The following is a 72,089-nucleotide window of genomic DNA, read 5'->3' as shown; positions in this document are numbered from 1 at the left end:
GGGGCGGTTAGTAATGGAAAGAAGTAATGGTGTAAACGTATCCTTCATTATGGAAACATAAATTCCAGGCGTTACCCGTTACTCCATTCTTCCACCACTCAATCGTTTCCACTTCCCATGAGACTAGGGTACGTTTTGTTGCGAGTTGTATAAATAGGTCTCACCTATTTTCCACTAAAGAACAAGTTTTGGTCAGGAGAACAATACCACATCCAGAAATTATCTGATGGCTTTCATTCATCTAGCCAGTTCAACTTTATGATACAAGTCACAAAACACCCGCACTTCCGGAATCAACTATTCTGGCCTCAACACTTTTTTCGCTTCCCTCCCTAAGACCCACCCTTCTCCTTCACTTTGTGACCGAAGCAAGCCTGGAACGGCCATTTCTTGTTTTAGGCCAGGATTGTACATATTGATCGCTCGAATCAAAAGTACTCCCATGCAGTACATTGTTTAGGGTTTAGACTCGTTTCTCACCCACACAGACAAAATTACCGAAAACAGCAGAAACTGTTTTCACCCACAAACACCCATAAAATAATCATACCACCGGAATATACCCATTGACTGCTGAAATGTCCATCGAAAGTTTGCATTGCCACAAATTTGATGGATGTCATAATCATTGCATTGCATCATTTTTGTTTCCTAAAGAATTATGATAGGTGTTTGCAGTAGGAAAATCATTTTCTTAACAATCAGCCTCATATCAAGAGAACATAACCCTCTGACATTTTATGAAAGAATCTTGAGACTCATTTATCACATGAAGATCCCACTTTCGTAGATATTCTCTTAGGTTTGACACCAGAGATATTAGCTTCTTTCACATTGATGTCCAGTCTTTTACATTCTGAAATATACCTTTTTGAGTAGATTTCTTGCATCATCAAAATTATCTTCTACAGGTTCAAATCCAGGTGGATAGTAGGAGTGGATGATGGTGAAGTTACAAAAGTTCCTTCATCTTCTAGCAACATAATAAAAGTGTTTTCTAGACCTTTTAAAGGTAATGCCTTATCCTTGGGTTTATGCAAAGAGACTGTTTGAGTTCCATCAAGTGCAACTATTGATTGGAATGCAAAATCCTCTTCTATAATGGGGGTGTTAGGGCATAAGGAGTTGTAGACTTAAGAACTGGACCGTGAGAGGTTATTTTTGTGAGCAAGAAACGTTTTAAGTGATTAGGCATGTTTTTAAAGGTAATACCCATGTGGATTCCTAACTCAAATAATCTTTGAACTTATGTAATAATCCAAGTTGGAACTTGCAGATTATTATAGGATTTTCGGGTTGTTGTGTGGCTAGCCACAACTGATGGAAAAATAATAGGGGATGTTTTAGGATGGGGATGCAATAACTGTCTAAATGGGTTTTTATGATGGGTGTATTAAGGTTGCAGGGTTTTGAAACTGGTTTGACAATTGGCAGAGAGATGATGGTGGGAACATGTCTTAGGATTGGATCAATGAAAAAAATAATTTTATGGTTTTTTTGGTGGGAATGTGAAATTCATATGGAGGTTTAGGGGAGCACCTGGTAGATGAAGATGAAGTATCACAATCTTTATATGATACGTCCATATTCAATTTGAACGCCAGAGTGAAATCATTATCCATGTCTACTGCTTCATCGAATTTAACTGAAGTATCGTGAGAAAGTAAAGATAAATTTTTACCCTTTTCCAAATTTTATCGGGCTTGCTCTTCTTTTCCTGGGCTTTCAATTTTTCTTCTATCTTCTACAGGATCCTTTATTAGGTCAGTTATCTGGCGTAGAAAATTTTCTTGTTACAGAAGTCTTGAAATTAGTCGTATAGTTTGGTTGTAAATCTTATTCATTAAAGGATACCATTGACCTGCGTGGATTTTGAGCTGAATTCCTTGTTTCATGCTGAAAATCCACTAAATTAGGTGATTTCCGTTGATTCTTTGACAAGTCTGGTGACTTAAAATTCAAATTTTCTAGTGACAAAAACTTTGAAACTTGACTCGATGATATTGGACTTCCATCAATGAAGATATGGCAATGAATATTCCAAAGTCTAAGATTATAGTCACACTTCTGGGAATGGAGTTCAAACCTTTGGTATTTCGAATCTTGAGTCTGATTGCACTACGATCTTCCTATTTGGGAGATGCAGGATCAATCAACAACACTTCACCACATAACTTTCCAATTTGATGCATGAGTGTAGATGACCAAAACTGGTAACGTACCCCATAGATTTCAACATGAAACACTGATGTTGATAAACATGATGATTTCCATAATTGTGCGTCCCATCAAACACTGAAAAATTTATACCCGTAACTGTAAATAAGAACTCAAAATTAGCCTTTGATAACTTTTTCTGCATGGAATATAGCTTGATGGGAGTTCATGGGATATAGTGCAACATGAGATTGCATTGTAATCAAGTCCCATAGCGAAACTAATATCAAAATAATTCAGAATTGGGAACAGAGATGAAACTACAAAGGCATCAGACCACAAACCTAGAAGATTTGATCTATCATGATGTGTAATGTGGATGCTACCCTTATTTTGTTTGGTAATGATCATAGGAGGAACAAAACTATCACAAGTAGACGGTAAAGGTCCTTTATGAGGTTTAGGGTTTGGTTTAGGAGCAACGTTGGATTTAAGGACCTCAGCATATGAAGGATTATGATTAGGTTTTGGCGCTGAGTGATAAGAGTTATGTTTTCCTATTGAAGTAGAGTGTGTGATGATATCTTCTAAGTTAGACGCCATCGTGAACCATCCTGTGAAACAATCATCGGAAGGAAAAAAAAGTTATTAGATCAACTTTAGGATTAGGTTGGCAGAGGGTTATGTTTAGGAAGAATCCATGATTGTTTGAATGCTTGCTGGCTACAAACCATGTTTGATTATCTTCATGCTTCCAAATCCTTCTATCATAATCATCATTTCTACCAATCTCGAAAAGGATGTTTTGAAGGTGTTTTGCAAGAGGTACTGGGAATGAAGCTATAGTAGATCCAGAGGTATAGAATTCAGAAAGGGTGATCGGAGATGATGGACTAAGTTTACTACAGGAAAATCTAATAATTTTTTATCAATTTGAACAAATATGTGCTCAGAAGACATGGCGAAGGAGTTGAGTAAGTGGACTAAATGATTCTAGGAAGATAACAATGAAGAATGGAAAATAAATCTAAGGATTCTAATGGAAAAGGTTGTTAATGATTCTAAGGATCTAGATCTAACAGGGATGAAGAACAATGGAGAAACTGAGGTTTTCTTTAGGAAAGAGAAACATTTTTTCGGTCCTTGCACTCCAATTGAATAGAAGGAAACACTTTTTGCATCATAAGGGTTATTGGTGTGGGATTTTGTTGATAAAATACTTTCTCTTTAGTTTACACCTGGAGAGATTTTAAATTGCATAAATGAAATAACGCATCGTAGTACAAGACTAGCTATGAGGTTAAGACTTATGGATGAAAATTTGAAGACAAAAATAATGGTGCCACATCAACAGAAAAGAATGCACGAGTCTTGTGCCCAAGTCTTTGCCTAAAAGAATTTTACTTATACTAAATATAAAAAAATGAAGCCAACACCTTATAAATGTATACTCGTTTCGTCTCTAAATAGATGGCCTATTTATTTTTAAATTGTATCCCAAAAATAGATGCCGTATGTCATTGTATAAGGGGATTGATATTTCTAAAACTACCCTTTTAATTGATTATTGTTAGTATGAGAAACATGTATAGTTTGATAGCCACGTTATATTCGTCATGTAGGTATTTTAAAATGCTTTCAGTGGTATAAAATTTACGAATATCCGTGGTATAGTTTGAGAGATAAATTATTTATAAATTTTACTAATTATTATCTATAAAGGTATAATTGTAAAAAAATACTTCAAATTACTCTATCTCCTCCTTGCCTGAAGTACTGTGCAAACTTGAACTAGGTCTTATTTAGGGACGGAATGAGTATTTTGTTAATACTCCTTATAATATATCATATTTTGTTTTAGTGAAAAGTGGGGCAGTTCCTCACTAAAAAAACGCGAGATAATTCGCTTTAGTGGATTTTTGGGCGAGACATCTCGCACAATTTTACTTCCCTTTCTCATCTGTCGCAAATGGTGAAAAAACTGGAAACAGAACTTTTAAACCACCGGTTTTCGTCAAATTATTCCATACAATTCATCCATAAGACTTGGTCTAAGTAGATTATATTTTCATACTATTTTCACAATCGGCTTTTTGTCCTAATTCAATTTGAATTGGATTATTTTTCTTCAACTTCAGGTGCTACCTCCAAGTTCCAGTTACATCCCCAATAGCTTGTACCATGCATCATGCTGCAGATATAATATCACCTGCACCCGTGACCGGATGAGCTCTTCAACCCTTGATTAATTGTAATAGAAATGTAACGATAAAAATAAAAATAAAACAGATACCCATCATTTTTTGGATACTTAACAATATTATATTAGGTTATTGTAGGGTATAATTTTTGGCACATCTAATATTATATTAAGTGAATTCAACCTCCAATGGAGGTTGGGATGACGTTTTCACGCGTCAATTTTATTATCCAGAAAAATAATCGGAAAATGGGTCATTTGTCCAAATATTTTTAAATTACGGTTCAAATGGACGAGTAAAAAATAGTTTGGGTGAAATGGCCAAAAAAAAAAAATAATAAGCATGAAACTGGTTTGGGTAAATATTTGTCCAAATATTTACTAAGATGGTAATCTCATTATTGCCTACTCTAGCAAAACCACCCCTCACGAGTACGCTCACCCACTCCGCCAAATACAGATACGCATCCATGAGCTTTGGCGATGTTGTTGATCAATTCCATGATAAGGATTGTTTTACCCACTCCAGCTCCCCCGAATAGTCCTATTTTCCCCCCACGTCGATAAGGAGCTAAAAGATCAACTACTTTGATCCTTGTTTCAAAAATAGATAATTTTGTATCTAATTGTATAAAGACAGGCGCGGATCTATGAATAGGAGATGTTGTGTGAGTATCTACAGGACCTAAATTATCAACAGGCTCTCCAAGAACGTTGAAAATTCGTCCGAGAGTATCCCCACCAACCGAAACACTTAGAGCAGCTCCCGTGTCAATAACCCATTCCTTCCTCTCTTCAGACCATCTGTAGCACTCATAGCTACAGATCTCACTCGATTATTTCCTAATAATTGTTGTACCTCACAAGTGACATTAAGTAGCTCGCCGTCAGTATTTCGGCCCTTAACTACCAAAGCGTTGTAAATATTAGGCATCTTACCCGAGGGAAAGGATACATCTAGCACCGGACCAATGATTTGAGCGACACGCCCCAGGTTTTTTTCTTCAAGTGCGGAAACCCCAAGACCCGAAGGGGTAGGATTTGTTTTCATAATAATGATAAAGTGAAATATGTAGAAATTCTTTGCATTTTGTAAACCGAAGAAAAAATGTCCGATAGCAAGCAGGTTGATCGGTTAATTCAATACAATAATAAATAGGAGTTAGTACTTGATTTCGTTGGTACCATTCAAGCGACTCCAATTCGATTGTTTACTCGTTCAATGAATGAATTTTCAAGTTTCACAACCTAAAAAATGAGGTAGATGGATAAAAACCATGAGGGAGCGTTTCAGTTCTCTAGCATTATAGACAATCCCACCCATATTTTCTCTGGAATTCGAACCTGAACTCTATTTATGATTCTTTTTTTTTCACATTGGTCATTATTTCTTATTTCAGCATATATTTTTCCGCCTCTTCTCTACCTTTTTAGGGACGAATTCCTGATAGTTTTACATCTAGGATTTACACATACAACATATAGCACTGTCAAGAGTGAATTTCCTTTTTTTGATAAATTTAGATTAAAAAAAGTACGGGATTCGAAACTTGAAAAACAGGGATTGGGTTGCGCCATGCATATGAAAGAGTATACAATAATGATGTTGATGTATTTGGCGAATCAAATACCGTGGTCTAACAACCAACCATTCTGATTAGTTGATAATATTTGTTGAGAGTTTTGTGAAAGATTCCTGTTAAAGGTTTCATTAACGGCTAATTTATGTCGAGTAGACCTTGTCGTTGTGAGAATTCTTAATTCATGCGTTGTAGGGAGGGACTTATGTCACCACAAACAGAGACGAAAGCAGGTGTTGGATTCAAAGCAGGTGTTAAAGATTACAAATTGACTTATTATACTCCTGACTATGAAACCAAGGATACTATCTGGCAGCATTCCGAGTTACTCCTCAACCTGGAGTTCCACCTGAGGAAGCAGGGGCCGCAGTAGCTGCCGAATCTTCTACTGGTACATGGACAACTGTGTGGACCGATGGACTTACCAGCCTTGATCGTTACAAAGGAAGATGCTACGACATCGAGCCCGTTGCTGGAGAAGACAATCAATATATTTGTTATGTAGCTTATCCTTTAGACCTTTTTGAAGAAGGTTCTGTTACTAACATGTTTACTTCCATCGTGGGTAATGTATTTGGGTTCAAAGCGCTTCGTGTTCTACGTCTGGAGGATCTGCGAATTCCAATGGTTAAAAATCGCTTGCCACAGCTGTAGATATAGGTATTTTGAGACTACGCCTTAATGACCAATGGTTAAAAATCGCTCTGATGGGTGGTTTTGCTAGAGTAGGCAATAATGATATTACCATCTTAGTAAATGATGCGGAGAAGGGTAGTGACATTGATCCACAAGAAGCTCAGAAATCTCTTGAAATAGCTGAAGCTAACTTAAGTCGGGCTGAGGGAAAGAGACAAACAATTGAAGCGAATTTAGCCGTCAGACGAGCTAGGACGCGAGTAGAGGCTATGAATGAAATTTCATAAAAAATAGGTGCGCCCCAATAAAAAAGGAAATTCTGTTTATACACCATATTTTGGTTCTGTGGATTGAGTCGAATCAACTGTAATGGCATTTCTTATGCAACTAAAATAAAAGGGAGGGTGGGTAGAAAAACTTATTAGATACTAATTACTCCGGTATCTAATAAGTTATACCTACTATTGGATTTGAACCAATGAATCCCGTCGTATGAAAGCAATACTCTAACCACTGGGTTAAGTAGGTCATTTATCATCACAAAGAGAAAGAAAGGGGCATGTCATATCGATGAATTGTAGATGCAATCTTATTTCTAAGCAATACCAATTCTTGGCAGGAAACAGATCAGAAGCTATCATGTTGGATCATAGAAGATTCATCTTGACAAGAAATTATTTTCATGATAAACTATCTATCACAAGGGATATAGCTCAGTTGGTAGAGCAAATCGTTTACACGCGCGCCAATGTTTTTCAGGGGAGTCCATCATGCAATCAACAAAATTGATCTTAATCAACAAAATTGATCTTATTGATAAATCGGTGTCTTACTCTATATATTCGAGGGAACAATAGCCTGACAAATATTTGGTTCGGTCCGCTTTGGGTGCCAATTTAGGCTCCAAAAAGAACCCATCATTGATTCGATAATTGATAAGGTGAATACACATCCCATTCAATGCTAGGCATAATGAGTATAAGGACCTCAAAAAAATATCTTTTCGTACTATGAACTTTAAGGTGTATGAAGTTTCATATTTGACTCTTTGAGCAGAGCGATAGAGACTCCATTTAACTTAGGTTAATCTAGGCCAGAGGCAGACCTAAGTCAAGGTAACTCTTCTTTGAAACACTTTGGTATTGCTCCTGGATCATAATCTAAATAATGAATCAGAGCATGTGGAGCCATCTCGTTATCTTTCTGTTAAGAAAAAGTATGGCGGACTATCTGATATTTATATCAGTTGATGAAAGATCCCAATGCAAAAAAAATGCATGTTGGGTCTTTGGAACAGTTCGAATCATTTCGATAATAAAAAGTTGGATCTGTTTTACCGAGAAGGTCTACAGTTCGAGTCCGTATAGCCCTAAAAATTTGTATAGTTTTCATTTCCTCAATCTTGTTTGTTGGTTGTAGTCGGACGGTCGTTTGGCCCATCGAAATAGAATAATTATCACATGCTCCGAGCAACCCCCGTGGGTGAGCATGAAGCGGAAAAAATTCATTTCAGTGGGCCCAATCGGTATTTTTTTGATCTCGGATAAAAAAACCCGTCATTTCTTCTTTGTGGATGAATTACACATAAATTTTTCTTGTTTTCCTATCCAGGATCAAAAGGTTTGTGATATTCCTTTTCTTTTTGTACAAAATATCTTTTTATAGATCTCAATATACCCCAACCCAATTGCTCACCATTCCAATTCTACCGATGCTGACTTTATGCAAGAAGGTTGAGGTCTCCTTTTTGCACTTGGACGAGTTAAGAAGCCCCCAACTCATCGTTTTTTCGGGAGCAGAACTCAATTCGTTGTTTCAGAGATAATGAATGTTTCCTAACTCTATTAGTGTTTGCATCCCTGTCTATTTCCATGAGTTGTTTGGGGGATTTGGTCTGTCGAATCATTAGATTTGATAAAGCGCGATTCGATTAGAAGAAGTTTATTCTGTAAATTATTTAGGATTCGGCTTACTTTCCCGTTGTGATATACTTCGTTGTGTAGGGTTCTCGTTCAAAATAAAATTTTTTTGCATGAAGGCTAACCCAGCGGTTGGTCTTACTTTAAAAACTAATTTTTATTACATTAATAAGTATTCCCGCCTTTTCGGACTCATTTCAAGTCAAGTACTAAAGACCGATATTCTAGATTCTTCTTTTAAGACTTCGAGCTTTAATTTCATAACCCGATTCTTTTTTGGGGAGACGGGTTGCAGGTCGAGGTAGTACAGACTAAAAATGGTAAATTGCGGATAGAACCCTAGGATTGTTATATGTAAGGGTTTCTCTCAATTCAAGGCATTGAATAAAATCCATTAAGTCTAGAACAAGGAAAAAATAGAATAGGGTGATGCATTCAGTTTCCGTATCTAACCAATAGAAACAACAATCCTCTAACTGGATTGGATCTTAATGAAAAAAATAAACCAATACCCTTCGGCTTTATTATATGAATATTCATAAAATATATAAAATCCATATAGAATTCTTAATATTCTTAATAGTATCTTAATTTAATCTTAATAAAAATTTTCTATAAATTATAACTAAAAAAATATGTAATTCTTTTTTCTCTTTTTTTTAGAGAAAATCTGAGACAAGATAAAAAACGATAAGTTTGTAATAAGAGCATAATATGTCTCTAGCATATCGAAATGGAATTGAAATAAGTGAAAATAGGACTCCACTCGATGAACCTTGAAACAAGAATGACCCACAGCAAAAAAACTGGGTCATTCCGCTGAGTAGAAGAACTACTATGTCACTTTCGAAATCAACAAAAGAAAAAGTAAGTGGATCTGACCCATTGAATCATTACTATATGAGCTATTCTGATATTAAAATTCAATACTATAGAGAAAATTGTAGCAGCGTACCCCCTTTATTTCTTTTTTATTTACTTGGGATACGGAAGAATTTGTCGATATTTCTGATTTAATGTTCTTGTTCCTGAATGCTTCATAGGAATAAATGGCTATTCTGTTCCTATACAGAAAAACATTTCTTCCGAGTCACAAAAACCGTCTATTTTGGAATATCTTTCTGTGATTCCAATATTTCTATTATAAATCTACAATTACAATCTACATCAGATCGTGGTTTCATGTACCAAATATTTCCATATCAAGGCATCCGATCTTTTTGGTTCGACAATGGATAGAGAACGGATGTGAGAAAGAAAGAGACTTTCATTTCGAGTTTACTATTGTATTTCATTCATTTAGGGACAGGGACAAAAAAAAGGGGATTTTCCCTTTTTTCGGGCAGATAAAGGGAAAAAAGGCAATGTCTTTTTCTTTTTTGTTCGACCTATAAAAAGATATACTCTGGAGCTTTAGATTCAGTTGAAGTACAGATAAATCTAACTAGCGAAGACAAAACAAGAGTCATATATAGAATTATATGATAGTACTGTAATAGTTTAATATAGGAGAATTCATATAGAATTTTATGGTCTTTTCGCAATATCACGAACCAGATCCAAGAAAAGAATAAGAATAGTTGCTGGGGTGGGGGTAGGTCTGAGGAGAAACTGGTGAGAGAGAGAGGAGATAACTTGTTCCTTGAACAGCCCAAAAACACCTCTGATTCCTAAGTCATAAGAAAATTCAGGGTATAGGCAGGAATCGTTGAATCGAGCTCATGGATTTATCTAGGCCATTTATGGTCCAATCTAAGGAAAGGTTTTTTCTCTTCGAAACCCATTGCAAGGGGCGATGGACGAGGAATCATACGTAAATGATAGAACCCTCGTACATCCTAAGAATGCTATGAGGTGCTCGGAAATGGTTGAAGTAGTTGAATATGAGGATCACTATGACTATAGCCCTTGGTAGATTTACCAAAGATGAAAAAGATTTATTTGATACTATGGATGACTGGTTACGGAGGGACTGTTTCGTTTTTGTAGGTTGGTCCGGTCTATTGCTCTTTCCTTGTGCTTATTTCGCTGTAGGAGATTGGTTCACAGGTACAACCTTTGTTACTTCATGGTATACCCATGGGTTGGCCAATTCCTATTTGGAAGGCTGCAATTTCTTAACCGCCACAGTTTCTACTCCTGCTAATAGTTTAGCACATTCTTTGTTGCTACTATGGGGTCCTCAAGCACAAGGGAATTTTACTCGTTGGTGTCAATTAGGTGGTCTATGGGCTTTTGTTGCTCTCCATGGCGCTTTCGTACTAATAGGTTTCATGTTACGTCAATTCGAACTTGCTCGATCTGTTCAATTGCGACCGTATAATGCAATTGCATTTTCTGGTCCAATTGCTGTTTTTGTTTCTGTATTTATGATTTATCCACTAGGACAATCTGGTTGGTTCTTTGCACCTAGTTTTGGTGTAGCAGCTATATTTCGATTCAACCTGTTCTTCCAAGGATTTCATAATTGGACGTTGAACCCATTTCATATGATGGGAGTTGCCGGCGTATTGGGTGCTGCTCTCTTATGCGCTATTCATGGTGCTACCGTGGAAAATACTTTATTTGAAGATGGTGACGGTGCAAATACATTCCGTGCTTTTAACCCAACTCAATCCGAAGAGACTTATTCAATGGTCACCGCTAACCGCTTTTGGTCCCAAATCTTTGGGGTTGCTTTTTCGAATAAACGTTGGTTACATTTCTTTATGTTATTTGTACCAGTAACCGGTTTATGGATGAGTGCTCTTGGAGTAGTCGGCCTGGCTCTGAACCTGCGTGCCTATGACTTCGTTTCCCAGGAAATACGCGCAGCGGAAGATCCTGAATTTGAGACTTTCTACACTAAAAATATTCTTTTAAACGAGGGTATTCGTGCTTGGATGGCGGCTCAGGATCAGCCTCATGAAAACCTTATATTCCCTGAGGAGGTTCTACCCCGTGGAAACGCTCTTTAATGGAACTTTAGCTTTAGCTGGTCGTGACCAAGAAACCACCGGTTTCGCTTGGTGGGCCGGGAATGCCCGAAGATATGAAACTGGTTTCATCCTAGCTTAAATTTTAAAAATAGCAAGGATGAAACTGGATACATCCTGTGTAAATTAAAAATAAGAAAAAATATTTGAAAATGGGCACGATGAAACTGGTTACATCCTGCCTATTTTTACATTTTTGTCCATTTAAACAGTATCAAAATCTAACTGTCCATTTCACCCAGGAATTGTCGATTTTGGTCTTTTTAACCAATTTTGTGAAAAATAATAGTGTGCACGTAAAATATATCCTTAGGGGTGTTTTTAAAAATAAAGGAAAAATAAGAGGTACTAGATTTTGTGCCCGTGCTACGCACCGAGCATATTTTTTCTTAACCCTATATTACGGGGTGTGATGTGGCTTCGCCTCGCCCCGTCCCTTTGGATTTTTGATTGGGCATGGCTCGGCTTTGCCTCGCCCCGCCGTGTATTTTTGATTTGGTGTTGAATTTTTAATTAAGTGTGGCTCGGCTTCGCCTCGCCACGTCCCTTAGGATTTTTAATTTGGTGGTGTGGCGTGACTTCGTCTGTTCCTGCAACAACATCGGATTTAGAGAAATATAATTACTGCTTAGAAAATGTGTTTCTACCAGATCAACCCAAAAATTTTAAATTCGAAGAAGCTCAAAAGATCAACCCGGTGATCTGAAAATTTCAAAAGTTTCATAAAATTGAAAAGTGCAATACTATTAATTTTGTTGGCTACCTTTCATTATTATCAGTTGTTATTGGGTCATAACCAAGAACTTAAATCGTGCAGCTAAATACAAATTTACAGTATACAAATTTACAGTATTGAAGTTGACATCTAAATCCAATTTTCAATCTTTTGGTTGTCTAAAATCTTAATAATTTCACAAAACACACCTTTCTGTACAGATTAAAATTAATACCATACCAAGCCCCTAATGCAGTATTATTCCACATGGTAAAACTAAATATCTCCCCCTGTCGGAATGCTCCAGCATATGAAAGTTTATATAAACTGCAACATAATCCGTTTCTCCTTCCTCTCTCATCGTCCTCATGATGATCCTCCGTCCCTTGTATATCAAGACTTGCTTCATGACTAATAAGAAATGGACGTACCCAATTGGTATTCCTTCCATAAATGTAAATGCTCAAGCAGAAGCATGCAAACAACAAATAGAGAAGGATATTTAAAAAGCAACAAACAGAGAAGGATATATTACGTGGACAAACAAACATTCCAGTACCTCAATTAATTAAGACAGTCAAGGTTACATCCATTTCTTTCTCTCATGCAGCCAATTCAACGCAAACTATCATGCCATGGATGAAGCAAACATCTCAAGCAATTTATGAATGTATATATATGCTCAAACGGTTAACATGCAACTTCCGTGGATGTTGTGGCATACGGTTAACATACCGGAGAAGTACAACCATCCATGAACAGAAGTGGTATACGGTATACTGTATACATATCAAAGAGAGGGAAGTAAATGTATCCAGTTGGTTCCATGTTTATAAATACCAATCCATTTCACATTAACAATAAAATAAAAGCTATTGTTTCAAGATTTAACCTTCACTGTCAAATACGGAAAGGCACAACTCGGTCTTCCTTTGCTTACTTGCTGGACGACAACAACAACAAACTCGGTCACTTCAGCTGCAAAAGTTCGCCTTTTAGTTGCGAAATGAGATGTTTTTCAATTATTTCTAAAAAGAGAAGTTCAACCAATTCATTTCCGTTACCTCAAGTCTTCTCCTTTCAAGATGGCTTTGCATCATGGCCTTTTATTGAGTACGTATGTCCTGCAACCCAACAGAAATGGCCAAACACAATCAGAAATACTTTTTTGATGCAAGTACATACAAAGCACTGAAGATCCCTTAAACATTTTAGAATAATAGATAGAACTATATAAGTTGTCCTATCTAAAGTCCGACCACGATAAGATACCCAGAACCCGAAGTTCCAAGGCATCGGTAGCATTCTCCTAAAGTTCAGCATAACCAATTGCTTTGCCTTGACCATCAGTTCCATAAAGAAAAAAAAAATATCACCTATCTATGAAATAAATCATCTTTTAAGTACATCAGAAGAACAAATTATTTCAATCTTACTCGTACATACCATCATTTTATCTAAGAAACAGATCAAAGACATTACCTTGGGTCACAGTAGTATTAGGTGAACAGATTATTTTGCCGAAAAACAAACAAATCCGACAACATTTTAAAAGGCATCAGATCAAAATCCTAAACATCTACAGTTTGTGTGTTATATATAAGCACCTGATGAAATCAATTCTGAAACAGGCTTTTCGTGTGGCATTTTCATTGACAGAAAATTCATGATAAACTCTAATTTTCTCTTTCTGGCACATTGGTTGCATTAAGTTATTTATAGAGGACAAAAATACTTCAAGTCTATATAACCTTCCCATGATGCTCCAGAATCATGGATTCCCATATTATGATTCCATTGTCATTGATGTGTCACTCTAATAAAAATTAAAGATTCTTAAACCATCACTATTATGATCTCTAGCCTAGTAGTGGTATTTGGATCAGCAAAATAGCTTCCATTCAACATAAACTGACGCTTTAAATTTAGTAATACTAAACTCCAATAGCTGAAAATTGGATATCACACATTACGTTCTCATTATAACTTATTACCACCAAAGAATTTGATGCCACAATAAGTAATAAACTATTATTGTAAATGCTTAAATTCAAGAAGGAAAATGAGACGTTCTGATTCATAGCTAGTTATACATAAATCATAATAAGGCTCATGGAGACAAACCTGATAAGTACTGTATACGGCTTGCACGGGAACCTCTTCTAACTTGCAAATGGTGTCACACATGACACAACAACTTGGGTTAGTCACCGTGGGTCCATGCCTCAAATGAACAACAGTATAGTCTATGGAAAGAAACCTGGTACGTACTCTATGGCTTGCATGGCTATCAAAACCTGCTAACAAATAGTATTGCTTGAAGGAACCAAACCTGATAAGTACTCTAAAAATAATTGCTTTAGATATGCTCCGGGAGAAAGTCTCCAACCATTTGTCTCCTAAAATTTTCAACATATACGGCATTTCGTTGTTTATCGAGAGCAAAGAAAATACCTGCAAAATAGAATAAAAGGGTTAGGGTTTATTCATTCGGATAAACAAAGAGACAGAAGAAAAGGTTTTAGGTTTACCAATAGTAAAAATCGTTCCTGCGAAATCAAACCAAAAAAAAAAAGATTAGAACAAAGCCAATAAAGTACAGTTTAAATCAAACGAAATCTTAACAAAAATCTTAAACCCTTTTTTATTCCTTAAACCCTAAAAGGAATATCGTTTTTACCCGGTATTCAAAATTAGGGTTTACACTATCGGCTGCTATCGAAACAGGAAACTTGTAAATTAATGAAACAATTTCTAAAAAGAAACAATGAAGAGATAAACGAAAGAAGAAGCTGCAGAAAAATAAGAATAAAGGGGAAGAAGAATTGGTAGGGTTTTTGTTTTCTGCAGGTCAAGCATATCATCTCCTGTTTGAAGTCTGAAAGATCTCAACTCCACAAAGAATCTCTTGTATAACATCTTCAAAAGAGATTAAACTCTCACGGAATCTCTTGCCTCGCGGAATATTTGATAGAATCTCTTGTATAGCAAAAGAGTTAATATTTGATAGAAATCGTACCTGCAAAATAAGAAAAACAGTGAACAATCAAAAAAATCTTAATCATTAATCACTAAATCTAAACGAAATTAAACAGTGAATGAAAGAAAGAGAGCAAGATAGTAGAGATGCAGCAGGAGAAAAAAAGGAGGGAACAACAATACCTAAACCTCAAATTGAATCTCATCTTCAAACTTTCCTTCAATCGACGAAACCCTAAACCTAATAGTATCTCATCTTCAAAAACTGTATCTGCAAAATAAAAAACAAATTACCATTCACCAAAATAATATGGTGTCACTAAATAGAGCTTGATTATACTCGCAGTGACTTAAAAGCAGGGAAGAGGTTTACCAAAGAATATAATTAATCCTTGGATATATCTTTAGTTCAGGCACGATATGTAATTCAAAGAAACGGGATACTGAGACTCGGCTAAAACCCAGTGCCAAATGTAGACATCAAATTATCCTGTTGCTGATGTGTTTGACATGGTAACATGGTATTAAAATATGTGAAAAAATCTTAGCTATTTCTAATGAGTCTGAAAAAACTTGGGAAGCCACGCAGTTTTTCAAAATAATTAACAAACAATTATTCCCTCATCCTTCTAGCTCGAAAAATTAGGATAGAACAGTCTGATAAAAACAAAAAATGCACAAAAATGTATAAAACAACGATTACCTTAGCATAGTTAGTGTCTTGCTTGTTTGTTATTGATCTTGGGTTCAACATCATTACCCATTACCTGGTAAACTGGGATGCTACCGTATACAAACTTCACAACTTGTACAGTGTATAGAATGACCGAAAGAGTGTCGGCTCCTAAGTTAATAACCCAAAACAAATGAAGAACTACTACAATTATTTATTGATCAAGCTAACCGAAAGAAACTAAATAAAGTTAAGATCATACCTAGGTTCTCTCATATAGTCCCAAAGCTGGCAATGAACAAAATTATCAACAATTTTTTTCCTCTTAGTACTGCTAAGTACAATTCGTGAATTAAGGTTGATGTTAACAGTCTACCGTTACATCAGACTCGGAGTAGATTAGCGCCATTTGATCATTAAGGTTAGAGAAGCTACATTCTGACATACCGATGACTTATACAGTTAACCTACACTAAATCTAAGAAACACAAATAAAGCAATCTTTCACCTGGTAAATCTACAAACCCCCATTACTTCCAAAATGCATATACAGTTAACCTACATTAACAAAATAATCTACGTTTCTAATTAGATTACCACCAGAACCACAAACAAACCCACGTACATTGTTTTTTGCATTCATCCATCAGGACCATCACCACCCATTGCCAACACATTTCCATAATATAACGTACTTCACATCTTACTACTAGCAAATTAATTAGAGTATGTACTCCAAAAAAAAATACAACATCTCCACAAAAATAATTGGAAGAAAATGTCTAATGAGTCAAAACATGATTTACAAACCCTGTACCTTCCTTCCACATATTTCATGAGCCTTGCGACCAACTTGTCACGTAGATTTGGGCCGAAATGGCGAGGATGCAGTTAACAAAGAACCAACCAAACGATCAATCAGCAATGAAACCCAAGCTTATAGATTCGTGCACAGAACTCAGCACATCCTCAGTCGTTTGACGCACTTTGAACGGAATTGAAATTTGATGGATTTATAATCAGAGAAACACAAAGAATAAGCTTAGGGTTTACCGAAATTTGATGGGATTTTATTGTTTATAGATTCGTGCACAGAACTCAGCACATCCTCAGTCGTTTGACGCACTTTGAACGGAATTGAAATTTGATGGATTTATAATCAGAGAAACACCGAATAAGCTTAGGGTTTACCGAAATTTGATGGGATTTTATTGTTTATCAGGAGCAAAACCTTTAGTATAGCGTTTATTGTCTTGGTGACCTACAAAACGAAACCCTAATAGTATCTCATCTTCAAAAACTGTATCTGCAAAATAAAAACAAACAAACTATAATTACAACAAAAATCTAAGAAGAACATATACGATGAACAAAGAAGAACAGAAAAACGGAGAAGGACAACAGAAAGACGGAGAACAGAGTTTCATAAGAGAAACTTTTTTTTTTTGTTTTTATTTTTGTTCAGGGAAGGACTGTTTTTTTGTTTCTTTTTCTTTTTGCTGCGTGAAACTGTTTTTTCAATATAAAACCCGTATTCAGTGTTACATTCATATAATTTGAGGAAAAGTGGAATGGAGAATTTTTAAGAGGGCGGGGACGCTCATCCAAGGGTGGGTATTCTCACCGTGCGACGCATGGCCTCGCATGGCTTAGGAATTTAAAGGGTTTGATTTAAATAATCTGACGTTTTTAGGGGTGATCCCGAAAGAATTTGAGGCGACTAATTTTATGTTCATCCAGTGAAGGTGGCTATGGGGTGTCTTAAAAATAAAATTTGTCTATGTTGTCCTTCGTCTTTTTACATATCTAAACCCATATCTTTTATTTTCATAATCATAACATTCCTCTTCTCATTCTCTATTTTATCAATTGAATTTTTTTCATCGTTTTAATTTTGATTGAAACCGAAGATCGTTGATCCAAAAAATTATAGGACTAATTTTTTAAAATTAAAATCCAAAATTCACTAACCTTAAAGTTGGAACTTAGGACACCAAAAAACAATTGAGGTAAAAAAAGGGATAAATAATAGTAGTTGCGATCCAAAATTAGGATTAAATTGTTTGAAATAAAAAAATTGATCGGAAATCTTTCTAGGATTTACAGTTGCAGAAACATATATTCTCCATCTGATTCTGCAATTTTGAAAAATTCTGAAACTGAAAATTTAGTAATTAGGGCTTCTTTGATGGATAATTTTGGTTTTTTGATTGGTAAGAAAGGGAATGATCCGAAGTTATATATTCCTGATGGATGATTGTTTAGAGAATGGAAATTTAGCCTAATTGGGAGATTAGATTTTGTGAAACTGAAATTGGAAGTTGCTGAGACAGCTATGAGAAGTCAATGTAAGCTTACAGGTAACTGTAAACTGATTCCTCTTGGAAAAGTTTTTTTTTATTATTCTTGATAGTGAGATAGATCAAAAACATGTTTATAATGGATATTGGACTGTGGGAGCTCAGGTGCTAAAACTTAGATACTGGGAAAAGAATTTTAAACCTGAAGAACAAAAATCGTCTACTGCATTTGTTTGGGTTCAATTACCTGGTTTGAGTTTAGAATATTGGAAGGAACCAATTGTGATGTTGATTGGGAGAGCTATTGGTAGACCATTATATGTTGATGAAACCACTCTTAAGAAAGAGATTGGTTATTATGAAAGTGTTTTAGTTGAAATTGATTTAGCAAAATCTATTCCAGACAAAGTTTGGGTTGAATCTAAATATGGTGGTCTTTCACAGAGAATTCAAAGTCCTAATATTCGAAAGTTTTGTAGTCACTATAACGTAGTGGGTCATTATGTGACAGAATGTAGAACAAAAGGAGGTGTAACTTCACAGACTGATCTTGAAATTGGGGTGCAGATACCACAAAGAAAAACTTGGAAATATGTACCCAAAGAAATTAAAAATACAGTTCAAGCAGGTTTTGATATTTGTCTTACTCCAAAGGAGAAAGAGTCATTAATTCATGAGGATTTGTTGAGTGATAATGAGGAAAATGATGCAGTTATACCTCCTTCAAGTAACAGTGGTAAAGTTTCTTCAAGTCAATCTTGTGGTTTTTCTGGAGCCATTGATTCTCCAAAGGAATTTTATGCTTTATCCGTTGAGAAATTACTTCATGAAGCAAATAGCATTCCTCCTAATTTGGAGATTGCTAGTACTTCTAAAAGTGGCACAAAGGGTGATAATTTAGTGACACAGAATAATGTTGGTGGAGCTGAGGTCCAATTTGGTAATTTTACTGCACTTGGTTCTCCAAGTAAATTTCATGTGTTGGTTGATGTGGTTGAAGAGAAGTTTGGTGTGAGTAAGGATAAATTTGATAAAGCTACAACAGATTTGAGCAAAGCAGTAAAAGGTAAATTCTTGTGGTATTTCTCTTATACCTACTAGGAAACAACCTGCAAGAAATTTAGTTAAAACTAATAAAGGAGGGAGAAGTCCTGGAACTTCTCAAACCAATTTACTTCAATGAGAGTCATGTTCTGGAATGTCAGAGGATTGAAAAGAATTAGAGCCAAAGACAAACTTAGAAGTTTAGTGAATCAATTTAATCCTTCTTTACTTTGGATAGTTGAACCTAAAGTTAGAGTTTCTGGTAATTATGTTAAAAATTTGAGGTTGCCCGGTAAGAATCAAATGGTAATTCAAAATGCTTGTGATGGTAATAAGGCTAATATTTGGTTATTATGGCACTCTTCTCTTACTGTTCCTACTGTTATATCATCTACAAAACAAGCAATAACTGTCAAGGTTGGAGAAGTTCTTGTCATTGGAATTCATGCAGCTTGCTTAACTTTGGATAAAAGAGAATTATGGGAAGAGTTGGAGAAGATACATGAAATGAATTGTCCTTGGCTTGCCATTGGTGATTTCAATGCAGTTTTGAGTAGTGATGAAAAAGTTGGTGGTAGAAGACCTTTAAAAATAGCTAAGCAGGAGTTTAGAGATTGTTTAAATGTTTGTGATCTAATACAAGCTCCTAAATCTGGTATCCAGTATTCATGGTGCAATAATAGAGTTGGGAAAAAGAGAATTTTGTGTGATTTGGATAAGGTTTTTTTTAATGTCAATTAGTTGGAAATATTTGATGGTTGACATTATAAGGTGGGTTTTAGAGAGACTTATGATCATGGTCCCATAATGGGGAATACATTGGGTGTACCTAAACCAACTAATATTCCTTTTAGATACCATATGTGTGGACTTCTCATCCTGGTTTTCTAAAAGTGCTTCAAAGCTCTTGGGAAGAAGATGTTATTGGTAATCCTGCTTTTGTGTTTATGGCTAAACTAAAAAGATTCAAAGACTTTGTAAAAAAAGTGGAATTGTGAGGTTTTCAGGGACTTGAGAGTAAAAATGACACAAACTGAAGAAGTGGTGAAAACTGTAGTCTTGATATCTGATGCAAATCCAGAGAATGTTGAGTTACCAAATCATCTAATAACTGCTAGAGGTGAACATGAATTAGTTTCACATCAATTTAATGAACTTATGATAGCTAAGGCTAGAATCAAATGGGTTAAGGAGGGAGGAGAAAATACTTATTTTTTTCATACTTCTATGAAGATTAGAAAAGATCACAACTGCATAACTGAACTGAAGGATGAAGCTGGGAATCTGGTGACTAATCAATCTCAAATAGCTGATACTCTGGTTAATCATTTCCAAAAAAAAAATGAATATCAACCTGTTATCTTTGATGGGGGTATTTTTGATGTAATTCCTAAGGTAATATCCGAGGAAGATAATATTTTTCTAGACTCAATTCCTTCTTCTTCAGAAATCAAAGAAGCTGTCTTTGGAATGCCGATTAGATTTTCTTTTATTGCTGATTAATTCTTTCAAACTCTACCTAGTAGTTTAGTTTGTTGTTTAAATGACATATTAGGTTGGAAAAATCAATTTTTTTGAATTGCAGCTGTATGATCGTCATGATATCTCTTCGTTTACCTTGACGACTAGTATTAGTCAATTTTTTGAGCTATTTAAGTGATGCAAATAGTTCACCATGTCCAGATGGATTTCCAGGAAGTTTTTATAGATTTGCCTGGGATATAGTTGGCCAAGACTTAATTGCTGCTCTTCAATATTGTTGGAGGTGTAGGTTTATACCAAGAGGTATGAATTCAAACTTTCTATTTCTACTTCCTAAAGTCCAAGGTGCAAAAAAAGCTGAGCAATTTAGACCTATTGGACTAGCTAATTTCAGTTTCAAGATTATTAGAAGAATTATCACATCAAGACTTAGATCTTTGATTGAGAAAATAGTATCTTGTCAGCAACAAGCATTCATTAAAGGCAAAGATATTCATGAAAAAATTGTTTTAGCTTCTGAGATGGTGAATGAATCAGATATTAAGAGGAGAGGAGGAAATATTGGTTTAAAGCTAGATATTACACAAGCATATGATTCATTGAGCTGGGACTTCCTCTTTGAAACTTTAAAACATTTTGGCTTCTCTGAAGTTGGAATTAGATGGTTAAGAACTTTATTTGAGTCTGCTAAAATCTCAGTATTAGTAAATGGTGGACCTTGTGGGGTTTTTTAATGTGGGAAGAGGGCTTAGGCAATGTGATCCCTTGTCACCAGTTTTATTTATGATAGCTGAAGAAGTGTTGAGTAGGAGTATTTATAATCTAGTACATGAAGGAAAGATTGTGCCAATTGTTAACAGGAATGGTTGTCAACCTTCTCACCTGCTATTTGCAGATGATATTTTTGTGTTCTGTAATGGTCAAAAAAAATCATTGGAGAATTTGATGAAGCTTTTATTGAAATATCAAAGAGCATCAGGTCAGGTTGTGAATAAACTGAAAAGTAAGTGCTTTGTTGGTGGAGTAACTGAAAGAAGGAAAACGTTTATAGCTGAAAGCTTACAAATAGAACTTTCTAAATTCCCTGACAAGTACTTTGTTGTGAGTGTATTGTGTCCTGTTAGAGTAAAGCCTTATCAAGTATGGGGAATGGTGGAGACAATGCATAAAATCCTAGATGGCTGGATGGGTAAATTGTTGTCTTTATCTGATAGGTTAACTTTGTTGAAGTTTGTGTTATGTAGTATACCAGTATACAACATGTTTGTGTATAAATGGCCTAAAGCTGTCATAAAAGAATGTGAAAAAATTGTGAGAAACTTCTTATGGTCTGGAGATCCTGCTGTTAAAAAACTCATTACAGTGAAGTTTGATGAAATTTGTGCTCCAGTAGTAGAAGGATGACTTGGAATTAGAAGATTTGAGATTGGGAACAAAGTACTCCTCATGAAACTGCTATGGAAAATGGAAACATAGGATGTAGAATGGACAAACTTTATGAATGCAAAGTTAAGGATAAAAATGGTGCATAGATAAGATATCATAAAAAATCCTCAATATGGCCAGGCTTAATATGGGTGATGAATGATGTGCAAGAAGGGAGAAGATGGCTGGTAGGGGATGGAAATGAAATCTCATTTTGGAGGGACAAATGGATCAAGGACTATGCTCTAAGTGATGTGCATACTGCTAATGATTTTGTTATACAAAACAAGAATTTGAAAGTCGGGGATTTGATAGTGAATGGTGAATGGAATGTACCTGCAGAAATGTTCAACTTCTTTAATGAGGAAGACGTACCAATTATTGGTAATGGGAAGGACAAAAAGATCTGGACTACTGACCTATCTGGTGAATTTACAGTAGGTAATGCAGTGCAGCTCATCAGGAAAAAAGTATCCTTGTGTTCCTTGGGAAAAACAGGTATGGAATTCCACTATACATCCTTGTATTTCAATTAATTTGTGGAAAATACTTAGAGGAGCATGTGCAACAGAGGAAAATTATATAAAGAAATGCTTCCACACTGTTTCCAAATGTTATCTATGTGGGAATTGATAGGATACAATGGATCACATACTGTGGTATTGTGATTTTAGTGGAAAAAATTGGCATTGGCTATGTGGAATATTTAAATTCTTGAATCCTTCTAATTTCATGGAAATACTGAAGTGTGTCCAAGGGAGAAGTTCGGTAGTGAGAGAAATTTGGTATATAAGTGCTTTTACTGTAATGGTGGAACTCTGGTTTGCTAGAAATAAAGCTGCTATGATGAAGAAAAACCAAATCTGGTGAAGTTCAAACAGAGAGTAATGCAATTTACAAAAGAAAGCAGTGTAAGGATGAAGGGTAAAATCAGATGTTTTGTATATATGAACATTATGATAACATATGGTATCAACGGAGTGAAAGTTGGTACATCTGAAGTTAAAGAATGCATCTTTAGGTTCCCCGCATTCAATCAAGTGCTCATATGCTGTGGTGGAACTTCTAAAGGAAACCCTGGGATTTCTGGTTATGGATTTGTTGGTAGGAGCAGTATTGGTGGTTATCTTGGTGCAATGGCTGGGGGATTGGGGTTGACCACTAATTATATTGCAGAGGTGATGGCTCTAGTTGGTGCAGGTGAATGGGCTATTATAATACAATTTATGGATGTTTGTTTTAGCTTTGATTCAAAGGCAGTACTGATTGCTTTCGGTTCAGGGAAAATTCCTTGGATGGTAATAAATAGATGAAGAAGAATAGTATCAAGTCTGCATAGAATTTCCTTAAACATTCTTTTAGGGAAATAAACTTCTCAGCGCATAAAATGGCTAAGAGAGGTGCGCTGCTCAGGAGAGGTGAAGTAGAGATATATTAAGAGAAACCAAGTTTTATGGGAGCTTTGGAGTGTGAATCTCAATCATATTTTCGTTTCTGCTCATAATTCTTTTAAGAAAAAACAATAATGTAAAAAGATGTGTAAACTACTAGTTTTCTTACTTTTTGTTTGGTTTTTGTTTCTTAAAGTTTAATATTTGTTTCTTTTGTAATGATTGATTTTTTATTTGGTAACAAAATTCATGATTTAACAACAAAAAAAAATGTTGTAAAAACATAAGAACGCGTAATTGGGGATACTAAAACTAATCGGGGATATAAGAAAAAGACAAAAACGGGATTTAAATAGTAAATCAAGGTGACCCCTATCCGGATAATTTATATAATTCCTAATCTACCCCTCAATAATCATGTTTAGTGGTTAAATATAATTAGTTAAGTTAATAGATTAATTTGACAATCATTAGAATAAATCATTACCATTGAATTTGTTGATAAAACAACATTAAATCAAGATATTTATGATCTGAAAATTTCAAAAGTTACATAAAATTGAAAAGTGCAATACTATTAATTTTGTTGGCTACCTTTCATTATTATCAGTTGTTATTGGGTCATAACCAAGAACTTAAATCGTGCAGCTAAATACAAATTTACAGTATACAAATTTACAGTATTGAAGTTGACATCTAAATCCAATTTTCAATCTTTTGGTTGTCTAAAATCTTAATAATTTCACAAAACACACCTTTCTTGTACAGATTAAAATTAATACCATACCAAGCCCCTAATGCAGTATTATTCCACATGGTAAACTAAATATCTCCCCCTGTCGGAATGCTCCAGCATATGAAAGTTTTATAAACTGCAACATAATCCGTTTCTCCTTCCTCTCTCATTGTCCTCATGATGATCCTCCGTCCCTTGTATATCAAGACTTGCTTCATGACTAATAAGAAATGGACGTACCAATTGGTATTCCTTCCATAAATGTAAATGCTCAAGCAGAAGCATGCAAACAACAAATAGAGAAGGATATTTAAAAAGCAACAAACAGAGAAGGATATATTACGTGGACAAACAAACATTCCAGTACCTCAATTAATTAAGACAGTCAAGGTTACATCCATTTCTTTCTCTCATGCAGCCAATTCAACGCAAACTATCATGCCATGGATGAAGCAAACATCTCAAGCAATTTATGAATGTATATATATGCTCAAACGGTTAACATGCAACTTCCGTGGATGTTGTGGCATACGGTTAACATACCGGAGAAGTACAACCATCCATGAACAGAAGTGGTATACGGTATACTGTATACATATCAAAGAGAGGGAAGTAAATGTATCCAGTTAGTTCCATGTTTATAAATACCAATCCATTTCACATTAACAATAAAATAAAAGCTATTGTTTCAAGATTTAACCTTCACTGTCAAATACGGAAAGGCACAACTCGGTTTTTGCTTACTTGCTGGACGACAACAACAAACTCGGTCACTTCAGCTGCAAAAGTTCGCCTTTTAGTTGCGAAATGAGATGTTTTTCAATTATTTCTAAAAAAGAGAAGTTCAACCAATTCATTTCCGTTACCTCAAGTCTTCTCCTTTCAAGATGGCTTTGCATCATGGCCTTTTATTGAGTACGTATGTCCTGCAACCCAACAGAAATGGCCAAACACAATCAGAAATACTTTTTTGATGCAAGTACATACAAAGCACTGAAGATCCCTTAAACATTTTAGAATAATAGATAGAACTATATAAGTTGTCCTATCTAAAGTCCGACCACGATAAGATACCCAGAACCCGAAGTTCCAAGGCATCGGTAGCATTCTCCTAAAGTTCAGCATAACCAATTGCTTTGCCTCGACCATCAGTTCCATAAAGAAAAAAAAAATATCACCTATCTATGAAATAAATCATCTTTTAAGTACATCAGAAGAACAAATTATTTCAATCTTACTCGTACATACCATCATTTTATCTAAGAAACAGATCAAAGACATTACCTTGGGTCACAGTAGTATTAGGTGAACATATTATTTTGCAGAAAAACAAACAAATCCGACAACATTTTAAAAGGCATCAGATCAAAATCCTAAACATCTACAGTTTGTGTGTTATTATTATAAGCACCTGATGAAATCAATTCTGAAACAGGCTTTTCGTGTGGCATTTTCATTGACAGAAAATTCATGATAAACTCTAATTTTCTCTTTCTGGCACATTGGTTGCATTAAGTTATTTATAGAGGACAAAAATACTTCAAGTCTATATAACCTTCCCATGATGCTCCAGAATCATGGATTCCCATATTATGATTCCATTGTCATTGATGTGTCACTCTAATAAAAATTAAAGATTCTTAAACCATCACTATTATGATCTCTAGCCTAGTAGTGGTATTTGGATCAGCAAAATAGCTTCCATTCAACATAAACTGACGCTTTAAATTTAATAATACTAAACTCCAATAGCTGAAAATTGGATATCACACATTACGTTCTCATTATAACTTATTACCACCAAAGAATATGATGCCACAATAAGTAATAAACTATTATTGTAATGCTTAAATTCAAGAAGGAAAATGAGACGTTCTGATTCATAGCTAGTTATACATAAATCATAATAAGGCTCATGGAGACAAACCTGATAAGTACGTATACGGCTTGCACGGGAACCTCTTTAACTTGCAAATGGTGTCACACATGACACAACAACTTGGGTTAGTCACCGTGGGTCCATGCCTCAAATGAACAACAGTATAGTCTATGGAAAGAAACCTGGTACGTACTCTATGGCTTGCATGGCTATCAAAACCTGCTAACAAATAGTATTGCTTGAAGGAACCAAACCTGATAAGTACTCTAAAAATAATTGCTTTAGATATGCTCCGGGAGAAAGTCTCCAACCATTTGTCTCCTAAAATTTTCAACATATACGGCATTTCGTTGTTTATCGAGAGCAAAGAAAATACCTGCAAAAGAATAAAAGGGTTAGGGTTTATTCATTCGGATAAACAAAGAGACAGAAAGAAAAGGAGGTTTACCAATAGTAAAAATCGTCCTGCGAAAAAACCAAAAAAAAAAGATTAGAACAAAGCCAAAAGTACAGTTAAATCAAACGAAATCTTAACAAAAATCAACCCTTTTTTATTCCTTAAACCCTAAAAGGAATATCGTTTTTACCCGGTATTCAAAATTAGGGTTTACACTATCGGCTGCTATCGAAACAGGAAACTTGTAAATTAATGAAACAATTTCTAAAAAGAAACAATGAAGAGAATAAACGAAAGAAGAAGCTGCAGAAAAATAAGAATAAAGGGGAAGAAGAATTGGTAGGGTTTTTGTTTTCTGCAGGTCAAGCATATCATCTCCTGTTGAAGTCTGAAAGATCTCAACTCCACATAGAATCTCTTGTATAACATCTTCAAAAGAGATTAAACTCTCACGGAATCTCTTGCCTCAGGAATATTTGATAGAATCTCTTGTATAGCAAAAGAGTTAATATTTGATAGAAATCATACCTGCCAAAATAAGAAAAACAGTGAACAATCAAAAAAATCATTAATCATAATCACTAAATCTAAACGAAATTAAACAGTGAATGAAAGAAAGAGAGCAAGATAGTAGAGATGCAGCAGGAGAAAAAAAGGAGGGAACAACAATACCTAAACCTCAAATTGAATCTCATCTTCAAACTTTCCTTCAATCGACGAAACCCTAAACCCTAATAGTATCTCATCTTCAAAAACTGTATCTGCAAAATAAAAACAAATTACCGTTCACCAAAATAATATGGTGTCACTAAATAGAGCTTGATTATACTCGCAGTGACTTCAAAAGCAGGGAAGAGGTTTACCAAAGTATATAATTAATCCTTGGATATATCTTTAGTTCAGGCACGATATGTAATTCAAAGAAACGGGATACTGAGACTCGGCTAAAACCCAGTGCCAAATGTAGACATCAAATTATCCTGTTGCTGATGTGTTTGACATGGTAACATGGTATTAAAATATGTGAAAAAATCTTAGCTATTTCTAATGAGTCTGAAAAAACTTGGGAAGCCACGCAGTTTTTCAAAATAATTAACAAACAATTATTCCCTCATCCTTCTAGCTCGAAAAATTAGGATAGAACAGTCTGATAAAAACAAAAAATGCACAAAAATGTATAAAACAACGATTACCTTAGCATAGTTAGTGTCTTGCTTGTTTGTTATTGATCTTGGGTTCAACATCATTACCCATTACCTGGTAAACTGGGATGCTACCATATACAAACTTCACAACTTGTACAGTGTATAGAATGACCGAAAGAGTGTCGGCTCCTAAGTTAATATACCCAAAAACAAATGAAGAACTACTACAATTATTTATTGATCAAGCTAACCGAAAGAAACTAAATAAAGTTAAGATCATACCTAGGTTCTCTCATATAGTCCCAAAGCTGGCAATGAACAAAATTATCAACAATTTTTTTCCTCTTAGTACTGCTAAGTACAATTCGTGAATTAAGGTTGATGTTAACAGTCTACCGTTACATCAGGCTCGGAGTAGATTAGCGCCATTTGATCATTAAGGTTAGAGAAGCTACATTCTGACATACCGATGACTTATACAGTTAACCTACACTAAATCTAAGAAACACAAATAAAGCAATCTTTCACCTGGTAAATCTACAAACCCCCATTACTTCCAAAATGCATATACAGTTAACCTACATTAACAAAATAATCTACGTTTCTAATTAGATTACCACCAGAACCACAAACAAACCCACGTACATTGTTTTTTGCATTCATCCATCAGGACCATCACCACCCATTGCCAACACATTTCCATAATATAACGTACTTCACATCTTACTACTAGCACATTAATTAGAGTATGTACTCCAAAAAAAAATACAACATCTCCACAAAAATAATTGGAAGAAAATGTCTAATGAGTCAAAACATGATTTACAAACCCTGTACCTTCCTTCCACATATTTCATGAGCCTTGCGACCAACTTGTCACGTAGATTTGGGCCGAAATGGCGAGGATGCAGTTAACAAAGAACCAACCAAACGATCAATCAGCAATGAAACCCAAGCTTATAGATTCGTGCACAGAACTCAGCACATCCTCAGTCGTTTGACGCACTTTGAACGGAATTGAAATTTGATGGATTTATAATCAGAGAAACACAAAGAATAAGCTTAGGGTTTACCGAAATTTGATGGGATTTTATTGTTTATAGATTCGTGCACAGAACTCAGCACATCCTCAGTCGTTTGACGCACTTTGAACGGAATTGAAATTTGATGGATTTATAATCAGAGAAACACCGAATAAGCTTAGGGTTTACCGAAATTTGATGGGATTTTATTGTTTATCAGGAGCAAAACCTTTAGTATAGCGTTTATTGTCTTGGTGACCTACAAAACGAAACCCTAATAGTATCTCATCTTCAAAAACTGTATCTGCAAAATAAAAACAAACAAACTATAATTACAACAAAAATCTAAGAAGAACAGATACGATGAACAAAGAAGAACAGAAAAACGGAGAAGGACAACAGAAAGACGGAGAACAGAGTTTCATAAGAGAAACTTTTTTTTTTTGTTTTTATTTTTGTTCAGGGAAGGACTGTTTTTTTGTTTCTTTTTCTTTTTGCTGCGTGAAACTGTTTTTTCAATATAAAACCCGTATTCAGTGTTACATTCATATAATTTGAGGAAAAGTGGAATGGAGAATTTTTAAGAGGGCGGGGACGCTCATCCAAGGGTGGGTATTCTCACCGTGCGACGCATGGCCTCGCATGGCTTAGGAATTTAAAGGGTTTGATTTAAATAATCTGACGTTTTTAGGGGTGATCCCGAAAGAATTTGAGGCGACTAATTTTATGTTCATCCAGTGAAGGTGGCTATGGGGTGTCTTAAAAATAAAATTTGTCTATGTTGTCCTTCGTCTTTTTACATATCTAAACCCATATCTTTTATTTTCATAATCATAACATTCCTCTTCTCATTCTCTATTTTATCAATTGAATTTTTTTCGTCGTTTTAATTTTGATTGAAACCGAAGATCGTTGATCCAAAAAATTATAGGATTAATTTTTTAAAATTAAAATCCAAAATTCACTAACCTTAAAGTTGGAACTTAGGACACCAAAAAAAAATTGAGGTAAAAAAAGGGATAAATAATAGTAGTTGCGATTCAAAATTAGGATTAAATTGTTTGAAATAAAAAAATTGATCGGAAATCTTTCTAGGATTTACAGTTGCAGAAACATATATTCTCGATCTGATTCTGCAATTTTGAAAAATTCTGAAACTGAAAATTTAGTAATTAGGGCTTCTTCGATGGATAATTCTGGTTTTTTGATTGGTAAGAAAGGGAATGATCCGAAGTTATATATTCCTGATGGATGATTGTTTAGAGAATGGAAATTTAGCCTAATTGGGAGATTAGATTTTGTGAAACTGAAATTGGAAGTTGCTGAGACAGCTATGAGAAGTCAATGTAAGCTTACAGGTAACTGTAAACTGATTCCTCTTGGAAAAGTTTTTTTTTATTATTCTTGATAGTGAGATAGATCAAAAACATGTTTATAATGGATATTGGACTGTGGGAGCTCAGGTGCTAAAACTTAGATACTGGGAAAAGAATTTTAAACCTGAAGAACAAAAATCGTCTACTGCATTTGTTTGGGTTCAATTACCTGGTTTGAGTTTAGAATATTGGAAGGAACCAATTGTGATGTTGATTGGGAGAGCTATTGGTAGACCATTATATGTTGATGAAACCACTCTTAAGAAAGAGATTGGTTATTATGAAAGTGTTTTAGTTGAAATTGATTTAGCAAAATCTATTCCAGACAAAGTTTGGGTTGAATCTAAATATGGTGGTCTTTCACAGAGAATTCAAAGTCCTAATATTCGAAAGTTTTGTAGTCACTATAACGTAGTGGGTCATTATGTGACAGAATGTAGAACAAAAGGAGGTGTAACTTCACAGACTGATCTTGAAATTGGGGTGCAGATACCACAAAGAAAAACTTGGAAATATGTACCCAAAGAAATTAAAAATACAGTTCAAGCAGGTTTTGATATTTGTCTTACTCCAAAGGAGAAAGAGTCATTAATTCATGAGGATTTGTTGAGTGATAATGAGGAAAATGATGCAGTTATACCTCCTTCAAGTAACAGTGGTAAAGTTTCTTCAAGTCAATCTTGTGGTTTTTCTGGAGCCATTGATTCTCCAAAGGAATTTTATGCTTTATCCGTTGAGAAATTACTTCATGAAGCAAATAGCATTCCTCCTAATTTGGAGATTGCTAGTACTTCTAAAAGTGGCACAAAGGGTGATAATTTAGTGACACAGAATAATGTTGGTGGAGCTGAGGTCCAATTTGGTAATTTTACTGCACTTGGTTCTCCAAGTAAATTTCATGTGTTGGTTGATGTGGTTGAAGAGAAGTTTGGTGTGAGTAAGGATAAATTTGATAAAGCTACAACAGATTTGAGCAAAGCAGTAAAAGGTAAATTCTTGTGGTATTTCTCTTATACCTACTAGGAAACAACCTGCAAGAAATTTAGTTAAAACTAATAAAGGAGGGAGAAGTCCTGGAACTTCTCAAACCAATTTACTTCAATGAGAGTCATGTTCTGGAATGTCAGAGGATTGAAAAGAATTAGAGCCAAAGACAAACTTAGAAGTTTAGTGAATCAATTTAATCCTTCTTTACTTTGGATAGTTGAACCTAAAGTTAGAGTTTCTGGTAATTATGTTAAAAATTTGAGGTTGCCCGGTAAGAATCAAATGGTAATTCAAAATGCTTGTGATGGTAATAAGGCTAATATTTGGTTATTATGGCACTCTTCTCTTACTGTTCCTACTGTTATATCATCTACAAAACAAGCAATAACTGTCAAGGTTGGAGAAGTTCTTGTCATTGGAATTCATGCAGCTTGCTTAACTTTGGATAAAAGAGAATTATGGGAAGAGTTGAAGAAGATACATGAAATGAATTGTCCTTGGCTTGCCATTGGTGATTCCAATGCAGTTTTGAGTAGTGATGAAAAAGTTGGTGGTAGAAGACCTTTAAAAATAGCTAAGCAGGAGTTTAGAGATTGTTTAAATGTTTGTGATCTAATACAAGCTCCTAAATCTGGTATCCAGTATTCATGGTGCAATAATAGAGTTGGGAAAAAGAGAATTTTGTGTGATTTGGATAAGGTTTTTTTTAATGTCAATTAGTTGGAAATATTTGATGGTTGACATTATAAGGTGGGTTTTAGAGAGACTTATGATCATGGTCCCATAATGGGGAATACATTGGGTGTACCTAAACCAACTAATATTCCTTTTAGATACCATATGTGTGGACTTCTCATCCTGGTTTTCTAAAAGTGCTTCAAAGCTCTTGGGAAGAAGATGTTATTGGTAATCCTGCTTTTGTGTTTATGGCTAAACTAAAAAGATTCAAAGACTTTGTAAAAAAAGTGGAATTGTGAGGTTTTCAGGGACTTGAGAGTAAAAATGACACAAACTGAAGAAGTGGTGAAAACTGTAGTCTTGATATCTGATGCAAATCCAGAGAATGTTGAGTTACCAAATCATCTAATAACTGCTAGAGGTGAACATGAATTAGTTTCACATCAATTTAATGAACTTATGATAGCTAAGGCTAGAATCAAATGGGTTAAGGAGGGAGGAGAAAATACTTATTTTTTTCATACTTCTATGAAGATTAGAAAAGATCACAACTGCATAACTGAACTGAAGGATGAAGCTGGGAATCTGGTGACTAATCAATCTCAAATAGCTGATACTCTGGTTAATCATTTCCAAAAAAAAAATGAATATCAACCTGTTATCTTTGATGGGGGTATTTTTGATGTAATTCCTAAGGTAATATCCGAGGAAGATAATATTTTTCTAGACTCAATTCCTTCTTCTTCAGAAATCAAAGAAGCTGTCTTTGGAATGCCGATTAGATTTTCTTTTATTGCTGATTAATTCTTTCAAACTCTACCTAGTAGTTTAGTTTGTTGTTTAAATGACATATTAGGTTGGAAAAATCAATTTTTTTGAATTGCAGCTGTATGATCGTCATGATATCTCTTCGTTTACCTTGACGACTAGTATTAGTCAATTTTTTGAGCTATTTAAGTGATGCAAATAGTTCACCATGTCCAGATGGATTTCCAGGAAGTTTTTATAGATTTGCCTGGGATATAGTTGGCCAAGACTTAATTGCTGCTCTTCAATATTGTTGGAGGTGTAGGTTTATACCAAGAGGTATGAATTCAAACTTTCTATTTCTACTTCCTAAAGTCCAAGGTGCAAAAAAAGCTGAGCAATTTAGACCTATTGGACTAGCTAATTTCAGTTTCAAGATTATTAGAAGAATTATCACATCAAGACTTAGATCTTTGATTGAGAAAATAGTATCTTGTCAGCAACAAGCATTCATTAAAGGCAAAGATATTCATGAAAAAATTGTTTTAGCTTCTGAGATGGTGAATGAATCAGATATTAAGAGGAGAGGAGGAAATATTGGTTTAAAGCTAGATATTACACAAGCATATGATTCATTGAGCTGGGACTTCCTCTTTGAAACTTTAAAACATTTTGGCTTCTCTGAAGTTGGAATTAGATGGTTAAGAACTTTTTGAGTCTGCTAAAATCTCAGTATTAGTAAATGGTGGACCTTGTGGGTTTTTTAATGTGGGAAGAGGGCTTAGGCAATGTGATCCCTTGTCACCAGTTTTATTTATGATAGCTGAAGAAGTGTTGAGTGAGTATATAATCTAGTACATGAAGGAAAGATTGTGCCAATGTTAACAGGAATGGTTGTCAACCTTCTCACCTGCTATTTGCAGATGATATTTTTGTGTTCTGTAATGGTCAAAAAAAATCATTGGAGAATTTGATGAAGCTTTTATTGAAATATCAAAGAGCATCAGGTCAGGTTGTGAATAAACTGAAAAGTAAGTGCTTTGTTGGTGGAGTAACTGAAAGAAGGAAAACGTTTATAGCTGAAAGCTTACAAATAGAACTTTCTAAATTCCCTGACAAGTACTTTGGAGTGATATTGTGTCCTGTTAGAGTAAAGCCTTATCAAGTATGGGGAATGGTGGAGACAATGCATAAAATCCTAGATGGCTGGATGGGTAAATTGTTGTCTTTATCTGATAGGTTAACTTTGTTGAAGTTTGTGTTATGTAGTATACCAGTATACAACATGTTTGTGTATAAATGGCCTAAAGCTGTCATAAAAGAATGTGAAAAAATTGTGAGAAACTTCTTATGGTATGGAGATCCTGCTGTTAAAAAACTCATTACAGTGAAGTTTGATGAAATTTGTGCTCCAGTAGTAGAAGGATGACTTGGAATTAGAAGATTTGAGATTGGGAACAAAGTACTCCTCATGAAACTGCTATGGAAAATGGAAACATAGGATGTAGAATGGACAAACTTTATGAATGCAAAGTTAAGGATAAAAATGGTGCATAGATAAGATATCATAAAAAATCCTCAATATGGCCAGGCTTAATATGGGTGATGAATGATGTGCAAGAAGGGAGAAGATGGCTGGTGGGGGATGGAAATGAAATCTCAGTTTGGAGGGACAAATGGATCAAGGACTATGCTCTAAGTGATGTGCATACTGCTAATGATTTTGTTATACAAAACAAGAATTTGAAAGTCGGGGATTTGATAGTGAATGGTGAATGGAATGTACCTGCAGAAATGTTCAACTTCTTTGATGAGGAAGACTTACCAATTATTGGTAATGGGAAGGACAAAAAGATCTGGACTACTGACCTATCTGGTGAATTTACAGTAGGTAATGCAGTGCAGCTCATCAGGAAAAAAGTATCCTTGTGTTCCTTGGGAAAAACAGGTATGGAATTCCACTATACATCCTTGTATTTCAATTAATTTGTGGAAAATACTTAGAGGAGCATGTGCAACAGAGGAAAATTATATAAAGAAATGCTTCCACACTGTTTCCAAATGTTATCTATGTGGGAATTGATAGGATACAATGGATCACATACTGTGGTATTGTGATTTTAGTGGAAAAAATTGGCATTGGCTATGTGGAATATTTAAATTCTTGAATCCTTCTAATTTCATGGAAATACTGAAGTGTGTCCAAGGGAGAAGTTCGGTAGTGAGAGAAATTTGGTATATAAGTGCTTTTACTGTAATGGTGGAACTCTGGTTTGCTAGAAATAAAAGCTGCTATGATGAAGAAAAACCAAATCTGGTGAAGTTCAAACAGAGAGTAATGCAATTTACAAAAGAAAGCAGTGTAAGGATGAAGGGTAAAATCAGATGTTTTGTATATGATATGAACATTATGATAACATATGGTATCAACGGAGTGAAAGTTGGTACATCTGAAGTTAAAGAATGCATCTTTAGGTTCCCCGCATTCAATCAAGTGCTCATATGCTGTGGTGGAACTTCTAAAGGAAACCCTGGGATTTCTGGTTATGGATTTGTTGGTAGGAGCAGTATTGGTGGTTATCTTGGTGCAATGGCTGGGGGATTGGGGTTGACCACTAATTATATTGCAGAGGTGATGGCTCTAGTTGGTGCAGGTGAATGGGCTATTATAATACAATTTATGGATGTTTGTTTTAGCTTTGATTCAAAGGCAGTACTGATTGCTTTCGGTTCAGGGAAAATTCCTTGGATGGTAATAAATAGATGAAGAAGAATAGTATCAAGTCTGCATAGAATTTCCTTAAACATTCTTTTAGGGAAATAAACTTCTCAGCGCATAAAATGGCTAAGAGAGGTGCGCTGCTCAGGAGAGGTGAAGTAGAGATATATTAAGAGAAACCAAGTTTTATGGGAGCTTTGGAGTGTGAATCTCAATCATATTTTCGTTTCTGCTCATAATTCTTTTAAGAAAAAACAATAATGTAAAAAGATGTGTAAACTACTAGTTTTCTTACTTTTTGTTTGGTTTTTGTTTCTTAAAGTTTTATTTGTTTCTTTTGTAATGATTGATTTTTTATTTGGTAACAAAATTCATGATTTAACAACAAAAAAAAAAATTGTAAAAACATAAGAACGCGTAATTGGGGATACTAAAACTAATCGGGGATATAAGAAAAAGACAAAAACGGGATTTAAATAGTAAATCAAGGTGACCCCTATCCGGATAATTTATATAATTCCAATCTACCCTCAATAATCATGTTTAGTGGTTAAATATAATTAGTTAAGTTAATAGATTAATTTGACAATCATTAGAATAAATCATTACCATTGAATTTGTTGATAAAACAACATTAAATCAAGATATTTATGATCTGAAAATTTCAAAAGTTACATAAAATTGAAAAGTGCAATACTATTAATTTTGTTGGCTACCTTTCATTATTATCAGTTGTTATTGGGTCATAACCAAGAACTTAAATCGTGCAGCTAAATACAAATTTACAGTATACAAATTTACAGTATTGAAGTTGACATCTAAATCCAATTTTCAATCTTTTGGTTGTCTAAAATCTTAATAATTTCACAAAACACACCTTTCTTGTACAGATTAAAATTAATACCATACCAAGCCCCTAATGCAGTATTATTCCACATGGTAAACTAAATATCTCCCCCTGTCGGAATGCTCCAGCATATGAAAGTTTATATAAACTGCAACATAATCCGTTTCTCCTTCCTCTCTCATTGTCCTCATGATGATCCTCCGTCCCTTGTATATCAAGACTTGCTTCATGACTAATAAGAAATGGACGTACCAATTGGTATTCCTTCCATAAATGTAAATGCTCAAGCAGAAGCATGCAAACAACAAATAGAGAAGGATATTTAAAAAGCAACAAACAGAGAAGGATATATTACGTGGACAAACAAACATTCCAGTACCTCAATTAATTAAGACAGTCAAGGTTACATCCATTTCTTTCTCTCATGCAGCCAATTCAACGCAAACTATCATGCCATGGATGAAGCAAACATCTCAAGCAATTTATGAATGTATATATATGCTCAAACGGTTAACATGCAACTTCCGTGGATGTTGTGGCATACGGTTAACATACCGGAGAAGTACAACCATCCATGAACAGAAGTGGTATACGGTATACTGTATACATATCAAAGAGAGGGAAGTAAATGTATCCAGTTAGTTCCATGTTTATAAATACCAATCCATTTCACATTAACAATAAAATAAAAGCTATTGTTTCAAGATTTAACCTTCACTGTCAAATACGGAAAGGCACAACTCGGTCTTCCTTTGCTTACTTGCTGGACGACAACAACAACAAACTCGGTCACTTCAGCTGCAAAAGTTCGCCTTTTAGTTGCGAAATGAGATGTTTTTCAATTATTTCTAAAAAAGAGAAGTTCAACCAATTCATTTCCGTTACCTCAAGTCTTCTCCTTTCAAGATGGCTTTGCATCATGGCCTTTTATTGAGTACGTATGTCCTGCAACCCAACAGAAATGGCCAAACACAATCAGAAATACTTTTTTGATGCAAGTACATACAAAGCACTGAAGATCCCTTAAACATTTTAGAATAATAGATAGAACTATATAAGTTGTCCTATCTAAAGTCCGACCACGATAAGATACCCAGAACCCGAAGTTCCAAGGCATCGGTAGCATTCTCCTAAAGTTCAGCATAACCAATTGCTTTGCCTGACCATCAGTTCCATAAAGAAAAAAAAAATATCACCTATCTATGAAATAAATCATCTTTTAAGTACATCAGAAGAACAAATTATTTCAATCTTACTCGTACATACCATCATTTTATCTAAGAAACAGATCAAAGACATTACCTTGGGTCACAGTAGTATTAGGTGAACATATTATTTTGCAGAAAAACAAACAAATCCGACAACATTTTAAAAGGCATCAGATCAAAATCCTAAACATCTACAGTTTGTGTGTTATTATTATAAGCACCTGATGAAATCAATTCTGAAACAGGCTTTTCGTGTGGCATTTTCATTGACAGAAAATTCATGATAAACTCTAATTTTCTCTTTCTGGCACATTGGTTGCATTAAGTTATTTATAGAGGACAAAAATACTTCAAGTCTATATAACCTTCCCATGATGCTCCAGAATCATGGATTCCCATATTATGATTCCATTGTCATTGATGTGTCACTCTAATAAAAATTAAAGATTCTTAAACCATCACTATTATGATCTCTAGCCTAGTAGTGGTATTTGGATCAGCAAAATAGCTTCCATTCAACATAAACTGACGCTTTAAATTTAATAACTAAACTCCAATAGCTGAAAATTGGATATCACACATTACGTTCTCATTATAACTTATTACCACCAAAGAATATGATGCCACAATAAGTAATAAACTATTATTGTAAATGCTTAAATTCAAGAAGGAAAATGAGACGTTCTGATTCATAGCTAGTTATACATAAATCATAATAAGGCTCATGGAGACAAACCTGATAAGTACTGTATACGGCTTGCACGGGAACCTTTTAACTTGCAAATGGTGTCACACATGACACAACAACTTGGGTTAGTCACCGTGGGTCCATGCCTCAAATGAACAACAGTATAGTCTATGGAAAGAAACCTGGTACGTACTCTATGGCTTGCATGGCTATCAAAACCTGCTAACAAATAGTATTGCTTGAAGGAACCAAACCTGATAAGTACTCTAAAAATAATTGCTTTAGATATGCTCCGGGAGAAAGTCTCCAACCATTTGTCTCCTAAAATTTTCAACATATACGGCATTTCGTTGTTTATCGAGAGCAAAGAAAATACCTGCAAAATAGAATAAAAGGGTTAGGGTTTATTCATTCGGATAAACAAAGAGACAGAAAGAAAAGGTTTTAGGTTTACCAATAGTAAAAATCGTTCCTGCGAAATCAAACCAAAAAAAAAAAGATTAGAACAAAGCCAATAAAGTACAGTTTAAATCAAACGAAATCTTAACAAAAATCTTAAACCCTTTTTTATTCCTTAAACCCTAAAAGGAATATCGTTTTTACCCGGTATTCAAAATTAGGGTTTACACTATCGGCTGCTATCGAAACAGGAAACTTGTAAATTAATGAAACAATTTCTAAAAAGAAACAATGAAGAGAATAAACGAAAGAAGAAGCTGCAGAAAAATAAGAATAAAGGGGAAGAAGAATTGGTAGGGTTTTTGTTTTCTGCAGGTCAAGCATATCATCTCCTGTTTGAAGTCTGAAAGATCTCAACTCCACATAGAATCTCTTGTATAACATCTTCAAAAGAGATTAAACTCTCACGGAATCTCTTGCCTCACGGAATATTTGATAGAATCTCTTGTATAGCAAAAGAGTTAATATTTGATAGAAATCATACCTGCAAAATAAGAAAAACAGTGAACAATCAAAAAAATCATTAATCATTAATCACTAAATCTAAACGAAATTAAACAGTGAATGAAAGAAAGAGAGCAAGATAGTAGAGATGCAGCAGGAGAAAAAAAGGAGGGAACAACAATACCTAAACCTCAAATTGAATCTCATCTTCAAACTTTCCTTCAATCGACGAAACCCTAAACCCTAATAGTATCTCATCTTCAAAAACTGTATCTGCAAAATAAAAACAAATTACCGTTCACCAAAATAATATGGTGTCACTAAATAGAGCTTGATTATACTCGCAGTGACTTCAAAAGCAGGGAAGAGGTTTACCAAAGTATATAATTAATCCTTGGATATATCTTTAGTTCAGGCACGATATGTAATTCAAAGAAACGGGATACTGAGACTCGGCTAAAACCCAGTGCCAAATGTAGACATCAAATTATCCTGTTGCTGATGTGTTTGACATGGTAACATGGTATTAAAATATGTGAAAAAATCTTAGCTATTTCTAATGAGTCTGAAAAAAACTTGGGAAGCCACGCAGTTTTTCAAAATAATTAACAAACAATTATTCCCTCATCCTTCTAGCTCGAAAAATTAGGATAGAACAGTCTGATAAAAACAAAAAATGCACAAAAATGTATAAAACAACGATTACCTTAGCATAGTTAGTGTCTTGCTTGTTTGTTATTGATCTTGGGTTCAACATCATTACCCATTACCTGGTAAACTGGGATGCTACCATATACAAACTTCACAACTTGTACAGTGTATAGAATGACCGAAAGAGTGTCGGCTCCTAAGTTAATATACCCAAAAACAAATGAAGAACTACTACAATTATTTATTGATCAAGCTAACCGAAAGAAACTAAATAAAGTTAAGATCATACCTAGGTTCTCTCATATAGTCCCAAAGCTGGCAATGAACAAAATTATCAACAATTTTTTCCTCTTAGTACTGCTAAGTACAATTCGTGAATTAAGGTTGATGTTAACAGTCTACCGTTACATCAGGCTCGGAGTAGATTAGCGCCATTTGATCATTAAGGTTAGAGAAGCTACATTCTGACATACCGATGATTACAGTTAACCTACACTAAATCTAAGAAACACAAATAAAGCAATCTTTCACCTGGTAAATCTACAAACCCCCATTACTTCCAAAATGCATATACAGTTAACCTACATTAACAAAATAATCTACGTTTCTAATTAGATTACCACCAGAACCACAAACAAACCCACGTACATTGTTTTTTGCATTCATCCATCAGGACCATCACCACCCATTGCCAACACATTTCCATAATATAACGTACTTCACATCTTACTACTAGCACATTAATTAGAGTATGTACTCCAAAAAAAAATACAACATCTCCACAAAAATAATTGGAAGAAAATGTCTAATGAGTCAAAACATGATTTACAAACCCTGTACCTTCCTTCCACATATTTCATGAGCCTTGCGACCAACTTGTCACGTAGATTTGGGCCGAAATGGCGAGGATGCAGTTAACAAAGAACCAACCAAACGATCAATCAGCAATGAAACCCAAGCTTATAGATTCGTGCACAGAACTCAGCACATCCTCAGTCGTTTGACGCACTTTGAACGGAATTGAAATTTGATGGATTTATAATCAGAGAAACAAAGAATAAGCTTAGGGTTTACCGAAATTTGATGGGATTTTATTGTTTATAGATTCGTGCACAGAACTCAGCACATCCTCAGTCGTTTGACGCACTTTGAACGGAATTGAAATTTGATGGATTTATAATCAGAGAAACACCGAATAAGCTTAGGGTTTACCGAAATTTGATGGGATTTTATTGTTTATCAGGAGCAAAACCTTTAGTATAGCGTTTATTGTCTTGGTGACCTACAAAACGAAACCCTAATAGTATCTCATCTTCAAAAACTGTATCTGCAAAATAAAAACAAACAAACTATAATTACAACAAAAATCTAAGAAGAACAGATACGATGAACAAAGAAGAACAGAAAAACGGAGAAGGACAACAGAAAGACGGAGAACAGAGTTTCATAAGGAAACTTTTTTTTTTGTTTTTATTTTGTTCAGGGAAGGACTGTTTTTTTGTTTCTTTTTCTTTTTGCTGCGTGAAACTGTTTTTTCAATATAAAACCCGTATTCAGTGTTACATTCATATAATTTGAGGAAAAGTGGAATGGAGAATTTTTAAGAGGGCGGGGACGCTCATCCAAGGGTGGGTATTCTCACCGTGCGACGCATGGCCTCGCATGGCTTAGGAATTTAAAGGGTTTGATTTAAATAATCTGACGTTTTTAGGGGTGATCCCGAAAGAATTTGAGGCGACTAATTTTATGTTCATCCAGTGAAGGTGGCTATGGGGTGTCTTAAAAATAAAATTTGTCTATTGTCCTTCGTCTTTTTACATATCTAAACCCATATCTTTTATTTTCATAATCATAACATTCCTCTTCTCATTCTCTATTTTATCAATTGAATTTTTTCGTCGTTTTAATTTTGATTGAAACCGAAGATCGTTGATCCAAAAAATTATAGGATTAATTTTTAAAATTAAAATCCAAAATTCACTAACCTTAAAGTTGGAACTTAGGACACCAAAAAAAATTGAGGTAAAAAAAGGGATAAATAATAGTAGTTGCGATTCAAAATTAGGATTAAATTGTTTGAAATAAAAAAATTGATCGGAAATCTTTCTAGGATTTACAGTTGCAGAAACATATATTCCGATCTGATTCTGCAATTTTGAAAAATTCTGAAACTGAAAATTTAGTAATAGGGCTTCTTCGATGGATAATTTGGTTTTTTGATTGGTAAGAAAGGGAATGATCCGAAGTTATATATTCCTGATGGATGATTGTTTAGAGAATGGAAATTTAGCCTAATTGGGAGATTAGATTTTGTGAAACTGAAATTGGAAGTTGCTGAGACAGCTATGAGAAGTCAATGTAAGCTTACAGGTAACTGTAAACTGATTCCTCTTGGAAAAGTTTTTTTTTATTATTCTTGATAGTGAGATAGATCAAAAACATGTTTATAATGGATATTGGACTGTGGGAGCTCAGGTGCTAAAACTTAGATACTGGGAAAAGAATTTTAAACCTGAAGAACAAAAATCGTCTACTGCATTTGTTTGGGTTCAATTACCTGGTTTGAGTTTAGAATATTGGAAGGAACCAATTGTGATGTTGATTGGGAGAGCTATTGGTAGACCATTATATGTTGATGAAACCACTCTTAAGAAAGAGATTGGTTATTATGAAAGTGTTTTAGTTGAAATTGATTTAGCAAAATCTATTCCAGACAAAGTTTGGGTTGAATCTAAATATGGTGGTCTTTCACAGAGAATTCAAAGTCCTAATATTCGAAAGTTTTGTAGTCACTATAACGTAGTGGGTCATTATGTGACAGAATGTAGAACAAAAGGAGGGTGTAACTTCACAGACTGATCTTGAAATTGGGGTGCAGATACCACAAAGAAAAACTTGGAAATATGTACCCAAAGAAATTAAAAATACAGTTCAAGCAGGTTTTGATATTTGTCTTACTCCAAAGGAGAAAGAGTCATTAATTCATGAGGATTTGTTGAGTGATAATGAGGAAAATGATGCAGTTATACCTCCTTCAAGTAACAGTGGTAAAGTTTCTTCAAGTCAATCTTGTGGTTTTTCTGGAGCCATTGATTCTCCAAAGGAATTTTATGCTTTATCCGTTGAGAAAACTTCATGAAGCAAATAGCATTCCTCCTAATTTGGAGATTGCTAGTACTTCTAAAAGTGGCACAAAGGGTGATAATTTAGTGACACAGAATAATGTTGGTGGAGCTGAGGTCCAATTTGGTAATTTTACTGCACTTGGTTCTCCAAGTAAATTTCATGTGTTGGTTGATGTGGTTGAAGAGAAGTTTGGTGTGAGTAAGGATAAATTTGATAAAGCTACAACAGATTTGAGCAAAGCAGTAAAAGGTAAATTTGTGGTTTCTCTTATACCTACTAGGAAAACAACCTGCAAGAAATTTAGTTAAAACTAATAAAGGAGGGAGAAGTCCTGGAACTTCTCAAACCAATTTACTTCAATGAGAGTCATGTTCTGGAATGTCAGAGGATTGAAAAGAATTAGAGCCAAAGACAAACTTAGAAGTTTAGTGAATCAATTTAATCCTTCTTTACTTTGGATAGTTGAACCTAAAGTTAGAGTTTCTGGTAATTATGTTAAAAATTTGAGGTTGCCCGGTAAGAATCAAATGGTAATTCAAAATGCTTGTGATGGTAATAAGGCTAATATTTGGTTATTATGGCACTCTTCTCTTACTGTTCCTACTGTTATATCATCTACAAAACAAGCAATAACTGTCAAGGTTGGAGAAGTTCTTGTCATTGGAATTCATGCAGCTTGCTTAACTTTGGATAAAAGAGAATTATGGGAAGAGTTGAAGAAGATACATGAAATGAATTGTCCTTGGCTTGCCATTGGTGATTCCAATGCAGTTTTGAGTAGTGATGAAAAAGTTGGTGGTAGAAGACCTTTAAAAATAGCTAAGCAGGAGTTTAGAGATTGTTTAAATGTTTGTGATCTAATACAAGCTCCTAAATCTGGTATCCAGTATTCATGGTGCAATAATAGAGTTGGGAAAAAGAGAATTTTGTGTGATTTGGATAAGGCTTTTTTTAATGTCAATTAGTTGGAAATATTTGATGGTTGACATTATAAGGTGGGTTTTAGAGAGACTTCTGATCATGGTCCCATAATGGGGAATACAGTGGGTGTACCTAAACCAACTAATATTCCTTTTAGATACCATCTGTGTGGACTTCTCATCCTGGTTTTCTAAAAGTGCTTCAAAGCTCTTGGGAAGAAGATGTTATTGGTAATCCTGCTTTTGTGTTTACGGCTAAACTAAAAAGATTCAAAGACTTTGTAAAAAAAGTGGAATTGTGAGGTTTTCAGGGACTTGAGAGTAAAAATGACACAAACTGAAGAAGAGGTGAAAACTGTAGCCTTGATATCTGATGCAAATCCAGAGAATGTTGAGTTACCAAATCATCTAATAACTGCTAGAGGTGAACATGAATTAGTTTCACAGCAATTTAATGAACTTATGAGAGCTAAGTCTAGAATCAAATGGGTTAAGGAGGGAGGAGAAAATACTTATTTTTTTCATACTTCTATGAAGATTAGAAAAGATCACAACTGCATAACTGAACTGAAGGATGAAGCTGGGAATCTGGTGACTAATCAATCTCAAATAGCTGATACTCTGGTTAATCATTTCCAAAAAAAAAATGAATATCAACCTGTTATCTTTGATGGGGGTATTTTTGATGTAATTCCTAAGGTAATATCCGAGGAAGATAATATTTTTCTAGACTCAATTCCTTCTTCTTCAGAAATCAAAGAAGCTGTCTTTGGAATGCCGATTAGATTTTCTTTTATTGCTGATTAATTCTTTCAAACTCTACCTAGTAGTTTAGTTTGTTGTTTAAATGACATATTAGGTTGGAAAAATCAATTTTTTTGAATTGCAGCTGTATGGTCGTCATGATATCTCTTCGTTTACCTTGACGACTAGTATTAGTCAATTTTTTGAGCTATTTAAATGATGCAAATAGTTCACCATGTCCAGATGGATTTCCAGGAAGTTTTTATAGATTTGCCTGGGATATAGTTGGCCAAGACTTAATTGCTGCTCTTCAATATTGTTGGAGGTGTAGGTTTATACCAAGAGGTATGAATTCAAACTTTCTATTTCTACTTCCTAAAGTCCAAGGTGCAAAAAAAGCTGAGCAATTTAGACCTATTGGACTAGCTAATTTCAGTTTCAAGATTATTAGAAGAATTATCACATCAAGACTTAGCTCTTTGATTGAGAAAATAGTATCTTGTCAGCAACAAGCATTCATTAAAGGCAAAGATATTCATGAAAAAATTGTTTTAGCTTCTGAGATGGTGAATGAATCAGATATTAAGAGGAGAGGAGGAAATATTGGTTTAAAGCTAGATACTACACAAGCATATGATTCATTGAGCTGGGACTTCCTCTTTGAAACTTTAAAACATTTTGGATTCTCTGAAGTTGGAATTAGATGGTTAAGAACTTTGTTTGAGTCTGCTAAAATCTCAGTATTAGTAAATGGTGGACCTTGTGGGTTTTTTTAATGTGGGAAGAGGGCTTAGGCAAGGTGATCCCTTGTCACCAGTTTTATTTATGATAGCTGAAGAAGTGTTGAGTATGAGTATTTCTAATCTAGTACATGAAGGAAAGATTGTGCCAATGGTTAACAGGAATGGTTGTCAACCTTCTCACCTGCTATTTGCAGATGATATTTTTGTGTTCTGTAATGGTCAAAAAAAAATCATTGGAGAATTTGATGAAGCTTTTATTGAAATATCAAAGAGCATCAGGTCAGGTTGTGAATAAACTGAAAAGTAAGTGCTTTGTTGGTGGAGTAACTGAAAGAAGGAAAACGTTTATAGCTGAAAGCTTACAAATGGAACTTTCTAAATTCCCTGACAAGTACTTTGGAGTGATATTGTGTCCTGTTAGAGTAAAGCCTTATCAAGTATGGGGAATGGTGGAGACAATGCATAAAATCCTAGCTGGCTGGATGGGTAAATTGTTGTCTTTATCTGATAGGTTAACTTTGTTGAAGTTTGTGTTATGTAGTATACCAGTATACAACATGTTTGTGTATAAATGGCCTAAAGCTGTCATAAAAGAATGTGAAAAAATTGTGAGAAACTTCTTATGGTATGGAGATCCTGCTGTTAAAAAACTCATTACAGTGAAGTTTGATGAAATTTGTGCTCCAGTAGTAGAAGGATGACTTGGAATTAGAAGATTTGAGATTGGGAACAAAGTACTCCTCATGAAAGTGCTATGGAAAATGGAAACATATGATGTAGAATGGACAAACTTTATGAATGCAAAGTTAAGGATAAAAATGGTGCATAGATAAGATATCATAAAAAATCCTCAATATGGCCAGGCTTAATATGGGTGATGAATGATGTGCAAGAAGGGAGAAGATGGCTGGTGGGGGATGGAAATGAAATCTCAGTTTGGAGGGACAAATGGATCAAGGACTATGCTCTAAGTGATGTGCATACTGCTAATGATTTTGTTATACAAAACAAGAATTTGAAAGTCGGGGATTTGATAGTGAATGGTGAATGGAATGTACCTGCAGAAATGTTCAACTTCTTTGATGAGGAAGACTTACCAATTATTGGTAATGGGAAGGACAAAAAGATCTGGACTACTGACCTATCTGGTGAATTTACAGTAGGTAATGCAGTGCAGCTCATCAGGAAAAAAATATCCTTGTGTTCCTTGGGAAAAACAGGTATGGAATTCCACTATACATCCTTGTATTTCAATTAATTTGTGGAAAATACTTAGAGGAGCATGTGCAACAGAGGAAAATTATATAAAGAAATGCTTCCACACTGTTTCCAAATGTTATCTATGTGGGAATTGATAGGATACAATGGATTACATACTGTGGTATTGTGATTTTGGTGGAAAAAATTGGCATTGGCTATGTGGAATATTTAAATTCTTGAATCCTTCTAATTTCATGGAAATACTGAAGTGTGTCCAAGGGAAAAGTTCGGTAGTGAGAGAAATTTGGTATATAAGTGCTTTTACTGTAATGGTGGAACTCTGGTTTGCTAGAAATAGAAGCTGCTATGATGAAGAAAAACCAAATCTGGTGAAGTTCAAACAGAGAGTAATGCAATTTACAAAAGAAAGCAGTGTAAGGATGAAGGGTAAAATCAGATGTTTTGTATATGATATGAACATTATGATAACATATGGTATCAACGGAGTGAAAGTTGGTACATCTGAAGTTAAAGAATGCATCTTTAGGTTCCCCGCATTCAATCAAGTGCTCATATGCTGTGATGGAACTTCTAAAGGAAACCCTGGGATTTCTGGTTATGGATTTGTTGGTAGGAGCAGTATTGGTGGTTATCTTGGTGCAATGGCTGGGGGATTGGGGTTGACCACTAATTATATTGCAGAGGTGATGGCTCTAGTTGGTGCAGGTGAATGGGCTATTATAATACAATTTATGGATGTTTGTTTTATCTTTGATTCAAAGGCAGTACTGATTGCTTTCGGTTTAGGGAAAATTCCTTGGATGGTAATAAATAGATGAAGAAGAATAGTATCAAGTCTGCATAGAATTTCCTTAAACATTCTTTTAGGGAAATAAACTTCTCAGCGCATAAAATGGCTAAGAGAGGTGCGCTGCTCAGGAGAGGTGAAGTAGAGATATATTAAGAGAAACCAAGTTTTATGGGAGCTTTGGAGTGTGAATCTCAATCATATTTTCGTTTCTGCTCATAATTCTTTTAAGAAAAAGCAATAATGTAAAAAGATGTGTAAACTTCTAGTTTTCTTACTTTTTGTTTGGTTTTTGTTTCTTCGAGTTTAATACTTGTTTCTTTTGTAATGATTGATTTTTTATTTGGTAACAAAATTCATGATTTAACAACAAAAAAAAAAAGTTGTAAAAACATAAGAACGCGTAATTGGGGATACTAAAACTAATCGGGGATATAAGAAAAAGACAAAAACGGGATTTAAATAGTAAATCAAGGTCACCCCCTATCCGGATAATTTATATAATTCCCAATCTACCCTCAATAATCATGTTTAGTGGTTAAATATAATTAGTTAAGTTAATAAATTAGTTTGACAATCATTAGAATAAATCATTACCATTGATTTTGTTGATAAAACAACATTAAATCAAGATATTTATGATCATGAAAGTTTAGGTGAAGAACCAACCCAGGAAAGTAAACAAGCTAAACATACAAGTGCTCCAATTACTCATGTATATGTATTAATGTATTGAAATTTGATTTCTTATTCATTGAATTCGTCATTGTTACGCCTGAAAACTCAGTGCCGACATGGTAAAAGTATGAATACCATGCCGGAAGGGACCAAATCGGCATGGTATTCATACTTTCACCATGCCGGCACACAATATCCCTCAATTTTGGAATTGTAAGTACATTGTCGGCGCAGGAAGTTCATTATCGAGCATGCAAGTAGTAGTGCCGACACATGATGCAAGATTTTTTGTATGTTTTTGTCCTCAAATCGGCACGGTACACTTGGGAATCGACCATGCCGGCACTAGGTATCGGCATGGTATTCAAACTAAAAACCATGCCGGCACTAGATATCAGCATGGTATTCAAACTAAAAACCATGCCGACACTAGATATCGGCATGGTTTTCAAACTAACAACAATGCCTACACAAGATATCGACATGGTATTCAAACAAAAAACAATGTCGGCACAAAGTATCAGCATGGTATTCAAACTAAAACAGTATCGGCACAGGAAATCAACATGGTATTCATCATGAATACAATGACGGCACAAGAAAATTTTCAGTTTATGATTCTAATCCAAACGAAGTTTTAAGAACTTGTTAGGGTTTGAAGATTTCTCTAAACTAAACTTACACAGAAAAGTGGATATAGATATAGATATTAGTTTTTAGTTTTATGTTTTTAAAGGGCAGTTTAGTATTTTCTACCCCAAAAAACCCCTTAGCAGACACTATTGGATGGGGTTAGTAATTTATATCCCCCAATTAGTTTTAGTATTTCCCAATTGCGCGTTCAAACATAATCAGTAGGTATAAAGTTGATTTTATCCACCGATTACGGTTGATGTTCTTAAGAAGTGAAGAACATCAACCCGATAGGTAAAATAAATTGTTATCTACCAATATTTTTTGCGTCAACAAATTCGATTTTTCTGTACTAAAAATTAAGCACCATCGGTAGATAAAATCAACCGAATTTTATTAGTTTTTGAAAAAATTATATTTGGGGACTACTATCACATTCGGTAGATAATGAACATCAAGAAACTACCGATTGTACAATTGGTAGATAATGTACATCAGAAACTACCGATGGTGAAAATAGAAAAATTCAAAATTCCATTAGTTTTGAAAAATTTATATTTGGGGCTACTAGCACAATCGGTAAATAATGAACATCACGAAACTACTGATTGTACAATCGGTAGACGCTGAACATCACGAACATACCGATTATGAAAATAAAGAAATTCAAAATTTTATTTGTTTTGAAAAAATAAATATGGGGCTGCTATCACAATCGACAGATGACAAATATTAGGAAACTACTGATTGTACACCTAGTGGAAAATGCACGTCATGAAACTACCGATTTTGAAAATAGAGAAATTCAAATTTCCAATATTAGTTTTGAAAAATATTATATTTTGGGCTAATATCACAACCAGTAGACAATAAACATCACACAATCGGTAGACAATGAACAAACTATCGATTATGAAAATAGAGAAATTCAAAATTTTATTAGTTTATTAAATTTAGGGCTACTATCACAATTGCTACTATCACAATCGGTAGACAATGAACATCATGAAACTACCGGTTGTCCAATCTGTAGTTAATGAACATCAGGACACTATCGATTTTGCTTCTCTATTGGAACAAAATAGTATAATCGGTATATAAAGTATTCAATTATCTACCAATTCTAGGACGTTAATGGTATCAAATCCACTCAATCGTCTCTCTAATCGTTATTGAACCTTCAACATGATGTTTCCCACCTTCTTCTTCATATTCATCCATTTTTTGTTATTGATTTTAGGTAAACGTAGTTTTCTCCCGCTTCTTCTTTTTCTTCTTATTCTATAAAACCTTAAAAATCAATAACTCAAATGATTTCCTAACACTAACTATATAATCTATAACTACCGATTGACACTAATTAACTGCCAATTATCACTAATTAATCAAGAGTAGACCAGCCATTATGAAAAATGTGTGGATATGGGGTCGGTTCATTTTACTTTTTAGTGACCCTATTTTGTTTTATTAGTCGCCCAAAATTATTTCGGGTTGCTCCTAAAAACGGCGGGTTATATAAATTTCCAAAAATCCATAAGAAATTTTGTGATCACACCAAATACGACTTGAAGCTCCACTTTTCTGTCCATATAGTTAAGTACGTTTGCTATGATCCTTTTTTATACATGTTATGAATTACTTTTGGCAAAAATCAAACTTATGAGTATGAAAATTTCTAATCACGAATATATATTTAAATATACGTGGTTGCTTATTTTAGGGTTGGTCGACTTGTTTTCTTAAAACGGCACAGCTAGGCCCACCCCCTAGGCATACCTAGCAAGCTAGACTAGCCCCATTGATAATCCAACTGTCATCCGTCAACGAGACCCAATTTCAGATCTATATATTGAGGAAATTGGTGAAAATGGGGATCCAACCTTCCTAGTAGGAATTGATTCCCTACCTCCCGCCCGTAATATGGACGAGAGAAGGTGCCTTAACTACTGTACTAGACAGATGTTAGCTTATTTTATCTTTTATATAAACCAACAAACATATAAAATAGTTATTTTAATTATTTTATATGTATGAACAATGCAATTTCTCTCTCAGCTTGATATACCAAGATAAACAAAAAGAAGACTTCGACATTGGCAGGGACATAAATATTTTCATGATCTTAACAAAATAAATAAGGGAAAGAATAGTATGATTGTTAAAGACGGGTATTAGTAAAGTTGGTACCAATCCAAAAATCCAATTATCAGAATTGGTTCGTTTTAAATGGATTGGTACTCGCCTCAACAATATTAGTACCCAACCATTAGCAATCGTGGAGACTAACTTGTTGGATATTCTCATAAATGTTTGCTGCTACGAAAAGGGGATCTGGGGGGAGGGGGTGGGAGGGGGGTATCCCTACCGGAAGGTTTTCCCATTTTAATACATCAGAATCTATGTTTTCTTTTCTCTCTAAACATCACCAGATGTCATACTGTGTGTTCTTGGTTGGGCGAAGAGAGTACAGAACTCTTGAATCTAACAAGTTGTTAGGTTTCATTGTATCCTGAAAGCAATATTTCATTGACCAATTGTACCCGCCAATTAATATGGTAAGGATCGAAATAATTACTGAAAAGAATCACAAGGCTTTGAAGCAAGTGATACAACATTCTTTTCATTCTCATATTTTTCATCCTCTGGTACCCAATTTTCAACATAACTTTATATATGCTTTGGTTTCATCTAAAAAGTGGGCTTATTAAATTTCAATTTCATTATGATTCCTTTCAAACTTAACTAATGAAAGAGAAGGATAGGCAGAGATGACCAATAATATAATAGAAAGAGTTAACACTTAATAGGGTTCTGATAGGTTGCAAACGGTTGAATTTAGAGAATTTCCAAAGTTAAGAGTCAAGGTCTTGAAAACATATGAAACTTGAGATTTAAGACGATTCTACAAAAAATTCATCTTCAATGCAAAGGATGATAAAGTGTCAAACATAAAGTCATATTTAGATTTTTTCCATGACCCTCGTATCTTAAAAGTCCATGTCAGCTTTTAAAACTAAGTTTTTTGAACATCTCCAATGCGAATCCTCAATTTCCTATTTATTAGCCACATATGTTTTATCTAGTATTAATAAAAATTCTTCTCCAACGACAGCACGAGGATTAAAAATATAAAGGTGAGGTGTTCATCAGTTAAAATACATTCTTTAAGTCATCGTCTAGTATTACAATTCCTTTTAAAGGATATAAACATCTAGTCACCAATATCTACGGTTAGTAATGGAGATCAAATATTTAGTTTTAAAACCAGTGGTTAAAAGAAATTCCAAACAATGGTAAGAAGTTTATGGTTGGAGATTTTTTCTTGTACCTCCTTAATTAAGGATATTTTAATTTCACTATTATTAAAACAGACTAACACATAAGATGCACACCAAATAACATGGCAGAATCTGATTAGGAATCTAGTTGGGACAAAAAGATTAATTTTTAAAAAGTTGGAAAATTTCTTCTCCGACTAACAATCTATTTTAATCGGGAGATCCTACCAGTCAATATTATATATGTATTTTCTTAATTTAAAACATGTTTTTGATGAAATAAATAACTATTTTTATCTTTGAATATATGACTAGGATTTTTCATATCTACCTGGAGATTCTCTAAAACTAGAAAATTTGTTCGAGGATGTCAATCTAACTACGTACCAAGTCATCTTTATAATATCTCTACCCATTCTTGTTAGAGAAGAACTAAAATTTTATAAAAACGAGATTAAACCCTATGTGTACTCAAATTTAGGAAGTTATATGATCCCTATCGGAGATGCTTTAGCATTAGAGATGTTTGTTAAGTGGACGGTCTTATTTTTTATTGTTTTTGTGACATGGGAATGACCCGCAAGAAAAAGGTATATTTAAACCTCCAAGTACGATGCCTTTGACCTCTAATATTGGAGATCCTCTTATACCCTAAAACTGATGTGTACCACTTTACCAGGGGAAACTTTAACCACATACCAATTTCAATAGACATTATTCCTTAAAGGTTTGTTTTAGGGTGAAAATAATATACTGTAAAAGTATTATTTTACGGTTCGAAAATCAAAATCGTACAAGGCGAGCTTAAACCAGAGATGACCGTTCACATCCTGCTTCAGTTGCAAAGAGAGAAAATGGATTAATCTAAGGGGAGGGGATCAGAGAAAGTTGAGAAATCATTGTGTGATGAGTTTCTGAGTGTATAATTGTCGAACTATTTTATGAAGGCCGAGGCACTGAACATAGGCTTGTTTTCATATCCATTTTAAATAAATAAAGCCATCTATTTATAGCCATAATTACAATCTGATTCCTCGTAAGTAATAGAGGTTGTGAATGAATGAATAACTTTAGATAAATAATAATGAAGTCATGTACGTTATATTAGGGAAGAATATTGTATGACCACTGCTCCCTCACTCTTATAACTGATTTTAATCGTCATCGCTATTTGTTGCTTTCTTATCATGGGGTGCTTCCACACCGTATGTTGCTGTAAACCACCAGACCAATACCCCGTGAAAATCCCCTATATGACATATTTTGATATCTCGTGGAAAAAATGGAGTCATGGGCTACCTCTTTATTTGGCTAAGTCATAGATGTAATCACTACACCATATTCTGCGATTCGTAACTAAAATTCGTAACCAACATGTTGCCGTTACGAATTCGTAACTGGAAATTTCAGTTACGAAATTTTAGCAACAGCAGCTGTTTGGTTACGAAATTTTACTAGTTTAGTGACGGCCCAGCCCGGGTTACGATTAGTAACTGCTGGAAAAAAATCGTGTGAAAGAACCGTGTGCAGAGTAGCACTCGGTAACACCCTCCTGAGCAGCGTGTGAATGAACCGTGTACATTTTTCCCCCTTTACCTACACCGCAGAAATGTTATCTTCTTCTCTCTTGAGTCTTCTCTCCCAAAAACTCCATCTCCATTTACTTCTCCCGTCTCCATGTCAGTTTCTTAACTGAGTTCTTCTTAACTCCATCTCAACTACTCTCTGTTGTGCATTATTTGCCGTCATTAACCTCCATCGATCTAGATCCGCCAATAATTATTTGGTAAGATTGATAATTAGGTTATCTTATTTTAGGGTTTTGATAATTAGGTTTTGATTTTAATTAGGTTTTGATATCTCTGCACGATTGATAATTAGGTCATCTTTCTTTTTAGGTTTTGATACCTCTGCAAGATTATTAGGTCATCTTTCTTTTAGGGTTTTGATAATTAGGTTTTGAGTTTAATGATTCTCATTTATTTTACTGCAGGTAGAAGCACTAATCTGGGATTATTTTACTGCAGTTGTTTGTGAAACAATAACCCAGGTATTATCCCTTTTCATGCCTTTGTTTTATTCATTGGGTTTAATTTTTAGGTCGGTTGTAACTGAGATTTGGAGAATTTTGAAGACTTGAAGTTTGAAGATTTGGAATGATATTTTTATCATACTAAATCGTGTCGTTCCTATCGGAATATTTGATGAGAGCTAGAGCACTCTCTTTCATTTGAGTAAGTCAATTGCTTAAGAAGAAAGGAATTGATTCTCTCATATGAAAGTGAGTGCACCAGCACTCTCTAGATTCCAGTTTGTATGGGATTAGATGACTTATTCTAGTTTTGGTTGAGTTGGGACAGCTAGGAAACGTGTTGATTATATTCGTTAAGTTGTTATGTTTTACAATTATCTGAATTTTTTTTCAATAAGTGTCATAATGAACTTCAAGTGTGAGATTTTTGAGCTTCTTGGTTGGGATAAAATGTTAGTTACGGCAGTTGTCCATGATGAGTACTGGATTTCGCATTAGTATGTGTTGTTGTGACATATGCTTTGGGTTTATCATTGCAGAATAAATGGATGATTATAACTTCACAATGTTGAATAATGTACAATATCTTCAAAAGAGCTTCAAAGTCGATATATTTTAAAATTTTGGCTAATGTTGTTCTGTATCTTTGGTATTTGCAGAGCCAGGAGAGGATCCTTTTGGCAAGAGCCAAACAGAAAAGAAGCAGCGGTTACAGAATCTGTTAAGGTAGTAACCTAAATTCCAGTTTGTATGTTCCATAAATATGCTCATCATGATTTGAACTTTTACTTCATGTTAAGGTAGTTTTTTAAGTTTAAATGAACTAAAGTTAGGAAGTTTTGTTTTGATATTGACTGATTCTCAGTGAGCGTGGTGATAACATTCCTAGTGGTAATTCGCAAAAGCTACTTGTAGCTCATTCTCTCTTCTTTGAGGGGATGTTTCAGTCGCTAACTTGCAGGGCTTCGGCAACCCTGTACCACTAGGAATAAGTTATTTTATTTGGTTGATTATAATAGAAGTTGGTATTAGCATGATTATATTAGTCTGTATGTTAAGTTGTGTATAAATAAGTCTGGTTTTATGTAATCTGTGAGCATGATGATAACAGTCCTAGTGGTGATTCGCAAAAGCTACTTGTAGCTCATTCTCTCTTCTTTGAGGAGATGTTTCTGTCGCTAACTTGCAGGGCTTCGGCAACCCTGTACCACCAGGACTAAGTTATTTTATTTGGTTGATTATAATAGAAGGTGGTATTAGCATGATTATATTAGTCTGTATGTTAAGTTGTGTATAAATAAGTCTGTTTTTATGTACTCTGTGAGCATGATGATACCAGTCCTAGTGGTGATTTACAAAAGCTACTTGTAGCTCATTCTCTCTTCTTTGACGGGATGTTTCTGTCGCTAACTTGCAGGGCTTCGGCAACCCTGTACCACTAGGACTAAGTTATTTTATTTGGTTGATTGTTACTGAGATTTGGATTTTCAATTTTTTACACGAATATAGATTTTTGTTGAATCATATGCTAAGGGAAACTTGCAAATACATATGCGCAAGTCCCCTGCGTAACCACGTCTTGATCATGGGAGCATAGATATCATTTAGTTATTACAGTTGTAGTTATTACTTTTCCGGAATGTTAACATAGATATCATTTAGGTATCAATGGTTGATAAAGGCTGGATGAAATGTGCGCGTACTTCTGTTCAATACTTAGAAGGTGTAAGATCATTTATAGAGTTTGTGCGTGAAAATGCTGGTGGCAGGACGAAGTTCTCCTGTCCTTGTAACAGTTGTAAGAATGGTAAAGGACCTCTGTCTCTAGGTGAAATTGATTATCATTTGGTCAAGAATGGTATCCAGCTGACCTATACATTGTTGCGTTTCCATGGGGAGAAGTCACATGAAGGTAAACCCAAAAGTGATAATGTAGGAGTTGCAGTTGACAACGTAGGAATTGGATACAATCTAGGAAATTCAGCTGACAATGTAGAAGTTTTTGCTGAGAACAATGTAGAAGATTTTGCTGAGAACGTTAATCCCGCTTGTAGTGTAGATGAGAATGTTGGCATACACAATAGGGTTCACGAGGAGACTAGTAGTAGCAAGAAAAAAAGAGATTTTTATGAGCGTGCTAGAGAACCTTTATATCCCTCATGTTCTAAGGAAAATACACCACTGTATGCTGCTATTAAACTAAATAACATAAAAACCCAATATGGGTTTTCTGAAAATGGTGTCACTGCACTCTTAGAATTGTTTAAGGAGTTGCTTCCTGATGGAAATACACTGCCGTGTAAGTTCCATGATGTAAAAAAGTTGATACAAGAAATGGGGATGGACTACATAACCTATGATGCATGCATCAATGATTGTATTTTATACTTGAAGGATCATGCATCATTGGTTAAGTGTCATGTGTGTCAAGAACCTAGGTATGAGAAGGTCTTTAATGACGAGAGGAAGCTTACGCGAGTTGCTCGCAAGACATTAAGACATTTTCCATTGATAAAAAGGCTGCAAAGGTTATATAGTGTACCATGGATAGCAGAGGCAATGTATTGACATTCCAGAGCACAGTCAGATGGAAACCTTATGCGTCATCCAGTCGATTCTTTAGCCCGGCGATCTGCGGATAATTTTTCACCGGAGTTCGCCAAGGAACCAAGGAATGTAACATTAGGGATATCAACTGACGGTTTCAACCCGAATGGGTGTTTTGGTCCTAGTCACAGTTGTTGGCCTGTAATTATTTGTCTGTACAACCTGCCTCCTTCGTTGTGCATGGAACAAGAGTTTGCAATGTTATGTTTGCTCATATCAGGCCCAAGAGCACCAGGGAAAGATATAGATGTATACTTGCAACCACTAATAGAGGAACTGATAGAGTTATGGAATGAAGGTGTAATCACGTTCGACTCTTTTACTAAAACTGAGTTTTTGATGAGAGCAAGATTATTGTGGGCTATTCATGATTTTCCTGCACTAGGGACTTTAGCTGGATGTGTCACTCATGTTTACTATGCTTGCCCAACTTGTGGAGAAGGAACAGTTTCTGAACATCTTCCATTCACTAAGAAAATTTGTTATATGGGACACCGAAGATGGCTGCCAGCCAAGCATAAGTATCGATATGTAAGCTGAAGCCTATGCTTTTTTGCTATTTTGTTCAGCCATCTTTTTTGTTATTATTCACACTTTTATATGTAAGCTGAACAACCTGATATGTTCTCATAGGTAAACTCTGAGTAAACTCTGATGCAGTTGTGCTTAAGGGAGATTCTTATGCAAATGTGCATAAGAAAGTACTAATTTTAACTGACTTTGAATGTTAATATATCTTTTTTGTGAATTTTACTTTGTGTATGAGTGTAGTTTTTGTTTCTATATATGTGTTTTTGGTTGTGCAGATGACTGCAGTTAAGGTTTGTTGAAGCAATAGGAGCCAGCTGGGGAATATCAATCCCTGGTAATTACTTGACCTGTTTCTGCTTGTACATTGAAGTTCCAATTTATGGATATATTTTTGACCTTCAGTTTTACACTTTCTTGCGAGGTATAATGTTTAATGATCAAACTGATGTTGGATTATGCTGTTGGTGACCTTCATCTCTGGTAAGTCTATTTTGTGATCTTCTTGACATCATGCACAACCATGTCTTTCTTCTTTTATGTTATCTACGCTTCTGAGATCTAAGAAATTCTTGTATTTAATTTTCGGCGGCAACAATGGCGAAAGGAGACGATGCAGTTCGTAAGAAGAAGAACAAAGTCTTAAAAAATGACTTAATGTTGACACTTCTACTCTGTCTACACGTATTGCTGGTATTATTGCTGCTAAACAAAGACGAAAACAAGGAAAACGTCGCCAGTGTGAGGTACTTGTTACAAATTTTTCATTCATTTATATCCAAAATTAAGGATTAGTACAACATGGGTTTGGTGTTTACTGCTAGGACATTTCTTTTGTATGTGTGTGTGCAATCAGTAAAGTCAGGGTTTATTGAACAATAGAATCTAGAGTGGTGAAAAACTGAGTAGAGATAAGGAAACTTGGTTTTGGTTGGTTTATAATAGGGTTGCTAAAGTAGAAAAGCTGTCGATTTCTTTTGTAATCTATTTGTGAATAAGCTTGTGGATTAGTGAGGCAAGGTGAACTCTATGAGTACAATCTTGGCTCTTTTATGTATTGTTAGCAAAACACGTACAAATAGCATTTCTTGTGTCAATACATGTTGACGTATGGAGAGATAAAAAGATATTTTGCAAATATGAATGTTAACTGTTTTTCATTGGGTTCACTATAATTGTCGATCTCTTTAAATGGACTTAGATCGTAGTCTTATTTATACATGTTTGTATGATGCTGCCAATTAAAAGGATGGGATCATGAGTGAAGCAAGGATTGGATGGTAGCCGATATGCAATTTCTGATGGAAGTAGTTTAGAAGTGTGAGTTATTTAGACCTTGTGTGATAATCTGTATCTATGATGGAAATAGTTTCTGTGGAAGCTCCTTTTTGCTAATTGATTGAAATAATGTTGTTTTTGCGACTATGTCCTGCATCAAGAATGTAATTCTAGTAATTCATGACTGCATGATCTAGCTTGAATCCATTGTTGTTCTGTTCTCCCTTGGACATACGCGAACAAAATTTGATTTTGTATCTCGTTGAATCTTTAATGCCAATGCCTGTTCATAATTGTTTGTGGGTGTTTTCTTTTGGAAGGTGTATCTCTTGCATTTGTATCTAAGATGGAAGTGTTTTTTGTGGTGTAAGTACGAAGTTTGTGAAGAAATGAAGTGTTTTCAGAATTTGATGTTCCGTATCTGTTTATTGATTTATAATGTGGTTCAGTTTGATATGCTCATTTTACTTTGGATTACTGTAAGTGCAGTTTCCGTAGATAGAAATTAGTTGTTCATCTTTTGATGTGTGGTATAGATATTTTCTGATTGCTGTGCTGCTAGTATTTTCCATAATGTGTGATGTAACTTCAAGGTTTGCTTTTCTCAGAAAAACCACTTATCTGGCATGCGAAAGTCATATCTCAAGATATCCTTCAACATTGTTCAACATTTGAACTACTTCATTTCTTAGAACTACTTCATTTCTTAGAACAAATTTGTAATGTGTGATTGCTTACAAGTCCGAGAGCTTTATTTCTTAGTAGTATTGTTTGTATGTTTTATCTTGCGTCGATATGGTATGCGAGAGTTTGTGAAACTATATTTCTAAAAGCATTGTTTTCTTGTTTGCAGGTGAAGCAGTTATAAATAATGTCGAGGACAAGCGGATATTGAATAAAGAAACAAGTGGATCCGGGTAAACTTATTGGTATGCTGGAACTCTTAGATTTTTGGATGATAAGTCATCTGCCTATACTTAGCAGTTATGGCACTTCTATACTTAGCAGTTATGGCTCATGAACACAACATAAATTGGATTGAATGACTTCTTTTGAATGTTGGAATGTTAAATTGGATTGAGTGACTTCTTTTGAATGTTGAAGTGTTTGAATTGGATTGTATTGTAACAATTCCAGGGGATAGGGTACCTGCAGGGTAAAATGAAAGGGATGGAACATTAATATTGACCAGGTCAATAAAGACTGACTTTTTTTTCGTTACAAAAGGATTCGTAACGGCAAAAAAGTGTTACGAATTTTTACCAGGATAGTAGGAGTCAGTCAATGTTGACCTGGTCAAACAATTAGTAACCCTGGTAAAAATTTAGTAACGGATAATCCTTGGTTACTAAAGTTTTACTAGAACATTGAAGTCGGTCAACGTAGACTTAGTCAATTTATTTGTAACCGCGGAATTTTTTTTGAAACGGTCCTGTGTTGGTTACGAATTTTAATTTCGTAACGGTCGCATGTTGGTTACGAAATCAGTCACAACCCCAAATTCGTAACGGCAACATGCAGGTTACGAATATTTGTCACACCCTCTTTTGAAACGGTTTTTGTGCGTCACAACCCATTTCGTGACTGAAATAGTGGGTTACAAAACGCAAAATATGGTGTAGTGAATGTGCTTCGACCAAGTGAGCTACGAACTGGCTTATTAGAGTTAAACCTTATTATAGTGATACTGAGTCTTTGAGCGACTTATATTTTAGTTACTCTGAGAACAAATTATATTATCATGGCTTGAGAATTTAGCTCCAACAACGATATTATGAACATTTGAATAAGTTTACACTCGATGATAATATGAATAACCGGTGATGGTATTTTGCACAATCTCATATGAGAGACTCTTACGTAGAATATTGATGACTCAGGGCTCCAAGGAGATAGCTCAGACTTAGACAATGCAAAGATATGGTCATTACATTAACACAAAACGAAAAATTAGGTTAAATCCCAAAAATATTATTTTTCTTATTGTTTGGCCCAAAACATTTGTCTGTTTCCGTGACACTCATAATTATTTGAAATTATGAATTTTTTTTCCATAAATCATTATGCATCTTAATTTTCCAGGGATATAACTATAAAGTAAACTCGAATATAACACGTCTGAAAAATCGTGCCTTAGAATTTAACAAATTTTATCTCGTTGGAAAGTTTTTAAAGATATCTACACAAACGAGTACAAACAATAATACTAAATTTAACTTTTTTTTTACCAAAAGTCGGAAGTGGTTGTTCTTCTAGGCAAATTTTTTGAAAACTTTATACATAACCACTATGCAGCCACCGAAAATGATGTATGACACATTATGCCGACACAACAAATGATGCATAATCCATTATTTAGATACCAAAATGGATAAATAACACATTATGTAAACAATATTTTGGCCTATGCATCCACTAATTTGGTTATACAATCACTAAACGATGTTATGCAGTCATTTTTGTAGCTGCATAACAGATTATGAAGCCATTTTTTGGTTGATAAAAATACCAAAACTAAAATGGATGCATAATGCAATATGCTATCATTTTCTCAACTGCATAATAGATTATGTAACCTTTTTTTTGTAGCTGCATAAAAAATTACGCATCCTGAAAAGACGAGGGTACCTAAATATACCATAATCTTTTTGTTTCAACCTATAAGTCCTTTGGATCAAAAAAACTCCAAACGGCAAAAGAAGAATCTGTTTGGTAACCACTTTAATCAATCTTGATAAAGATTTAGATGAGTTGTTGACAAAGGCTCTTCCGTTTAATCTAATAAACTCCTTTGTCTGGGTAGATCAATTTATCCAATAACTGCCAAAGTAGTCAAGTTTATATTTACACTCAATCAAAATAAATCTCAAAAGAGATATATAGAGAATGCCATAACTAATAAATCGAATAAATTTGATTCTAGTTGGATCCCAACCGATCAAGGTTTGTACACACAATTCACAAGATACGAAAACTAATAAGAAATCTTCTTCATCTTCAAATCTTCTTTAATTTTCAATAACCTGGACAACACCACCTGAATCTCTCGTGATCAATCATGCACAGAACGGAGTCTATTAACAATGGATTATCACAAGATATATTTAGATCTACAAACAGTTCTAAAGATCCCGCCGATATCCTGATCTAGTTTGAGTGAATCTTATATCAGAACAGAAGATTCTCAAGCATAAACAAACTAGGTGCAATCAAAGTTGCAACAACCGTTAGTCAATCAAATCAATCAAAAACTAATAACGCTACAATTATCTAGTTTCACACCAACGGTACTCGTAGTTCTTCATGATCCCACAAAAGTACTTAAACGAGCGGTCGCAAGAGATTTCACCTAATTAGGATAATTTCCTCTCCGAAAAGATGGCTCCACCAGAAACAACAAGAAATGAAGTTTTCCTGGCTCTTAGGATAGTTTGCTAGAAATGCAAACTTAGGTATTTATAAACCAAGGTCAAGGAATTTCTAAAACAAAAAATATTCTCAAGATATGCAATGAATAGCAAAATTCGGTTTTCATAATTCCAATAAATGCTTGTCCAATGTTTCCGAAATCTCTCAATAAAAAATCTCCAACTAGTAAATGCACATTACTAATTTTTATTTTCTAGAGCTATACATCAATTGCTGGTAATTAATGCATATAAAATCAAAAATCTTAATTAAAATATTCTTAATTTATTTCAGCACAGGATCACCTTGAGTACTAAGGAATATCTTTGAACAATAAATGAAAAGAGTTGTTGCTCGTGTCCAAAGTATGTCGACATCTTTTCACTGCAAATCCTTATTTCATATTTACATGGATTTGCATTCTTGGAATCGGTTATACCACACTTCAAAACAAATATAGAATTGGTTTTCCAGTTTTCGAAGACTACTATGTGATTGTAAAAAACCGGGGTTCTAACAACCACACCCAATATTTCGTTTAGGCAATCTGTTTGGACTAACTCCAATATATTTCCAAGATAATCAACTAGACAGTCAGACTCAATCAAGGAATATACATCCAAGAATTATATCTCAATTTATCAAATCAATCTGCAATCGAACATATAGAAATTTGTGAGTCGGATTAATATGAGAAATAACTTGGATGGTACCAAAGACCAATATCCAAGCGCCAATCAATTTATATCAACAACCAAAGGTTGGATTATCTAATTGATTGAACTATGCACAACCTGTGATATTTCAACTATATAAAAATATAATGCGGAAAAGAAATAACACAGACACCGGAAATTTTGTTAACGAGGAAACCGCAAATGCTGAAAAACCTCGGGACCTAGTCCAGATTTGAACACCACATTGTATTAAGACTCTATAGACTCTAGCATACTACCAATTAACTTCGGACCGGAATGTAGTTGATCCCTAACCAATCTCACATTGATTAAGGTACAGTCGCGTTCCTTACGCCTCTTGAACAATGCCAGATTCTGCGCACTTGATTCCCTTAGTTAATCTCACCCACAACTAAGAGTTGCTACGACCCAAAGTCGAAGACTTGATAAAAAAATATGTCTCACACAGAAAAGTCTATTGACTAGATAAATATGTCTCCCACAGGAATACCTACGAGTTTTTGTTCCGTTTTTTGTCTCCCACATAAATATACTGGTCTTATATTCCATAAAAACAACCTAGTAATATCAATCAGCTCACAATAATGTTAATCGTATGGAAGCGAAACAAGATATTGTGGAATCACAAACGATGAGACGAAGATGTTTGTGACTACTTTATATCTTACCTATCGGATATTAAATCTCGAGCAAATCATAGAGAAGATAGTACTCAACACGATATAACAAAGTAAGATCAGAACATACAACTACCTATCGGATATTAAGTCGTTAACCTATAATGGTATTAGGAAAAACCTAGGTTAAAGGAGAATCGACTCTAGTCATAACTACTATCACACAAGAGACGTGGGGATTAGGTTTCCCAGTTGCTAGGGTTATCCCTTATATAGTCTTCAAATTAGGGTTTGCAATGATGCTACCTTTGTAACAAAGCATTCAATATTCACCATTAGATGAAAACCTGATTAGAATCAAGCTAATATCTTTCAACCGTTAGATCAGCTTATTATACACAAATGAAATGTGACTTCATTTAGGTATGAGTAACCGTACCCAAACGTGTGCACATAGTTGGTCAACAATAGTTAATCGAAGTTAGCCATATGAACACTTTCATATCAACCTTGTTCATCTTAATCACAACTAGTTCAAATGACTCAAATGAAACTAGTTATGGAGTTGTTCAATTATTTATATTCTCATAGAAGTATACAAGACACAATTGAAGCAAAATCGATTTTGATTCACTTGAAACAATTCATGTACATTATAGCCACGGTTTGCAAAAGATTGCATTCTTTGATATATAAAATATTTTTTCATGAACAAACCAATTTTAGAACTTAAGACACTCAAGTATGCAAACGGGTACGCATACTTAGAGCTTCGGACTTGGTCTGGGTTCGCCAGTTTGCGAACGGGTACGCATACTGTCGTACGTGACCAAACTCAGTTGAGTTCCCGTGATAGAACTTCTCGGACGGTATGCATACGGGTATGCTTACTAAGTTCTCGGACTTCAACTATCAAACAAGTACGCATACGGGTATGCATATTTATGGTTCCCGGTATTTGAATAACTTGCAACAGTTAACATACAAGTAGGCATACTGTGTTATATCCTATCAATAGTTAATCGTTCTAAACTTCATCTTAATAATTGAAACATTCTTGGAAGGCGGGAATAAATGTCTCACACAAACTATTGGCTTCAAAGCAATTTTCAAGTGATCAATAGATCAATACGAAACATTCCGTGTCTACATCAAATGACTGTCTCACACAAATCATGTAAGATGTTACTAGGACATTTTCACATGATCATCTTTTGACTTTCGTCAAGAGTAAAGATGAACTTGGTTAAAGCGAAATCTTACCAACACATATTTCGAGAAATATGTAAGCGAGTTAAACTCAACTCGAAATATCAAATGTGTCTAATGTAAAGTCTATATAGCTATACGACTTTTGTCTCAGTAGGAGATAGAATATAAATTGACTTCTGAGTGATAGATGAGTTTAAGTCTCTATATACCTTTTGTTTATGAAGTTCCACAAGATCCCCTTAGTAGTTCTTCGTCTTCAATCGATGAAAGCCGTGAAGTTTAATGCTCAACTACACATTGTATCATAATCCGAGACATAGCTATAAGTAGACTAGAAATCAAGACTTATAGTTTGGCAACTAAACTTGACAACAAGCTTGAGATAGAAACGCTTGCGAGTTCGATCGAGCAGTGCTCTAACATATTGATCAAATACCAAATCACATACATGGGTTCAATCGGTACTACCAATCACTAGGATCGGTTATACCTAAATATGGAAATACTCGTGACCGGTCACACCAATCACTAGGATCGGTTATACCAGTTACAAGGATCAGTTCTATCTACACATGGTATTAGTTGTGATCGATCATACCAGTTACCAGGACCGGTTACACCAGTTACAAGGATCAGTTACAAATACTCATGATTGGTCACACCAATTACTAGGATAGGTCATACCAATTACGATCGACCATACCATTACATGGTGATTACTTAGGATCGGTTACACCAATTAATAAAAACTAGTCATACCAAACCATAAGTCAGGCATTGTGATTAGTTATACCAAGATACATAACATAAGTTAAGATCGGTTCTACCATCTCACACATATTGGTCATCCAAAGATTTACAATGAATAGCCGGACCAATAAGCCTAATGATTTCCCTTTCGATTCACAAAAAAAGTTCATGAATGTACTTCCTTTAAACAAATGTAAAACATTGTTTCCTAGGATGAAATCTTCACCATAACCCATTCACATAATCATAACAATATATACAAGATTATGTCGATGTCATATCTCGAAGTTCAAAAGTTAAGCGTTATACTTCGTAGTCTAATTCCCTAATACTATGATCATACTATTGTGATCATGTCACATCACTAGAGTATTATACAATATGTACAATATATACAGCTTCACAGTTATGTTTTTAATATGCACGACTTGAAAGATACGTTGGGAATGAAACAATTTAAAGTCAGTATTACGAACCTTAAGTGAAAGGATGGTGTCGTCGTTGTAGTTCGTTACTTCTTCGCATTCTTCAGTTCTTCGGAGTAATACTTGTGTGTCTCAACATTCCTAGACTTTCTAGTCTAACCTAAATGAAATTGACACTATTATTTAATCAAGAGACGCTGAGTTTGATACTAAAATATGACAACCAAACTTGACATACCAACGCTTTGTGAGTTCAACCGAGCTATGCTATATCACAAGCATTTTCTCGATTGCATAACTGATTATGCGGTTATTTTTGTAGCTGCATAACAAATGATGCAACCATATTTTGGTTGATAGCAGTGCTAGAAACAAAATGGATGCATAATGCAATATGCTGTCATTTCCTCTACTGCATAACAAATTATGCACCCTTTAAAGATGGCTACATAACATGTTTTGCACCTTTTCAGTATGTTGCATAACTTGTTATGCATCTAATTTAATCTGCATAACATGTTATGCACCTTTTTCAGTTATTTGCATAATCAAGTTATGCAACTATTTTAATCTGCATAACATGTTATGCACCCTTTAAGAATTACTGTTATGCACCTTTCAATCAGTTAACTTCATGAGTCCTCGACACCTCCAATTCCATAGCAACAGCTGTATGCTAGATCCAACAACTACCAGAACTACACCAACACCTCAAAACTCATGAGAACAATTAGCTTCTCAAACTAGTCTCCATGTCTGCACAGCTCCATATTCTCCACCGTTTTCATAATCTAATAACTAAAACTAAGAAAACCAATTGTTCATACAACAACTTTGTTCTTGTGCTCTTACATGTCCAACAACCGAGTATGGCACCTGCAACACCATCAAAAGCATCTAATTCTCTTATTTACCAGCATCTCTAACTTAGTTCAAGCTCAGTACATCTAACTACCATCTGCTATAATTCTTTCCAACAAATAAATCAATAACACAAACTCCACCTGCGAAATCCCCATCTAACTTCCATTATGTAGCTCTTTCCCGCTTGTAATATGCAACACATTCAATCAATCCTAAGCATACATCTAGTTAAAAATTCTTTGACCCTTACTGTAGCTTATCTTCATCTAATCTTGCCAACTTTAGTTAACTCCACATACCAACAACACATTTACTTGCAGTCTTGAAACACAAAACAGTTTGCTCTTCCTTACCCCTGCATTTCATCTGCTCTTCCTCTAAATCTTCACTATAGTTCTCACGAACTTTTAACTCTTCGATTCTTTACCAAAATAATTTCATAAAATTAATTCAACAACAACCTTTTTGTTTTTTATCTATCAACATCTCGATGTACTTATCAATTCCATAGAACTCAAAATTAGATTTACAAACCCTAATTTTGTTTCTCCCTGATTAGTACTTCGATTCCTAATTGTTCTCCTCCATGATTCACAATAACATCATCTCCTTTATTGTTATACAAATTCATCAACAAATTCTATTCGCTCAATTCTTACACTCATCTCACATAATTACCATTAGATGAAGAACATGGAAAGAGAAGAAGAAAGAAGAATAACTTTTCTCGAAGAAAACATAATTTTCAAAAAAAAAATGGGTTTGCTGATAAATTTTTCACAAAGAAATGGGAACGAGCGTGAAATTTTTGGATGTGGGTTTGACAGTGTAAAAAACCGAGAAATGGGTTTGACAGTAGTTTTCACAATACAAAAATGTCCCAATACACTTAGGGCTGAGCAAAAAGTCCGGAACTGCGGATTTCACTCGTATCCGTCCGTAAAATTGCGGGTGAAACCCAATCCGCAAGATTTATGGGCCGAACACGGGTGAGATTCTCAAATCCGCACTTTTAACGGTTTGGTTGCGGTTGGACTTTGAAATCTGCGAATTCACCCGCACTGTAGAGTACAAGGAAATTGATATCTTATTGATGCCGAACTTGTTTCCTTGATTTTTCTTCTTCTCGGACGCAATATAAACATGGATCAATCACCAAAGATAACTTGATTTTTCTATAAACCAGCAGACTTGTTGGCGTAATCTTGAAACAATGCACCAAATATAGACTGGCGTTCCAAAAAACGAGCTGGACTATCAAATTCCTTCGCATGTCCTGCCAAAGCAACATAGATTTCTATAAGAAAGTTTAGTTTATATATCCTCAGGTAAGGAACAATTACCACAATAAGTCATTCACTAGAGACAACTTTAGAATGACAGGTAGGAGGGGACACATACCTACATCTACTACTAAAACTCAGCCATAGTCCATGACAGCGGGTATCCTGTGAGCAATGCTGATGATAGTATAAGCACTAAAGTCTTCCCGTATGATTCTTTGAATAACACTATCATTTTGTGAATCAACGGAAGCCGCAACTTCATCCATCACTTTTCTGAGATAGAGCAATTATCTTTGTCCCACATTCCAATTGTCTCCGCTATCAACCACTATGAAAAGGAACCGGTACAGTCCTAAAACACTTTTTTTTTTTACCCATTTTTTATTAAATCCACGGTCCAGTCCGTATCACATGTTGATCCGCGGGTGATAGGACCAGACACGGTTAAATTTTTCAAATCCACAATTTTGACGGATTGGACCCGGGTGACCCCCGTCCATCCGTTGCTCACCCCTTGCATACTAGTGCCTAGGAATTCTCACCCCATTGGGATCCTATAGCCCACTATAAAAGCCCATGTGGTACTGGACTAGGGCCAGAGAAAGCTTGAGAAGAACGTCAGTACCCAAGGGTAACAATGTAATTACGGTTTCTTTTAAACCCTACCCAACCATCAATCGAGAAGGTTCTGATCGTCCTCCATAAACCCTCCTTACTTGCTGTGTAGAAGAAAGCTATCAGATTTAGTTAGTTCTCTCGATTGCTGTAGCTTTCACTCTCAATAACCCTCTGTTGCAATGGCAAAGCGCTTGATTCCTTGTCTTAACCGTATTTTGGTTGAGAAAATTGTTCCTCCGTCAAAAACCTCTGCTGGAATCTTACTTCCAGAGAAAACTAGCAAAGTATGTATTTCATCTCTCCTGCATATCCCTATTTGATCTAGTGCCAATCTTCCTTATTCAATCAATGTTTTGCATCCTTGGATTTATTTGATTTTTTTTTTTATTCCAATTTTGTTTTTGAATTATTTATTTTTGCTAGTACTGAATCTAATTACCGGTAAATCTTAAACCTTTTCCTTTAATTCATAAACAGAAAAAAGAGTCATAGTTGTTGATACTGTTTTCAATTCCCAAACTGTATTTAGGTTCATTTTATTCTTCTTGATTTGTCCTTTTAATGCTCCTCCTTTCCTTCGGGTAGACGTAGTTTCATGGTGAAATTACATTGACTTTGTTAAAAAAAAATTGTCTCTGAAAGTTCTCCATGTTCTTTGCAGTTTGGTAAATTTTTTGATTACATTTTTTTTTCTTTTCTTTTGAAATTGGGATTGTTTCTCACTTTCTTATTTGGATAGGTGATCCAATCCAAGTGTTTTGTGGTTATTTGATAGATCAAAGAATTATTGGTTCAGGACACTTAAATTGTGTTCAATGGATTGTCGCAATGAAACCTAATACCTAATAGAGATTGTTCTCCTTCTTGTTGGATACTAATATGTTACTTTGCTTTCTGTAGCTGAACTCTGGAAAAATTGTTGCTGTTGGTCCTGGAGCTCGTGATAGGGATGGTAAACTCATCCCAGTAAGCTTGAAGGAAGGAGACACTGTTCTCTTACCAGAATATGGAGGAACCGAAGTGAAGCTCGACAAGAAAGAGTGAGTTCATCTTTCTTTTTTAATCTGTTTTTATTTTCCGCTTTGACTTGAGTTTCTAGTTTGGTACTTTGGTTTAATTTGTTCTTTTTAGAAGTTTACAATAACTTATTTAATTCAATATATTTATAAGTTCTTCCAAATTAGCTTGGTGCATTTGTGATATCATTGGAATGTACAATAATGTATTTGTTCTATCTTCTGTTGGATGTACAAAATTTGCCATGTGCTGAAATCGAAATCAGTAAATCTAGCACAATATTGTTCTTGTGCATCATTACATGAGTATTAGTTTTGTAGTATTTGAAGGTACCAGTATCATGTACTAACATTGGTAGGTAATAGGTAAAGTTGTTTTAAAGCAAGCACTATGGCTAAAGTTCGTACCCATGCAATATCCCAAAGAGAGGCAAATTGTATGGTTGGAAAACCCAAGGAAAACGAAGTAGAGAGGTTTACCCTAGCGTACAGTCACTATATGTCTTGGATGGATTGGATGACCAACATGCAGGTTCTCTTTCATTGATATAATTATAAACAAGGGGAAGGATGTAGTTTCACTCTGCTATAGTCTTCCCTCAATGAGCAAGTTTCTTAGGCTTGTAATGAATGTTTAGAAGCTCGACATGTCTAAGATGTATGCTCTACAGTTGGACTACTCTTTGAATTTGCTTAAGTCACCTGCTAACTTTCTCCCTCTTTTTTTTTTTTTTTTCCTTTTTCCACACTGTGATCACATGTACAAGATCTCGTATGTGGGATACAATGTTAACCTAATTACATGTGTCAGCTGGTTGTTCAATTCTTGAGTTTAGTTAGTTTGGTATTTAGTGAAAACAGGCATGGCACTTAAAAAGTTGAAACTCATCCCAGAAACTGGGCATGACTTCTCTGGCCTAAAAGATAGTGCCAATGAAAACTTCATATTGATGTTATCTGCCTATTTGTTTTTTTTCATCAAGTTAAAGCAACAACTCGGCTGATGTTTGTTGTTTAATAATGTTTCAGGTATCATTTATACAGAGATGAGGACATACTGGGAACACTGCATGAGTGATATAGTTATGTTTTTACAATGTGTCAAAGCATTTTACCACCAGGGTAAGAAAAGTCGAGAATGTTTTTCTTTCATGATGAGAGTTTGAGGGGTTCAGAAAAGACTAGTCGCTTTTTAGTTGCATCTGGAATTATTGTTGGCATGAAACTTATTCAGATAACATTAAGAATACCTAAAATTATTGCTCCATAACTAATCCTATCTCTGATTGTTGGTCAATTTTTGCTCTTCCCCCCCTTATTTACATTTACTTTTTACAAATTGTTTTCTACCATTTAAAAGCTTTAAAAAAGTTTTAGCGGGGTCAGCATGGTTCTATTGCTGTTTTGGCCTTGGTTTAGGTTTGGGTTTTATTCTCAGAAGAAGTCATCCTAATGGTATACAAGAATAAAAACGAGAAAGCCTATCCATCCAAAATGAAAAGAAAGCTCAATGGCCATAAAAAATGGGAGGCTCAACTCTAAATCCGGGTGAACTATTGCTTGGTTTCTCTTTTTCTGCCAACCCAGTGGTCTTGGATTATCTGGTAGCGTTGACCACTGTTTGTCCTAGAAATTATGCATTTGAATCGCATCCTGAACAAGTGATTTTGGCTTCCTATAAATTTCGATCTACACTTTCTTGCCCTTCTTATCAAGCAATAGCTTTAGTTTAAAACATTTGTACACCCGACCTTTGTTCAAAGAAAATGGCAGGAGACCGAAGTGGAAAGCAAATTATTGCAATTGTGATGTTGCTGGCCGTGGTGACGACTTCTTTCTCTATCATTGTCGAGGCATCCCAAGGTTATGATGACTGTTACAACAATTGCTTGCCCCAATGCAAGAGCCAGTGGAGTAAGAAAGTCGGAGATGAGAGTTGTCCAGGTGCTTGTGCAGATATGTGCAAGGATGAGGGATACTGACCCCAAGAAGAACCATAATCAGTCATAACCATTTGTGATAGCCATTTGCGTAGGGATGAGTTCTATTTTATTTTATTCCCGTAGGGATGAGTTCAATAAGGGAGCCTCTCAATCAATTCAAGTTGAATCTCATTAGGGTATTATTGATTGCGTAATAATTTGTTTGTTAAACAAATGCAACCGATCAACCCATACACAACTCATTTTGTGTGATGTGGTGCATGTTGAGGGACTGAATGCCATGGCCGATAATAGTCTGTGCCATCTGTTCTTTTAGTTGAAAGGTTAAAAAATTTGTCAAAAGAAGAAAAAAGGAGAGCAGATAAGGCGAAGGCGAAGGCCTTCAAAAGCAAAAGAACAACATAGCCACAACAACATGCCTAGGTAAACCACCAACAAACAAACATGAAGAGGAAAAACTTTTTATATGCCTAGCAATTTACCTTTTCTTCTTGACCCGAGATCTAGCCTTTACGTAGGTTTTTCTTGTCATCCTTGGGAATTCAAGGATTTCCGTCCTATGGAGTTCTCCCTCCTTTTTAGCATGATTTAGCAGGATGATGCATTACATATAGGACAAACAAATACTACCAGATCCTGATTTTCGGCACGCTCAAATGGTATTACCTCCGCTAATAGTTGTATCTCCTTTATAAATCATGCTTTTTAGAGTCTCTCTACTTTTTTCATGATATCGTCTTCATGTGATAAATGCTCCATGCTTCACTCAAAATCCCTTTCTTCTTCGTCATAATTGTTTCCTTGTAACTTTTCTATTTGGAATCTGTTTTCTGAAATAAAAATGTGTTTAGGTAGATCCTTTTATAAATCGGGAATCTACTTTTTGATTGATATGGAAAATCATTAACCATTGAGAAGGGATTATTTTTGGCCGGCCATGAGAATTTGCTAACCCGAAACGACAATAAAATTGTGCACCATATCACAGTTATGAAAGCATTGCCAAGTTCACCCGGCCTATTCATATGGGTTGTACAATGTTACAATAATCCCATTTCCAATCTATCCAAGTTGTAGAGTTCAATAAGAAATTCTAAATTTCAAATTGAAACTCGGCATACTGCAACGACCAAAATATAATTTATGATTTCAAGATCAAGCGCTAGTGATGAAATGCACTACTGAGATCACACTGACAAATCACATTAAGGGATAATT

The 72,089-nt window shown here is 34.9% G+C and overlaps 5 protein-coding genes and 4 long non-coding RNA genes across 14 annotated transcripts; 5 read left to right on the top strand and 4 right to left on the bottom strand.

Moving 5' to 3' along the window:
- Window positions 1–12,465: 12,465 nt before the first annotated feature.
- On the bottom strand, window positions 12,466–15,403 carry LOC113309849. 3 transcript variants are annotated; one of them, XR_003340771.1, is made up of 6 exons: window positions 15,345–15,403; window positions 14,714–14,731; window positions 14,307–14,636; window positions 13,247–13,306; window positions 13,075–13,160; window positions 12,466–12,961 (listed from the first exon to the last, which is right to left on the bottom strand). It is a non-coding gene; the product is annotated as an uncharacterized LOC113309849 (long non-coding RNA). The 3 variants fall into 3 exon arrangements; XR_003340772.1 differs by lacking the exon at window positions 15,345–15,403 and having other exon boundaries at window positions 12,466–12,593; window positions 12,742–12,961; window positions 14,714–14,949; XR_003340770.1 differs by lacking the exon at window positions 15,345–15,403 and having other exon boundaries at window positions 14,714–14,949.
- Window positions 15,404–15,524: 121 nt separating this feature from the next.
- On the bottom strand, window positions 15,525–17,356 carry LOC113309852. Its single transcript, XR_003340779.1, has 3 exons — window positions 16,097–17,356; window positions 15,865–16,005; window positions 15,525–15,657 (listed from the first exon to the last, which is right to left on the bottom strand). It is a non-coding gene; the product is annotated as an uncharacterized LOC113309852 (long non-coding RNA).
- A 9,602-nt stretch (window positions 17,357–26,958) lies between these two features.
- LOC113309850 lies at window positions 26,959–29,177 on the bottom strand. 4 transcript variants are annotated; one of them, XR_003340775.1, is made up of 4 exons: window positions 27,682–29,175; window positions 27,352–27,474; window positions 27,161–27,249; window positions 26,959–27,016 (listed from the first exon to the last, which is right to left on the bottom strand). It is a non-coding gene; the product is annotated as an uncharacterized LOC113309850 (long non-coding RNA). The 4 variants fall into 4 exon arrangements; XR_003340776.1 differs by having other exon boundaries at window positions 27,161–27,822; window positions 27,916–29,177; XR_003340774.1 differs by having other exon boundaries at window positions 27,161–27,474; window positions 27,682–29,176.
- A 3,607-nt stretch (window positions 29,178–32,784) lies between these two features.
- LOC113312287 lies at window positions 32,785–33,872 on the top strand. The gene is made up of 3 exons (XM_026561049.1): window positions 32,785–33,043; window positions 33,177–33,281; window positions 33,367–33,872. Exons 1-3 carry the CDS (start codon window positions 32,785–32,787, stop codon window positions 33,870–33,872), a joined length of 870 nt encoding a protein of 289 aa, XP_026416834.1.
- Window positions 33,873–35,860: 1,988 nt separating this feature from the next.
- On the bottom strand, window positions 35,861–37,988 carry LOC113309851. The gene is made up of 4 exons (XR_003340778.1): window positions 37,954–37,988; window positions 36,895–36,954; window positions 36,722–36,807; window positions 35,861–36,608 (listed from the first exon to the last, which is right to left on the bottom strand). It is a non-coding gene; the product is annotated as an uncharacterized LOC113309851 (long non-coding RNA).
- A 3,816-nt stretch (window positions 37,989–41,804) lies between these two features.
- LOC113312286 lies at window positions 41,805–43,550 on the top strand. The gene is made up of 5 exons (XM_026561048.1): window positions 41,805–41,829; window positions 41,891–42,177; window positions 42,281–42,506; window positions 42,601–42,834; window positions 43,048–43,550. Exons 1-5 carry the CDS (start codon window positions 41,805–41,807, stop codon window positions 43,548–43,550), a joined length of 1,275 nt encoding a protein of 424 aa, XP_026416833.1.
- A 1,046-nt stretch (window positions 43,551–44,596) lies between these two features.
- Window positions 44,597–45,025, top strand: LOC113312285. Its single transcript, XM_026561047.1, has one exon. The coding sequence runs from the start codon at window positions 44,597–44,599 to the stop codon at window positions 45,023–45,025; it is 429 nt and encodes a 142-aa protein (XP_026416832.1).
- Window positions 45,026–55,289: 10,264 nt separating this feature from the next.
- LOC113312284 lies at window positions 55,290–56,189 on the top strand. The gene has a single exon (XM_026561045.1). The coding sequence runs from the start codon at window positions 55,290–55,292 to the stop codon at window positions 56,187–56,189; it is 900 nt and encodes a 299-aa protein (XP_026416830.1).
- An 11,790-nt stretch (window positions 56,190–67,979) lies between these two features.
- LOC113314010 (10 kDa chaperonin, mitochondrial-like) lies at window positions 67,980–70,225 on the top strand. The gene is made up of 3 exons (XM_026562784.1): window positions 67,980–68,196; window positions 68,813–68,952; window positions 69,958–70,225. The coding sequence occupies exons 1-3, from the start codon at window positions 68,092–68,094 to the stop codon at window positions 70,004–70,006; spliced, it is 294 nt and encodes a 97-aa protein (XP_026418569.1). The 5' UTR covers window positions 67,980–68,091; the 3' UTR covers window positions 70,007–70,225.
- Window positions 70,226–72,089: the final 1,864 nt, after the last annotated feature.

Source organism: Papaver somniferum, chromosome 9, assembly GCF_003573695.1.
Source record: "Papaver somniferum cultivar HN1 chromosome 9, ASM357369v1, whole genome shotgun sequence".
Lineage (NCBI taxonomy): Eukaryota > Viridiplantae > Streptophyta > Magnoliopsida > Ranunculales > Papaveraceae > Papaver > Papaver somniferum.
The sequence above is the reverse complement of the archived record's forward strand: the minus strand, read 5'-3'. Positions and strand labels throughout refer to the sequence as shown.

Coding starts and splice junctions, on each gene's coding strand:
- LOC113314010 (XM_026562784.1), top strand. CDS start 68,092: ATGGCAAAGCGCTTGATTCCTTGTCTTAACCGTATTTTGGTTGAGAAA. Junction 68,197..68,812: donor TTCCAGAGAAAACTAGCAAA/GTATGTATTTCA, acceptor TGCTTTCTGTAG/CTGAACTCTGGAAAAATTGT. Junction 68,953..69,957: donor GTGAAGCTCGACAAGAAAGA/GTGAGTTCATCT, acceptor ATAATGTTTCAG/GTATCATTTATACAGAGATG.
- LOC113312284 (XM_026561045.1), top strand. CDS start 55,290: ATGGTTGATAAAGGCTGGATGAAATGTGCGCGTACTTCTGTTCAATAC.
- LOC113312286 (XM_026561048.1), top strand. CDS start 41,805: ATGAGAAGTCAATGTAAGCTTACAG. Junction 41,830..41,890: donor AAGTCAATGTAAGCTTACAG/GTAACTGTAAAC, acceptor ATAGTGAGATAG/ATCAAAAACATGTTTATAAT. Junction 42,507..42,600: donor ACCTCCTTCAAGTAACAGTG/GTAAAGTTTCTT, acceptor AACTTCATGAAG/CAAATAGCATTCCTCCTAAT.
- LOC113312285 (XM_026561047.1), top strand. CDS start 44,597: ATGAATTCAAACTTTCTATTTCTACTTCCTAAAGTCCAAGGTGCAAAA.
- LOC113312287 (XM_026561049.1), top strand. CDS start 32,785: ATGAATTCAAACTTTCTATTTCTACTTCCTAAAGTCCAAGGTGCAAAA. Junction 33,044..33,176: donor GAGGAGAGGAGGAAATATTG/GTTTAAAGCTAG, acceptor CTAAAATCTCAG/TATTAGTAAATGGTGGACCT. Junction 33,282..33,366: donor GATAGCTGAAGAAGTGTTGA/GTGAGTATATAA, acceptor TGCTATTTGCAG/ATGATATTTTTGTGTTCTGT.